Genomic DNA, 72,089 nt, shown 5'->3' with positions numbered 1-72,089 from the left:
AGCTCTTCAAATCTTTCCCCAATAATTGACTGCTCACCTTATATGCCACAAGTAAGAAGCCTGCAAATAAGCAACTTTGCAGCAAAATGAATATCTTTTATTTGCTGTTGTATTAAAAAGAAACAAAAATTACATGCTTATGCATGTATACAGACACATATCCTGGCACAAGTATAAGGTTCCAAATTAATAAAATGGTTCTTAAAAATGCATACTGTCCAGGAGAAAAGCAAGCCAGTTTATCACTGTGGAACTCATGATCTGCAGTGGACATGTCAAGAGTTGTGAGTGGAGAAGTGCAACCGTGTCTGGGTCATGAGTAAATGTCTTCATGAGTAACTGGTAATGCGTGGAAATTTCATGTTCCCATGTCCTTAGAAGACCAGTAACATTTTTGTAAAATTCTAAGTAGCTGGTAAAATACCCTGGACTGCAGTGGCCATGATGCAAAAAGTTCCAAACACTAAAATGATCTTAATAGTAATTGTAGTCGCCATCCTGCAAGAACAAAAATCCATTCCTGAGAAGAAGAAAAACTCAGTGCAGAGATAGATTTATGATAGATACATAGGAAATAATCTTTTAATGGCCCATTAAGTATAGTGCCAGGACCACTAGCCTCTCTCAGCAATGATAAAAATAAACACGGGACTCTTTTAGAAGGGCCAATAGTTTTAGTAAATGTCAGGCTGTTCAGATTCAGGATTTCATGCTATGCAAGAATAACTGCTACAGCATCCAGTCATGCCCTAAATATACCAGGCTTTTATCCACTCTTTATTCCTGCTTTAGGTGTGGTGAACTATGGTGTGGATGGGCTTTCCTTTCATCTCTATCATCCCCTCCATAAACACAAAGCCTTCCTTCATGCTTCAGTATTCATAATCCCTGCCTCACACATTTTTTTAAAAAAGTTAGCTTCTCTAACAAGTATCCATACTGTAGAAATAAAGCAGTTTGACATCACTTCAATTGTCATTTTTTGTCCTACAGATTCCTGGGATTTGTAATTTAGTGATGCAACTGAGCTGACTAACAGACCAGGTTGAATACCTCACCAAACTACAAATCCCAGGATTCCACAGGATGAGGCCAGATGCTGTCAAACTGCTTTATTTCTACATTGTAGAAGAGCTGCTAGAATCTCCTGAAAGGAACACGGCAGACAAATCTGATGTTAACCATAGAGCTCTCTTTGGGTGTAATGTAGATGGTGAAAAGCAGGAATGGAGTATCCCATTTTGTCTTTAGAATAGTCCAACAAGGCAGGTTGTCCATAGTACTGTATAATCTAACTCTCGTCTAATTTTATGGGGAAACTTTTCTCCTCACATTGCTCCTTCAACCTGTAAAATTTATAAAAATTCTGTACCAGCGCAATACTGTTTCTGTCTCTCTGTAATAGGAAGTAGAAGAGCTTTTCTAGGTGGCTGAGCATGTATCACCTTTAAAATAAGTTATGCATTTTAACACGAATTTTCATATATTAAAATCCACTACCTAAAACACTTTTTTTGTCCTTACTTCCTTTATTTTTCTATTAAAATAGACTAACATGGCTCCCCTTTTGAAAAATGCTGCTATAAAAGGAAAGTATGTTAGAAGGCAAACAAAGTGTAATAAGTTGCAATTCTTTGCAGAGTAACTTGATAGTAAGTCTTATTGAACAGAAATATTTTTCTTCTTTGCCTCTGTAGGTATCCATAGGATAGTGGTATAAAGCTGTAATTCTATACACACTTACCTTTGAACTTTGTGGAACTTTCATCTGAATAGGTGTTAAGTAGCTTGTGCGCTGAGAACATTACTTCGACTTCATGATTATACAATTGTCCAGAGAACGAGGCTACGTGTGGGCATATAAGAAGCAAGCACTTGTCCCCAAATCTTGAAAGAGAGGTACAATATAAGAGTTGTCAGTCTTCAGGATTCAGTCCTTCACCAGGTTTTCTAGGAAATTTATCAGACAAGGGAAATTGGAAGTACTGTATAATCCAATGGCAATCCAAATGCAATCATGGGGTTTAACATTATTGCGTGATAGACTACCACATGCAATTTCAGGCAATGGCAAGCTATTTTTGTGCAATGGGAAGTCAGTTCGAACCCAATTCGAATTCATGTAAATTCGCTGAACTAGCAAATTCACGTGAATGCGTTCTGGCTCCACTTTCTTTTCATTTGAAATTAAGACAAATTCCTCCTGTGTGATAAACTCCTATGAGATCAGTTTTGAAGAGAGGTATTAGTTGGCAGAGAATTAATCAGGACTGACCCAGCCAAACTGGGACAGTTGGAGGGCATTTTTTAAAACCCGTTTTTGCTTATTTGTAATTGAAAATGCACCCCATATATTCCACAGCAGCATTTCTCAAACTTTGGTCCTCCAGATGTCTTGTACTTCAGCTCCCAGAATTCCTGATTGTTAACCAAGCTGGCGGGGGCTTCTGGGAACTGAAGTTCAAAACATATGGAGGACCAAAGTTTGGGAATCTTATAGGGGCTGTGTGGTGGAAGTTTTTCCATAGTTTTTGCCCTGAAAATTGTATTAGAACCAAAAAACTCTTTTTTAAAATCAGGAAATAAAGCATTCCTTCTTTTAAACAGCCTCTCCTGGCCCTTAAACAACCTGTGTGACCCCCAAAATGTGCCAAAAGTGCCCCCATATTCAGGAGGCTTATCTTGAGTTTTAAAAATTAAACATTCAATTAAGCTACTCTGGTTGGGACTAACCAACAGTTACATAATAGGCTTTATTTTATCTGTTTTCACTGAAAATTGATTTGAGTTTATTTTTTTTAATGAAAGTGGTTTGCCTTAATTAAATAGACAAAATATATAATTATTGTCTCTATGGAGAAGTCAAGTTGCTTTGTTTATGCAGCTCAGTAGACTTATGTGTGAATAAACAAGGACTGTAGGGTTGCAAATCTTTACTGATATAAATTAATTGCAATTTACTGTCATAGAAAATGTAAGTTTTGGCCGAGTTACACATCTGCTTTTGTAACAATATCTAACATCTACTTGATTATTACTATTTTTCTCCTTGAGCCAGAAAAATATATGGGCTACTTAAATTCACATTTAATGTTTGGCTTCAAAGGGGCATAGAATGCCTATAACAGAACTCTCACAGCTGAATGGAGGAGATTAATACATCTTAACTATCAGCCCAGTATTCAACTGGTCCCTGGGCACAAGTCTTGCTGAAATGAATAGAGCTTATTCTGGTGAAAGCAATTTATGGACTGGGTGCCTGTGTAATGCCATCACTGTATGATCAACAGGTTTTGGGCAGACGTGTCACTTGCAAGGAGAATTCCAGCTAATAGTGATTTTGCCCGTACTGCTGTGTTTCTTTTGTATCCCAAACCACAGATTGATAGGTAGTCATTGTAGCTGGAATTCCTTGAAGCCATAATGAGAAGGTTGTAATTTCATGGTTGTGAGGCCATAAGCTATGAAATATGACCGTTATACAATGTGAGAAAGAAAACCCAGTACTGTTTTTGATTGTTCTAGTAAGAATCTACTGTGAAGAAAACCTCAGATTTCCCATACAATTGGTCTGAGGGTGTCTTTACACTTTACCAGTGACCCATGGGTCAAACTGACCTTTGCCACAATCTCCACCAAAGCACTGAAGTTCAGCTGCTGCTGAGGCACATAGACTTTTCTTGAATGTTACTTCAGGCACTTCTAGGATGAGCAGAAGCAAAGGGGAATAGGGTGCCAATATTTTTCTTTAACACTTATATGTATGTAGATGCAATCTTCTGACTCTCAGAGGGCAAGCTATGCCTGCCAAAATTATGAGTAACTTACACCTGGTTCTTGCCCATGTTCTTCTGCAGATGGTCACTCAAGGCACTTAAGTCAGTGCTGCCAACCACAGAGTTTGGGAACATTTTTATTTGTGCATGTGTGTGTGTGTGTGTGTGTGTTATCCAGTCAATAATCCCATCTACGGTAGGTCAGTTAAACCAATTGGTGAATGATAAGTGGTTGTATAAATTTCATTCACTGAGAGGGTCTACTCTACCTGGAAATACTGATTGGTTTTGGACTTGAACTACAATTCCTATAATACCTTAGCCAACATGGCCACTGTTGTCCCACTCCAAATGTAGCCCATGGGAATGAGAACTGCAGTTCAAAAATGAGCTTTTCTAAAACTCTGTAATCCAGGCCACACTGCACGTCCCATCTCTCTCTAGCCGAAGTTGGTAACAGATTGTTACTGGAGAAAATTAATCCAAACATGCCATGCATGTATCACATATCATGATCTTTGAAATTATAACAATGATTTTGCAAAGGAAGCCATTATTAGTCACATATTGCAGACTGGCACTGGTTGGATGGTTGCTGGTAAGGGCTAAGCAAACATTGGCATGCACCGTCTTCATTTACCTACTGAATTCATGACCGAACATAGTGTTGGTTCAGCCTTTTCCGGCTATGAAGTCTGAAGTCTTTTTCTTACAGCAGGAGTGTCTAAAAATCATATTGAGAAGTAGTGACTGCTTTCCCCTTGTTTTGCTGCTCTGGGCTTGGAAATGTTATTTTTGAAGTGTTCCCAAAAACTATGTCTCGCCATGCTAGATGAAGAATTCTGGGAGTCGTAGACCAAAAAAAGTAACTTTTCTATGTTTTGATGCTTCCCTTTCCTAGTAGTTGGGAGGGATCCTGGCAGAAGAGTAGGGACCACCCCCAATCCTAACTCCCCTAGACTTATATAAACAACCTATCATAAACTGTAGTATAATGACAAATTAATGCCAAGGAAGGGCATTCAAATAACTGATCGTTCCCTCCTCCATGCTCCCAAAAATCCTCCACCACTTTGAAACCATTGTAAGAAACTCAGGTTTGTTCACTGCAGAAACTGATATTTAAAATTATATTTAAATGGAACAATTTCTTCACCACTTCCTGAGTTGTTAAACATTATGACATAGTTGTGTTGCACATGTTCAATATAATTGTAAAGATGGTATATTATTCTTCCACATACAGTATGTATAACCCCTGGAAGAATAATCAGAGAGTGGGTTAGACAGAACACAATTTATTAATACATGCTTTTCCTGCTGGCCCCTTTTTCCAGCCTTGTAAAGAATATACTGGTAGTAATAATAATGACTTATATGACTTGGCTAAGCTGAATATTATTAGACAAGCAGAATATTATTATAAAGGAAATTATCTGCACTTTATTATGTTCTGTTTTATTCACTTCTGCAAAACAGAATATTTTGGCAAGAGGGGAACTGTCTGACTTGGGCTGTTTCAGATCTAATCATTTTTTTCCCTAAAAAAAACATCCTCAGCATTTTAAACTGTTCCTGTTTCGGTAGTTAAAATACAGAAATGTTTATTAACTTTTAAAATGAGAAAATGCTGAATGAAATTATTGTTCTGCCTCAAAGGAAAATGGTTTTGGATGATCACATCAGGCTTTGTAGGCCTGCCACCTACTGGTTAGACTTTTGTAAGTTTTCCAAACTAGATTGAGAAAGTTACCTAAATGGGAACATCTGTGAAGTTTTAAACACCCCATCAAGTGGAGAAGGACACATGGTTGTCAATTGTTGTTCATAACTGGAAAAATGGGAATCACATATACAAGAGGTGACCAAAGGGATAAGTATGGGTCCCTTGCTGATTGCTAATACCATGTTTGTTTTTCCTTTCCCCTTTTAGTTAATAGCTCAGAGCTACATTTTTACTATATTTAAACCACTGACTGTGGCTTAAGGAATGTCACATCTTCAGATCCAAAATCCCAACAGTTGTTACTCAGTCATAGTTGACCTGTAGTGGTGACAGATTGTACCAAAAATACTGTCTATGAAAGAACTTGGAAAAGTTACTTTTGACTACAATCCTCAGAATTCCCCCAACCAACATGACCAACGACATTATGAGCATTATAACTTTTCCAGATTAGAGCCAGCATAGTACAGTAGTTTGAGTGTTGGAGTATGACTCTGGAGATCAGAGTCATGGAAACCCACTGGGCAACCGTGGGCAAGGCACACTGTCTCAGCCTCAGAGGAAGGTAAATGCAACCTCCTTCTGAATAAATCTTGTCAAGAAAATGTAGTGATAGGGTCACCTTAGGGCCACCATAAATCAGATATGACTTGAAGGTGCACAATGATCAAAATCTTTCCAAGCTCTGGTATAGGGAAGGACCCAGTTTTATATGTTGTTAGGTATACAGTAATTTATTGGGTATTCTTTGTGCCTTTTTTCTAATTGTAAATGTTATTTTTTGCATGTTACCATATATGTACCCAGGTACCTGTGGATCCTTTTTCTATCTCCAGTCAGCTGCAACCAAGTCCCATTAAAATGCAATCAATTTTAGCTGGACCAGAGCCACCATTTTTAGACAATTCCATTTCAGTTAGTGAAAAGAACTCTTGATTGTGGACAATGAGAATACAGCAGGTCAAATCTAGCCATTTCATGTCAGTCAAAACACTAGGAGGTTAAAAAAAAACCTCATGTAATGTTATTGAATAATATCTCTTTACTTAGTGTTTTTATATGTGCATTTCTTTTAAAAAAAAAGGTTTCTCTTCCATTTTCTCATTCCAAGGGAAATGTATTAACTGGATTAAGAAAACAGACAGCTGAACACAAGCTGAGGTTTATTTAAAGATTTGTCAGTGGTGCAGTGTTTGTTCTTCCTCAATATATATTCTAATATTGTAAGAGATGTATGGTTCCCCAACAGTCCTATTCTGCAGTTAACTTGGCATTTCACAGGCTTGTAGCAAAGTCACCTATTCAGTGGATAATAAACTAATCTACCTTGCAGCACATAGGATCTCCATCACGTAGATGAACTGCCCTGACTGTTTAGCAGAAAGCACAAGAGGGCTTATTCTGCTATAAATAAATCTTGCGAGTATGTTAAGTAGCTAGTTCAAATTGTGGCACAGACCCAAAGCTCACTTGAATGCAGAAGGGAAAAGGATTGGCAGCCAACAGAAGAGTCATTTTACAGCCTCATGAATGGAAAGTATAGCTGAGCAAATTCTTCTTCAACAGAAGATGCCTACAAGTCTCTTCCTTTCTGCGTTTAAATAACATGTAAGTGATACTGAGATGCTTTATCTCTGTTTCTTTGGATTCACATCTGTGGAAGTGTTAGCTCCCTAATTTTGGGACAAATTGATGTTCTTACACTAGCTATAGCACTACACAGTTCAACCTAGATCCTTTGTGGTACAGAACAACTTAGATCCTTTGTAGTGCAGTGCAACATAGGCACGTTACAGACTGCCCAAAATGGGCGGTCTTGTGCCGCTGCCGGTTGCTGTGTCCGGGAACCGCAGCAGCCAAACTGCGCGGTTCCTGGGCGCAGCAAGAAAGAAGTACCAAAATGGCACTTCTTTCTGCGCCCTGGAAGTGGCACCGCAAGGCGCGAGGTGCACACTCGTGGCGTCACTTCCGCCGCACGACGTCTGGATGCTATGCGTCCGCGACATCAAAATGGCGGCGTCCATCTGTATAGAGTGCCACCATTTTGATGCACTCATTACATGTGAGGGGCAAGGCGTGTCAGGGAGCGCCGCCCCTCGCGTGTAATGAGGGCGCCTCATAGGCCCATCTGTAGTGCACCTTAGATAATCTGACAGTATATTATGGACTTCATATAAATCTCCACTGTGTTACAAACAGTCACTGTGCTATTCTCTGCTAGGGAGCTCTAGGTCACTTGGCTGTGCTATAGCACCGGAGTTCTCCAACAGAGAAGTACCTATGTGTGTGTATGTGTGCTTTCAAGTTGCCTGTTGACTTATGGAAACACTATGAATTTTTCATAGAGTTTTCTTAGATATGGAATACTCAGAACTAGTTTTGCTAGTTCCTTTCTCTGAAATATAGCCAGCAGCACCTGGTATTTGATGTCAGCCTCCCATCCCAGAGCTGAGCTTGCTTAACTTCGAAGATCAGACGGGATCTGGTGCCTTTGGGGTATTTAGCCCTTGCAAGTACCTTGCTGCTGTGTTCCTTCAAGTAACTTCTGACTTGTATCAACCCTATGGCAAACTTTTCATGGGTTCCCTTGACAGAATTTGTTCAGGAGATGTTTTCCTTGCCTTCCTCTGAGGCTGAGAGAGTGTGACTTGTTCAAGTTCACTCAATGGTTTCCATGTCTGAGCAGGGATTTGGTCCCAGGTCTCCAGAGTCATAGTCCAAACCACTACACTTCACTAGCTACCACAAGTACCATAATGAATTGCAAATCCCAGGGCTCCATGCGATGGACCCATGGCAATTAAAGTGTATCAAGTGACAATAGTGCTGTAGGACAGATACATTGATAGCTTATTGAATATGGGATATTTTTTGCTGAGAGGAATCTGTACCTCTCACCACCACTGTCCAGCCACTGCAGTAACAGCCAATTCTCTGAGAAAGCATTTACCTATATTTTTCACCCCAGATGTATTGTGAGCAAATTGTGGCTCTCTAAATACTGCTGGACTGTAACTCCCAGCAGCCTCAGTCAGTATAGCTAAGAGTGAGGAGTACTGGAAGCTGCAATCCAACAATAGCTAGAGGGCAGCACTGTACCCAACCATAGTTTAAATTACAAGGGTACAGCCCATAAGATAAGGAAGGAATATTAATAAATTGAGATATGCAGATGACACCATACTACTAGCAGAAAAAAATCACAGACCTGAAATAACTACTAAGAAAGATCAAAGAAGAAAGTGCAAAGGCAGGCTTAATGCTCAACATAAAAAACCAGAAATAATGACCATGGAATATCTACACAGATTCAACCTAGATAATGAGGAAATTGAAATAGTAAAAGAGTTCCCATTCCTTGCGTCAAACATTGATTAGAATGAGGACTGCAGTCAAGAAATAAGAATAAGATGAAGAATGGGGAGGGCAGCTGTGAAAGAATTATTAAAGACCCTAAAACGTAAAGTTATCCAGCTGAGCATGAAAGTTATATATATTTTTCCCTAATACTATGTATGGTTTTGAGAGCTGGACTATGAAGAAGAAGGATAGGAGGAAAATTAATTCATTTGAGATGTGGTGCTGGAGAAGAATGCCAAGGATACCACGAACATCTAAGAAGACAAACAAATGGGTCCTAGAACAGATCAAGCCTGAAATCTCCCAAGATGATAAAGTTGATGCTGTTGTGCTTTGGTCACATCATGAAAAAGGATGACTCTCTGGAAAAGATAATAATGTTAGGAAAGGTGGAGGGGTGTAGAAAGAGAGGAAGACTGCATGCTAGGTGGATGGACTCCATTCAGGAGCTCATGGGTAAAAATTTACAAGACCTAAGCAGAGCAATGGAAAATAGGGAGATGTCTCATCCACAGGTTCACCATGAGTTGGGATCAACTAGAGGGCAGTCAACAACAAAAACAAAAACAAAGGGGACATCATACTTTGTTGTTTCAAGTAGATAAAAGGGAGGTTGTGGATGGAGAGTGGAGAGGGTACTACCATTTAGCTGCTTTCTAACCACTCTTTTTTCTAACATCCTTGCCCCTGTTGTGATTCCTTTAGGGGCTTTTGAATGAATGTCTGTTAAAAACAGCCTTCTATTGCCTGTGATAAGTCCATGGTCATTATCCTTTCCCGATCAAAGGCCTTGAGTGTAATGCCTTAATATTCTAGATAATGGATGCCCAGTTTAGAATGCAGAGCCTTTTGATAAATTATTTTACAATGTTAATATGACAAAGTGAATGCAAAGCATAATACAAAATGGTTAGGCTGAACAGTCCACCCAATGCCCTCCACTGGCTATGGAGGGGGGAGTCAATAGGATTTGTGTAGGCAGCATCCCTTTGAGGCAGGATGTCAATTGCCTGAAAACTTTTCCTTCCTCTGGGTATTTTCACACATGAGGTTTAAAGAATTTTTAAAGGTTGCTTTGTTGTAATGCAAATAGCCAGAATGCTCATTCAAATGACAAATGCCTCTCTTCCCTCTAATTCTGCATCCACTGAGGTCACACTGTTCACATAAATAGCAGTAGAGACGCTTAAGTGGGTATTTAAACCTCATGTTTGAAAACACTTTCTGTCATAAAGGCTCCAAACCTTCTATCAATCATGCTTCAGTAATTCAAGAAATCAGAAGAAGACTAGAATTGGGAAGGTCAGCAATAAAATAAATGGATGGGATCATAAAGTGTAAAGAAATAACTTGGAACACCGAAGTGAGGATCGTCTAAGCCAGTGATGGCAAACATTTTAGGGACCGAGTGCCCAAACTCAAAGGCGTTCCGGCACCAGGTGTTACCCAGTGCCAGGGGAAGAATGTTCAGGGGAGGTTGGGACGGGACTTCCAGGGGCTGGATTTCCCTGGGAACAGCTGAAGGCCCAGGAAGGTGGGGTATGGTGGTTCCTCCTCTTCTCCCACCCTCCCGTCTCTTTGCGTGCTCTCTAAAATGGTATGCATGCCATAGGTTAGCCACCACAGGTCCAAGCCATTGTACAGTACTCCTGCGTTATATGCGGACGTGTTTTACGCGGACTTGAGCGTACGTGCTCAAGCCGGGGGGAGCATGCGGGATGCAAAGGGCAGTGCGTCCCATTCAAATGAATGGGGTGTGCTCCCGTGGCGCCCTGTATGCTCCCACACTGCCGTGCTACTGCGCATGAGTCCCATTCAAATGAATGGGACTCCAACATACGTGGAATTAGGCTTACGCAGGGTGGTGGTGGTGGTCTGGAACGGATCCCCCGCGTAAGGCAAGGGCCCACTGTATTCCCCATCACCATGTTTGAATATGAAATCTGGACAGTGAAAAAAGGCAATAGAAAATCAACTAATTTGAGATGTGGTGCTTGAGAAGAGCACTGAGAATACAGCAAATAACCAAGGCTACAAATGGGTTCTAGAACAGATCAAGCCTGAGCTATTACTAGAAGCCAGGATGACCAAATTGAGGCTGTTATACTTCAACCGCATCATGAAGGAAAATGAATCATAAAAAAGGCAATGGAAGGCAGTTGGAAGGGAGAAGGACCATATGCCAGATAGTTAGACTTGATCAGGGAGGACACGAGCCTGGGCCTGCATAACCTGAGCAGAAAGGTTGAGGATAGGGGGTCTTGGAAATGTCTCATCAAGAGAGTCATCATGAGTTGAAGTTGACTTGAGATCAGTTAACAGGAACAACAAAATTCTATTGGCTCTGATGGTGCATGTGCATGAACAGCTATGCACAGGGTTATATTTTTATATTTATAGAAATGACAAAACAAATAATGCATTTCTTCAGTCTGGGAATTCAGTTTTATTGCTTTTTTAATTGTTTTATGTGATTTTAAGAACTAGTTAACTTTTCACCACTAGTGTGTACTCTGGTTTGTATTTATTTATTCACTTTATATTTTGTGGGAAAGGATTAACATTCATTTAAATATTTTTTTAAAAAAAACTACAGAAGCCAAGGGTTTTTTCAGATGCTTTTTTTAAAAAAAAATATATCCTCAGTGGCTGTGGACACCTCATCTGTTTCTGTTAGAAATTATAGTTGGCAAATCCTCAGTTGTTAGCTCTACAAAACTTCAGATATCTTTTTCTGTATTGCTAAAATAATTTGAAACTACCATTCAGATGCAGTAACTGAAGGTTATGCGGCAGGTGTATTAGTGCCTGCTGATACATGAATTGTTTCCCATGCCAAATTGTCACAATTCAGATTTGCACTTATAAATCTATTTGACCTAGTTTACCTTACCTGTTGGCAAAAAATGACCATGTGGAAATCAGTGTTAATCTATTTACTGCACAGAAGGGCTTCTTCCAACCATGAGACTATGGCAAAAGACAGACAAGCATCTGTTCTGATACACCTTCACCACATAATAAGTGTTGCCTCCCAGCTTTGAAGCTGTGACTATGAAGAGCTCAGGTGGCTTTGATATTTGGGCCATCTGGGTGCTGGTCTAATAATACATAAAGCAGAGGTCATATTCAGAGCATATGCCATTGAACCAGAGGGGGTGCCTTCATACACTGGAAACAGAGATGCCCAGACTATACATCTATTTTGCTTATTTCAGGACTATCACAGGCCTGAAATAAGCAAAATAGATGTATAGTGAGCATTTAGTGACCCATAATAGAGGACTCACAGCTGTTTTGCTCCATTATGATGCTCTGTAATGCAAACAATGGAATCTCAACACAGGGTATATTCCAGAAGAGAGATAAAAGACCCTTTCAATTAATGAAGCACTTTGATAAAAGCATAATGCTAAAGGAGCAAGAAAAATATCCTATATAAAGATAACTGAATATGCACTCCCTGCCATTCTTTCCAGAACAGGTCTAGGGTTGGCTAGGTCTCAGAATGTTGGATAAGTCTCAAGAAATTGCTCTGCTTCTCTGAAGATCCTTTGACACCACACAATTATGGCACTATGATTTCACTTTGCTATGGAATTATGGGATGTGTGGTAACACATGGTGTCACCCCCTCCATTGATCTTCTCCCATACCACACCACACAGAATCCTTAGTAATGCTTTTTGCACTAATGTTACTTATACATCATAATTCCCATTTATACACTGAATGTAATGGCAATAATTGTGACATAAATAACTAGCAAAATTAAAGCTATACCTTTAATTTACATTGCACCCACAAGCTAAATGCGTTTACATGCACATAAGAGATTATCGCATGGAGAAATTCCCACAATATAGATGCGAGATTGAAAACCCCAACCTGGGTGTTATTGCATCAGCCAGCAGCCGGGCGAGTGCAACCTGGATGCAGACTGGACCCCAGCTGCACTTATCACATGGCTTTTCAAAAACCAGAGCTTGCCGTTTATGAAATTTGTCCAGATAAGCATGGCTGGGATCTGGGCTGCATCCAGGTTGCACTCACCCAGCAGCTGACATGTGCGATAACAACCAGTTTTGAGTTTTCAATCCCGCATCTATATCAGGAGTATTTCTCCATGCGATAATCTCCAGAGTTTCATGTGGTTAAAGTGAAAATTGGATAAAATGTAGTTTTTTTAAAAAGAAAATTAAAAAACACTTTTTTTAAAAAAATAAAAATTAAATTTTATATTTATTTTTTTCCAAAAAACCCTGAAGCCTCTTTCTCCTCCCACTGAGCTTCATCTCTTCCACTGAGCTCCAATATTTTAAAGGTACACAAGTGAACGCCACAGCCCATTTCTGCCAAAAGGCAGAAGTTTGGAGAGAAGTGGTGTCAACCCCCCTTGATGTGTCACCTGGTACAGCCCCATACCCTCTTACTTCCCAATGATGCCCCTGCAACCCATGCTGGGCCAGCTCTCCTAGGAGTGTGAGATAAAACCAAGCAGAAGGCAGGGTGAAGCCAGAGCAGTTTTTGTACCTACTGAAACTAGCAATTTAAACCTGCAAGGTTTTATAATGGTCACAGGGAATATATTCCAGTCTACTCTTCTCTGGTCTGATGGTGGGGGGGGAGGGGGGGTTCTTGGCTGCTGTGGCTGCTCTCCTTGTCAATTTGCCACAGTCAAATGGCCATGCAAAGGTTGAACCCCTGCCTGAGATTCTTGAGGTTACCAATTCAAAACTCAGAATGGGCCTGAGTCCAGACAGCTGCAATCCATGGACAGGTGCAAAATATAAACATTCCAAGAGAGTAAATAGTTCCAGATGACTCAGATAAGAGACTCAATCCACATCTGAGGGAGAAAGCAAAATACGCTCACCACTCATCCTGACTTGGAGAGGGACGAGGATTTCTTCTTGAATTCAAATGTGGCAAAGAGCCAAACCTCAGCACAAAAAAACCTAACCCACTCATTTTGTCACCCAAGGCAAGTGATCTGATCTGATGATGTTAGTCTATGCTGTGTAGACTCTTGGTGGTGAATTTAATTGCAACAAGAGCCCATATATTTAGACTGCTTTCAAAGTAGTTTAAAAAAAACAAATTAGGGTTTTAGAAACCAGGATAACTCAGAGTTGTCTTTTGTAGTGCTTACCTGTGGTCTCACCTCTTCTGGGCAAGGTGCCCCGCATCCTCGGACCATGGTTTACTCCTTCTCTTTTGCAATGGGGAATTTACACGGTTGGGCTCCAGTCTTTTTTTTTCTGTCAGAGAGTAAATCCTGAAAAATGGTAGGAACCTATGGAGGTCATTGGAAGAAGAAGAGGATTGATAGAGGAAAGGAGCTGAACATCAGCAAAGTGATACTGCACCAAAAAAGAAGCAGTTGATCTGTCTGTTTCTCCAGAATATTTCTAACTGAACATAAGAGAATTCTCTTTTCAATGTATGTACAACTGATGAACTTTTAAACAGCTTATAATAGTAGCACTTATTTACTAAATTTCCTATCTATGACTGATATATACTACCTCACAAAATCCTTTTCAACTAAATGGATCCTAAGCTGCATAAAATTTTGCATAAACCTGTGGCATGTGTACATATATCATGTTGTTCAACGGACCTAAAGATCTGTGAGCAGTACACTATTCATAAAATGCTCTTGTTCATTGAAGGGAAGAAACTGGCTTCTCTAATTTCCTTTTCTGCCTACAAGACCTTGTTTCAACCTGCCAAAAAATAATCTGTCCTGGAATACTAGGGTTCATTTAGAACAGTACATGAGTTAAGCCAGGAATCTTCAGGTGGAAAGGGGTCAAATTTCCATCTCCCTCCTATTTTATGAGCAGAAGTATTGTCTGGAGAACTAGACCTTTCTGCAAACAGAAGAAGGCTGTAAACCAATATTGTCACATGTACATGCTACATTTTAGGTTGGAACCACACTCACCCAAGCTACATTCATAAGCTGCTAAGAGAACCATGGAAAGCAACTGTTTATGTAGCAACTGCTTGGTGGAATGTGCAGTTAAATAGCACGCTACAATATTTAAGAGTAACAAGCACTGAGATTTCAAATGGTGGAATATGATTATTTCACTCTAACCCTACAAAACAATAGTTCTCGGATCAGACATCCAAACTGTTAATTTTTTAAAAAATAGTTGGTTGATATTTTGAAATAACTGTCTATGTCAACACAGTTTAAAACACAGGAATAAACCTACAGAAAGTAACCCATATGACTTTTTAACATCCACATGTAAAGATGGCCCATGAGGAATCCAAGATGAATGTGTGTTAGAAACCATCATATAAACTTTTAACTTGGGCTGCATCTGCACTGCAGAAATGATCCACTTTGATGCCGCTATCCTGGTTCAGTGGTATGGGATCCTACAAAACTACAAATCCCAGTATTCCGTAGCACTGAGCCACGGCAGTTCAAGCGGTGTCAAACTGGATTATTTCTGCAGTGCAGATGCAGCCTTAGTGCAGAAAAAGTAACTTGTTTGTTTTTTTTAAAAAATAATTCCTTTAATACTTTCCTATTTCCCTATGCAATTTCAGTGGTGATGTGTGTGCATGGCGTATGAATGCATACATCACTTTTTGCCCAATGTTCAAAACCTTCTCCTCTACAGCTGCCAAGGATTGAGAGATGCAGCACCTGCTGTTTATTGATGGGGAGGGGAAAAAGGGACAACAAATTTTGAACAGTGAAGATCTAGCTGCTCTGGTCTCCAGGGGGAAGAAAAGGAGGGTGCATTCCATCTGTGATTCCATTCCTCCTCTGAGCTGGGATAAGACTTGCCTTTCTATTCCCTCCCTTTTTCATTGGTAAATAGCAGCAGGAGCCATTTCTTACAGGTGTGTGTATGTTGCATGGGGTGACAGAACAGCCCCCAGCATCCCATGCTTCCTTTAGAAAAGACGGGCATGAAATTGTGTGGGTGGAGTATTATGCTCTGCCCAGTTGATGATCTTGGCCATTCTCTGGCATGGCCTAAAATATTCCCAGGCATTTCCACTTGTGTGAACACTAGAAAATTGACGCCCTGAGTAATTGCAAAGTAGAAGATCTGTGTAAAATAATCTGTTTTCAGTCTGAAGTGGATGCCTTCGTACAGTGCACTGAATGAGGAAACCTATTGAACAGAAACAAGGGACTGAATTGCAGTCAAATAATGTTGCACTTTCCTGAGCACAATTGCAAAGAGCCCATATTAACATTTGTAAAATCCACTATCTTTTACCAATATTATACATGTATGATGAGGCTTTTTATTGATCTTGTTGTCTTGTTCTGCAAGATGTTTTTGCAGAGATTTACCATAATAATGTCCTCTAATGAAGCTGATTATGTCTCCCACAAGGCCCATTAATATATGAATAAATTGTTCTTAAGGTAGGTCTATTTATCACATGAACAGCAATAAGCATAATACAGTGTTCCATAGAGCATAGTATATGCCATAATATATGGATGCATCTAATATTTATATATTTTTCTTAAGCTCATTTCCAGAACAATGAGTGTCTGAAGTGGTTGGAGTGAAAAGGAAGAGCCAACAAGAGTAGGGAAAACATTAAGAGGGCATGCATGGAAGAAAGTACATCTGCTATTGCTGAACTATTTGGGGAGCAGTTAGTAGTGAAAATTACACTAGCATTGTGGCTGTTGAAGATAGATTCTGGGAACAATACTTTCATGAAGATATGGAAATAGAGATTGTTGATACTGAACCTAATCAGAGTTTGGAAGCAACTCATTACAACTAACTAGCGATTGTTGTTGTTAACTGCCTTCAAGTTGTCTCCAACTCATGGAGAACCTTTGGATGAGACATCTCCAAGATTCCCTGTCTCCCAATGTTCTGCTGAGGTCCTTTAACTTTATACTCATTACCTCCCTAATTGAATCTATTTCCATCCACCTTTCCTAGCATTGTTGTCTTTTCTAATGAGTCATGCTTTCTCATGATGTGACCAAAGTACGACATCCTCAATTTAGTCATTTTGGCTTCCAGAGAGAGTTCAAGTTTGATCTGTTCTAGGACCCATTTGTTTGTCTTCTTGGCTGTCCATGGTATCCTGAGCACTCTTCTCCAGCATCACATTTTGAATGAATTGATTTTCTTCTTATCTTCTTTCTTCACTTTCCAGCTCTCACATTCATGCATGGTGATGGGGTATACGTGGTGTGGACAATTCTAACTTTAGTACTCAGTTGTAACTAACTAACGAACTAACTAACTAACTAACTAACTATAAGGTAGTTACAAATAAGCTATTCCTTTTTATAATGGTATCTAATTTACATTACAATTGTAACATAATTAGGGAGAACCACTTTTTCAGAAAACATGTGTTGGCCATTTAGTAAATTCAAACAAGAAAACAACAGTGATACCTTTATTGGCCAACCGGAATGTACAATATACTTGTTGCAAGCTTTTGAAACTCCACTGGCTTCTTCATCAGGCAAGATGTTACATACCAAACAGGAGAAAAATTAGAGATGTTAGTAAGATGCCTGCATTTTGTTGTTTCTGTCCTTAGTTAAGATGGTATGGGGAGAGTATTTTTGCAGTTTAACTTGAACTATTTAGTTACTTTTAGAGTTATGGGGGTGTGGCCTAACAAAATAGTGGAGGAAGATATTCCAAAATCTGTGCTGTGCCTTGCGCTGCTCCCTCATGCTCTGTTGTAGAAGCTGAGGTAATGACAAGTTGGATGGGAGCAGTGTATTTTTACTACCACACAAGGTAGTATTCACATTTTTAAAATGTAACTGAAATATAGCTATCTTAGTTACTTTGAAAAATGCATAGTATTTTTTTTTATTTTTTATTTTAAAAAACAAAAACGATTACCTTGGAATTCAAAGGCAACTAATTCCCATTTAAAAAAAGCTTTTTAAGCTTTAGGCACAACACAAAGCTAAGTGTATATGAACCATACTAATTTAATTGTGAAAATTAGGCAGAAACTTAACCACTTAGAAGTTAGAAATGCTGAACTTTGGCTGGAGCATACTGATTGTTTTTATAGTTTCCCCACACTATGAATGTCAAAACCCTCACTGTCCAAGACGCATAATAAAAAATATGTTAGCGGTAGAGCTTTGGGGGATGGAATGGGAAGCCTTTGGTTGCGTGAGCAGGTGCTCCAAGTAGTGGGCCATTAGAACCATAACTCAGAGCATCTGGCTAGCACTGATGTATTAAAATGTGTCCCAGTGGAAGCAACTCAAGGCCTAGCTAGTCCAGCAACCTCCTTCCCTAAGTGGTCTTAGGGGAGATGTCTTTGGAAGTCCCCAAGCAAGATATGAAGGTAATAGCTGTTTGCCTCCCCACCCCGTCTTTTTTCATGTAGTCAGGCCATTGGGACCTTCTAGAGGTAGGTATTATGCAGCCTGTAGGCCATAAATGGTCCACTGTTTCTAATACCTTTTCTATTTCTCTTGAAACATGAAGAACAGTATTCCAGGAAGCATGTTTCTCCTTTAAATCAAAGTGCAACCTGTCCATATCTTGTTTTCAGGCTGAAATGGAAAAAAGCTTCCAGCCACTTCTGAATCCTTAGACTTCTGTCTAAGGATGGAGAACTGACCTGCAGACTTCCAAAAGTGTTGGCTTCTGTTATAGTTAGCAAAGTCTTGCAGTTTGACTGGCTCTAATTTCCAGTCTCGGTTGGGACTGCTGCTGGGGGTCAATCTTAACAATGGAGACTATCACATGGGGAAAATTGGGGGATTAAAATGGCATTTTCCTAGGAAAGTCACACAATTGCGGCGAAGATTTTCAGACAACATTATAATCTAAGAGGACTTATCCTGGGAAGTACTAGGAATGCTCCAGCAACAAATCATTCATGGGATTTACCCATGCGTGGTTTGTTGTTTGAGCACTCCTGGTTCTTCCTGGGACAAGTCCTCTCAGCTGTGTGTTAAAATCCTTGCCACGATTGTGCAACTTTCCTGAGAAAATGCTTTTTTAATCCCCTGATTTTTCGCCATGTGATAGTCTCCAATAAGTCTATAAGAAATTTGATTGTAAAGTAAGCAAGGGAGATTTTTGCATCATCTACCAGGGCTGGTCGGAAAAGATTTTCTTTCAAACACAAGCCATCAAATACCCTCCCAATCCTTCATTCAAGATGCTCATAGTTCCAAAGGCTGATGGCATTATTTTGGCAACAGAAGCAGCAAATTTTACAAGAATCCCCCTCCTTGCTAACAATAAAAGTACAGTTTGATGTCCCAGATCAGAGTAGCTGCTTCACTCTGCTTGATGGTAGGGTTGCCCTGTCATGACCAAACAAACAACAGGTTTTCTTCTAGGTTTATCTGTGTGGGTTTCTAACTCGTTTTTTAAAACAAAATTGGTTGCATTTATGGTCCAAGCTTTGGTCTGATGTCATTTAAAACATACAAAACTATTGATGTTCTGGCTTATCCATGTCTTGACCTACATTTTAAGTATTTAAAACCTTTAAATCAGGGGTGGGAATACTAAGACCCTGGGGCTGTATGTTCCCTGCAAGGCTGTCTTTGGAGTTCCTGACATGCACACTCTAATTCTCTGGGCCACTGTTTTCTGACATAAATAAAGAGGTTCATGTGGGCGGGGGGATTGAATTTTCTTTCCTGGAAACCTTTAGATGGAAACATTTCACCTTTTAAATAGGTCATGTGGCATCCTGCACTGTTTAACCTTAAAACATGACTCATTTTTTCAAAACTTGTAGTGGATTTACATACTTACATCGCATTGGTATATAAATAACAATGAGTAAAAGTATGCCTTCAGAAATGTGTCAGGAAACACAAGTGCATGTTATAAGACAGGAAGCAAAGTTTAAACACTAGAAAACTCTCTGCTCAGTCAATTTAACTTTCTGGAGACTATTTTTAAAGTCCCAAAATGCCTTGCAGCTAGGCCTTTTCCACTTCCCATGCCTCCAATTTAATAATCATAAGCAGGCTCTTGTGGGAGGTTCATATAGATTCTATACTGAGCCTGCTAGTGCCTGCCAGTGGTAGGCATAGGAGACAGACTATTCTGTGGTAGCCACTAGGGATGTATTTCTTCACTAATTTTCATCTTGAAGGAAGCAATGAGTAATTTTAGCCATTTCTTTTCCTTTTGGAAAAAAAGTCTTATGAAATCATAGTTTTTGAAGCCTGCTGGCAATATGGGACTTATTCTGTTCCACAATCACATCTGGTTGTTTTGCACAGAAAATCACAATTTTTGCACAGGAAACATTTTTTGTGCAGAATTAATTTATCTGCAGAAATAGTATTTACTGCACAGAAAAAGCTGTTTCCTGCACAGAAAATGCTATTTTCTGTGCAAATCAACCATGTTCAAAATTTGTGCAGAATCAGTCCCCAATTACACTTCTAACAAGATTTATCTAATAAGGCCCTTTTACTGCAGGATGTCACATTGTCATATAGTTGGTTTTCGTTTTTTTATTCGCTCTTTGAAAACTGATCAGCTGGGGAGAAGTAAGGAATTACAGCTGCTGGCTTGCAGTGATAGATCCCTTTGTCTGGCCAGGGCTTTACACCAATTTATAACAGCAAAAGGATGCATACCTGGCCCTATGTTTTATTACGATGGATTCCCTCTTATGAAGTTTCAGTTTTGATTGGCTACTTCACTGGTGCTGGACTGTTTAGGTTTACAGTACATGGGGTCAAGTTTGCCATGCACTCATTTCATATTGGGATGACTTCTACAGATGCTGCACTTGCCATGGGCTGCCAGGATATTCAGAGGATCGGTAGGAGGAAGTCTCATGCCTATCGGTCATATTCCCATCCTTTAACTCATTAATTAGTTTTTGTTTGATTTGTTTCAGAGGTCTGGTGATGAGACACCATAATGGATCTGTGGCTACAGCATGGTGTTCTGGGCCAGAAGGAGCCATTTTGGCCACTGAGTGGAAGGGAAACATGGCATACATTGGCATGGGCTCCTGTCTATGTTGATTGACGGATGCTGGGTTCCACTCCCCCCCCCCATACAAACAAACAAGTTTCATTTATATACTGCTTCATACTGCCTAAGCAGTGTCTAAGCGGTTTACAACTGTAAACTAATTTCCCCTCAACAATCTGGGTACTCATTTTAGCGACCTCGGAAAGATGCAAGCCTGATTCATAGGCAGGCTAACAACGAGATCCGTAATGCTATGTTAGGAGAACTGAGTTTGTATCTGCCCCACGATGATATTGTGCTGCAATGGCCTGAGCTCTACCAAGCTGATGGCATCCACCTATCTGAGTAGTGGAACCAGATATTTCTTTAAAACCTGTAAGCAGGAGTTTCGGCTTGTTTAGCCGACCTGGTGGGGGATCGAGGCTAAGCAGACGCTTGCTCCTTATCAGTGGCATATGTGGGGGGATATAGGAGTTCAGGTGAACAACTTGGCACCCTCTTAAAAGGTGAAGGTAAAGTCTCTGGAACTGACTTTTAGGTCAGGAAGGGAATGAGCCTTGCCTTGGGGCTGGCCTGAGATTTAAACCCTCACTTAAGTCTTGTGAGTTAAGTGGGAGAGTTTTGGGTTGGCCTCTTGGATGCGACCCAGACAGGGAGCAACCCACTTACGGATTGCCCTTGGGGCTCAGGTGTTTTGCCCAGGGGTGGCTGGGATTTGGTCTGGGAGTAGACCATCTGTCAGCTGTTCCCGCATGAGGTTTTCTACCCCCTCCTGTGTTTTGCAGATCTCAAAGAAATAAAGTCAGTAGGTTTAGTTAAACAAAGTTGCCCATTTTACAATCCAGTTTTCTGTGTTTGGTCTCATTATTTCCTGAGTTAGTCAGCAATAAATGGTTCTCAATAGCCTTATAAAAAAGCAGAAGGCCTTATAAAATTATGCAGAAGAAGATGAGGTTCTCAATAAGATTAATGATTTTTAAAAATATATGGATACAGATATAGATATAGATGGATGGATAGATAGATTGCATATGTCCCAAATCATCTGCACTATGGGTGTTTCCTGATGGATATCTCACACTAGCAGTTAAAAGGCATTATACAATTATTCCATTTTTTTCTTCTTAACCTTCTAGCTTCCATGTTAATGTACCAGTGAATCATACCTTTACTACGGCGCAGTACAGACCACCCGAAAACGGAGGTCTGCAGGCGCCCATTTTAACTCTGGAGGGATGCTGCAGCCACTAGACCATGCAACATCTCTCCAGAGTAAAAAGAACTTGGTTTATGTCATGAGTGCACCAATGGCACACTCGTGATGTAACAGATGCGCCATGATGTGTGGATGCTATGTGTTACGTGAAAGTGGTGGCAGCTATGCAGACGGGATCCTGCCATCAGGCCGCCGCCATTACATACTAGGGTTCCTGACCATGCAGTTACTGCAAGGTCCAGAACCCTAGTATCGCCGCCGCCATGCCCCCTTTGGCCCGTCTGTCTCGGGCCTACCCCTCACTCCTGCAGGTGGACAATACAAAGTCAACAAACTTACAGCTGTAGCTACTTGGGGAAGATGTTGCCAAAAATGAGCATGTTGCTACCCCAATAAGAATTCGGCCCCCAATGAAATTTCCTTTTAGTGCTCAGATTTTTAGCATTGCAATAATGTAGAACTTCAGTTGACCCTGTAAACGTACACTTACGCATCCAAAGAAAGGAGGCAGGGGAAATTACCAAGAGAATGTGAACACAGCAAACAGAAGAATTCTAGATGTGAATTATTTTCAGCCTTTCTTTCTGCAGTGGTAGCATTTTGGGGAGTCAAATTTTTTTTCCTGGGGGAGGGGAGGGGACAGAATTCTTATTTGGAGGCAATAACCTCATTTTAACCTCCCATATCTACATCCCTAAATCATTTGTTTCCCTTTCCTTTCATCCCATATTTGCATCTTCAGACTGCTGCCTAATGGTAGAGCCAATCATGGGGAGACCTGCCCATTTGTATCCTGAATTGTATCCTATGTATCCTTTCCCATCTGTTATTTGACCTTTTATATTGTAGTTTATCTTTCAATATTTAAGAGGGAATTAATGTGAAATAAAATTTTCAAGACAGACACCTGGCATCACAATGGTGCTTGAAAGTAAATATTTGATTTAAATGGAACTTACTTTCAAGTAAATGGGCTCTAGAAGTGGATCATATTACATCATATTATTGCAGTCTAGAGACATTCTTCTATGATGGATCATGTGAAGGACCACAGAATCCAGCAACTACAGTCAAATTGTTTTTAAAGCTGCAGATCAGGCACAGTTCACTTCTCTGACTTAAATTTGTGTAATTCACAGTGTTTGTTTCTTTTTGTGTTTTTACTGCATGAGTAATGTGTAATCTGCATGTATGATTGGGAATTCCTTTTTCATCTGAGTGCACTCCATTTTGATTTGTGTACCGCTGGGGTGCCTAACAATGAAGATGCCAGTTGTGTAGAGAGGGAGAGGTTTGTTGAATCACAAAGAGCAGACTTTATCAGGGAAAAAAAGCAAACAATGTGCTATGCTTTACTAAAGTGAGCCCTGGGTGGCCAGCTGGAACTTTGAATTTTACCGTAAGCCGTTGGGACAGTTAAATCACAACTGAACTTATTTTTAATGAAGTTTTTTAAGATGGCACAAGACTACATAATCATCAGAACTGAACTTTATTGAGTGGCAGCAGTTTAAGAAAAAGGCATACTCAAGCTTTGGCAAACCCTGGGAATGTACACTTGTGATTCTGTAAGTTTTGAACACTGAGGAGATGAGGAAATGTAGGCAACTAAAGTAGAGAAAAGAAAATGGAATGAGTTAATTCTTTTTTTACTGTAAAATGTTGTTGATGATATCATTATCATTATTATATTTATATCCTGCCTTTTCCCTCAGCATGGGATTCAAGGCAGCATCCAACAGATTAAAAAAGCCACATAGTTAAAATTCACATAATGTATACGATAAAAGATCATTAGACTATCAAAAAAACTGCAACTAGTTAAATTCATAAACCATTAAAAAGCAAAACACCTTCCCCCCTCAACAGGTAAGATGTCAGTGACCTGGTGTTGCCTCCGTTTAGCTATCCCCATCACACTCACCCAGAGTTTGTAGGTGTGAATGTACTTGGGTCCGCACATGCATGGAAAAAGTTTACACTAAAGAATCATAGTGCTATTATTGCCATGGTTTTGTCTTACACAATCCTATGGTTTGTTGTTTGGTGAGATACTCAAGCAAAGGGCCAGTGTGGCATAGTGGTTTGAGCAGGGTTCAAATCCCAGTTTGGCCACTTGGTGATCTTCAGCAAGTCGTATTCTCTCAGCCTCAGAGAATGGCAATGATAAACCCATTCTGAACAAATCTTGCCAAGAAAACTCCATTATAGTTTTGCCTTAGGGTCTCCATAAGTTGGAAATGACTTGAAGGCACACAACAACAACAACAACAACAACAAGAAGTACAAAACCAACAAACACTCTAGTTGCAAACTTTAAACTGTCAATCGCAGGATTTCATAGGATAGAGTCACGGAAGTTTTATAGTGTTATAATTCTGTAATGTGAATGGGGCCATGGTACAGTTACTGCAGAATTATAGCAATTTAACACCAATTGAACTGCCATGGCTCCATCCTATAGATTCCTGGAATTTGTAGTTTGGTGATGCACTAGAGCTCTATGACAGGGAAGGTAACACACTTCACAAAACTAAAAATGCCATGGTTCAGTAGATGGAGCCACAGTAATTCAGCTGGTGTCAACCTGCTATAATTATACATTGTGGCTGCATTTGCTTGCTAGTGAATGTTTTCTGTCCACAAAGAATAGGCAAGGACATAGGTGTACACAGAAACTCCATCCTGGAGGTCAGACTAAAAACACAGTGTTTAAGATCAGACAGCCATCCAGCTGTATATTCAGTATTACCATTTTATAGGAAACCTTCCAGCCAGCAAACAAACAAAAAATATGGCATGGAAAGTGCCACTGGAAAACCTGTACTTTCATTTGCTTTTTGTTTCCATAAGTAAAAAAAATTAGCTCCCACAAGAATTTGCCAAAAGCAAAGGCAGTGCTAATATGCATCTCATCTATGAATCCGCAAGCAGCTTGCCTCCCCAGCCTGTATTCCTTACTTCCCCAAAAACAGTGATTGAATTAATCATATCCAGATGCCATCCAGCAAATATGTGCACCTGATCTCCAAATGGCCGATTTATCACCGTGCTAATGGAAGCATTCAGCACATTGAGAACAAGTGCCCCACTTTTCCATTTCCTGGAGGTATAGCAGATATGCTGCATGCATTTCCTAACACCTTTCAATGGATTTCAAATGCACCTATTGACTTAAGACCTTTTTGGATGTCATGACCAACTTGAGAAAACTGCAGACAAAGAAATATGAGTACTACAGTCCCCTTTCTGCTAAACACACGCATGTGTGTGTGTATATATATATGCACACCTGTATATACACACACACACACACACACACACACACACGATTCTCACATCTCTCTTACTTAGATTTTAATAGCCCCTCCATGGTGTGTGTATTTTTTCCTAAAGGCTTTTATAGAGAGTTTTTAAGAAGACAGAACATTCAGGAGATATCACAGAATGAAGTATGAAAAATAGCAGAAAACCAATTCAGGTGAAGTCCTCTCAGAAAACTAGTATCTTCTGCAGGTGATTGAGACCCAGTTTTACTTTTTAAAAAAAAGTCTATGGAAAAACATGTTAGCATCATCTGTGCATTATAAAATCCATACCTACTAACATTGCAAAAAGAGTCCCCCCTGCTTTGAGAAGTTCATGTTCCCGCATGGGAGATACAACTTGGCATCTGTCAGGGATGCCATGGACAGGGGTGGGGGAAGAGGAAGGGAAATTATTTTGAATACATGTATATGGAGAAGACAGTCTCACCAGAAGATGTATGTGCTCAATGTCATTGCATTCTCATAGCTTACACACAAGTCTCACACTTACATCCATTTTACACTACATAATTTTAGCACTCGTTATGATTCTGCGTTGATTGCCCTACCTGCATCCTGTGGTATCCTGGGGTTTGTTGTCTGCCAAGGTACAAGAGCTCTCTGGCTATATTTAACCCCTTAAACTACAAATCCCAGGATTCCATAGGATGGAACCCTGGCTATTAAACGTGCAATTGGGGAGCTATGAAAGTATAGTGTGAAAGGACCATTAGTTGGATGTAAATAGCAACAGGAGTTTTCTATCTCTGTTCTGTTCTTGTTTAAACAAAACATAGTTTTGTGCAGCTTTCATCCAATTGATGGGTCCTTTCAGCCTTTCATGATAGGTTCTGAGATTCACTATCAAATACGTTCAAGATTATTTTATTGTTTTCCCCATCCGCAAACAGCACATTTTGAGAAGAATGGTTGTGGTTCAGTTTTCAATATTTCATGCTCAGGATAACAATGTTGAGTATGAAAGGACCCACGCATGGCATAGTGGTTTGAGTGTTGGACTACAACTCTGGAGACCAGGGTTCGATTCCCAGCTCAACCATGACCTTGGGCAAGTCTCACGCTCTTAGCCTCAGAGGAACATAATGGCAAACCTCCTCTGAACAAATCTTGCTAAGAAAAACCCATGATAGGCTTGCGGTAAGTCAGAAATGACTTGAAGGTACAGAACAACAATAAAATAATGATGTTATCACAAAGGATAGTAAACCTTATAAAAGTAAAGAAACATGAAGGCAGCAGATATTTCTTTCAAGGTAGGTTTCTTTGAATGTCATACAAGGTGCAGTTGTGTATGCATCTCACATGAGGAATCAATTGCTGAGATGAAAAGGGGTTCTTGGCAGGTGAATGCTGGAGTCTTCCACGTCCCAAGATGGCCAATATGTTTGGTCACACTGTCAAACTCCAAGACCAGCCAGCAACAATGAATCTCTTACAGTGAGGATCTGCTATAAAACAAATGTGCTAACATACTTACATCTCTGGCCCCCCATCCCCATATTTGATGTGCTTTCTTCTCCTTTTAAAGCATTGAAGCACAAGCACATTGCTTGTACATGCAGAGAACATTCTTACTGTCTCCTAGAACAGGGAAAGGTAACAATGAATGAGTGAAGGTGTCAGGGGGAAGCATTGTTGTTCTTTGCCATAGCTCACAGAAATCAAATCTGCATCATCCTAAGGAACAATCTCATAAATGTTGGATGGTCCCAGCTAGAGTACACCCATTCAATCAATTGTTAAATGGTGAGTCAACACATAGGTACATCCAACTGATTCAATGGTTACTCAATTGGAGGTACCTATGGTGATCTCTGTGATTTTTATATAATAATATAATTTCACAAAACTACAATTATTATTCCTATTCATACAAAAATAGGAGTAATTATTCCCTATAAAACAGAGCCATATTTTAAGAAGTCTCTCTCTCTCTCTCTTTTTTTGGTATGAAACATATAAGAAATTGTTTGGTGCCCCAGTATTACAGTAACGAAGACTGGAAACTTTTGAGTCATGGGAAATTGTAAATCCATACTGACCACTCTCTCCCAGTCAGATTGTCTGCATCTACACTGCAAAATTAATGCTGCTTTAACTGCCATGGCTCAGTGCTATGGAATTCTGGGACATGCAGTTTTTTGAAATATTTTGCTTTCTCTGTCAGAGAGCTAAGATGCCACAAAAAACTACAAATCCCAAGATTCCATAGGATTGAGCTATGACAGTTAAAGCAGTGTCAACCAGATATTTCAGAGAAAGAACCTGAAGAACAATAAAAAGAGTGACAGGATTAAATTCACTACTTCTCTGTCTTCAGTGGAGATACACATGGAAACTGCTTTTCTTGACAATGTATTTGTATAGATAACTATTTGACATGTATAGTTACTGCCTGCCAGTACTGGATTTTAAATAGCTGTTTATTATTTGTGCTGTTCTTCCCTGTTGGTAAAATCAGATCAGATCTAAAAAGTAGAAAAGATAACAGAGCTGCTATATCCTTAAAGAAACAAGAAATGGAAAATTCTCAACAGGCTTATCCTGTTCACATTGAGACTTTAGATTTCAGCAGAGATATCATGTTCCAATCCATTGGTTTGGAATAGCATTGGTTATAAACTATGTTCAATTTAGTTATGTTGTTGTATGCTTTCAAGTAATCTCCAACTTTTGGTGACCCTAAGGTTACCCTATCATGGGGTTTCTTGGCAGGGTTTTTCAGAAGGGGCTTTCCATTGCTATCCTCTGAGGCTGAAAGTGTATAACATGCCCAAGGTCACTCATTGGTTTTCGTGGTTGAGCCAGATTTGAACCCTGGTGTCCAGAGTCATAGTTCAGTGTTCAAACCACTGTACAATGCTGGCTCCTTCAATTTATTTTAGTGTTACACTATGGGCCTGAACAGACAGGCCAAAATAAAGCTGCTTCAGGTCACATTGGAGGTATGCTGTTTAAATGACACACACATCTTAAGAGGCCAGAAGCTGCACCTAAGCTGTGCTCCAGTCTTTAGGACTGGAGCGTGGCTTTAGTGCGGCCTCTGGCCTCTTAGGACGCATGCATCATTTAAACAGCGTACCTCCAAAGTGACCTGAAACAGCTTTATTTTGGTCTGTCTGTTTGGGCCCCATGTTTAGTTTAATGCATTTAAATTCAATATATTCTGCTGTACATTTTATGAATAAATTATTATAAGCCATGTATAATTGTTTTAGGATATTAGCCCTCAACCTGTTATCCCTTGGACAGTAGTAAATGTTATTGTCTAAGAGTAATAATGACTGCAGTCCTGTACCAGTTTATTGAGAGTAAGATCCACGGACAATGGCAGAACTTGTTCCATGAACATGTATCATATCATAAAATTGAAGGGATTTTCTCATCAACGTAATTGACATCCAACCTTGTTTTGACAGCAGCAGGTAAGGTTACTTAAGTGTTATTTTTTTAAAATCATGCAAAGACAGAAGACAGCTTTGAAAAGTTAGCTTGCTTGACAACAATTCTCAGAATTTCCCAGATATTGGGACTTGTAGTTGAAAAACTGTTTTTCAAGTTCTGACAGAGCTCAGTGGTGAGTGAGTGGCTACTTGATGCTGGGAAAATGTCTCAGAATGAGGCTGGAACATTTTTCTCCTCCTAAAAATCTTTAAAACAAAGCAGACACTCCATGTCTCTTACTTAACCCCAGTTCTCCAATGGGATTTCATGAATGTGAAGGCAGACGTCTGACCACTTCTCTGCACAGTGCCTCCTAGCAGCTAGCATTAGAATTCATGCTTCTGGAAACCTCCGTAATGCAATTTATTGTTGCTGTATGCCCTCAAGTCATTTCCTACTTATGGCGACCCTAAGGCGACTCTATCATGGGGTATTCTTGGCAAGTTTCTTCAGAGGAGTTTGCCATTGTCATCCTCTGAGGCTGAGAGAGTCTGACTTGCCCAGGGGGGCGGCTTAATAGTAAAGTCAACAGATCCCATCTGATCTTGGAAGTTAAGCAAGATCATTCCTGGTTAGTACTTGGATGAGAGAATACCAAACAATAGTAGGCTATATTTCAGAGGAAGGAACTGGCAAAACCACCTCTGAGTACTCCTTGCCTAAGAAAACCCTAAGAAATTCATGGGGTCACCATAATTGACAGGTGAGTTGAAGTCTCTGTCTCTGTCTCTCAAACACATGCAATATCTTACTGAGGCTCTCATTTTGTTCTGCATCACTTTGTCCAGCCTTTGACACACACACAAACACACACACACAGAGAGAGAGAGAGAGAGCCCAAACTACATATCATCCAATGTTATTGGCAGGTGCACACATCTTAAGAAAAATAACTCCAGTTGGGAGACTTCTGCTTAGTTTATCTTGAAACCACCTGAGCAGTTTATGTGTTTATGCTTAAACAGATCTATAGCGTGGAGCTTCTAAAGCATTTGTAAAACAAGAGTTCCAAACTGAGCACAGAAAACTTCAATTAATCTGTTTGGTAAGAAATAAAAATAAAGTTGCCAGAGGTAGCAATACATTCATTTTTACATTTATACTTGAAGGTGTCAGCATTTCAAGGTGTGTGTGTGTGTGTGTGTGTGTGTGTTGGTTGAAAAACCCAAACCCAAGTCTGCTTAAAAACTAGAATAAACCATTCAGAACCATTTCCCCCCAGTGTATTCCACCACCATTAAGGTTTCCTTTTACTGATGTTTCCACCTTCATTTCAAGAGAATGAAATGGCAGCCTGTCTATCACATGATGAGTGAAAGCAGCAGTAAAGTGAGACTGGAAGAGAAGTATAATCCACAAGGGAAGCAGCACTCTGGGTTTAATGTATTCCCATCAGAAATCACAAAAGTCGTCCTGGGTCTTATGTGTTTACCATTAAAGATCTACAATGTTTACGTGACTAAAGGCACCTGTGTATTTTATATTTTGTAGTTACACAGAGACATTTCACAAGCGCATCCAGAAAACTGCCAGTAAGTGTTCTTTGTGCTTGCAAACATAGGCAGAAATGTAAATGCAACTGGAGAGCGACTGTGGCATATTCTTAATTATGTTTGCACACTTTTGTATTGATTTTAGCTCTGTTAATTACTAAAGTATCAATATGTTGTAAAATACCATGCATTCATTATCTTTACTTGCAGTCCATTTAAATAATTACAAACACACACACTCACAGAGCCCTCAATAAGTACTGCCATTGAAGTGGCAATGCACTCTTTTTGCCCCTATGCACACTTCATTACGCAAAACATCAATCTATGTACTGGTCAGAATCCTCTTTCCAATAATAAACATGTTAGATGTTTTTCTGACTTGGTATTTTTTTACAGGAGTTGTAAATAACACGTTCATATTGAGAACACCTCTGCACTTTTCTCTGAATGCAATTAGGGATAGTTATGTTTTCAAATCCGCTGGGATTTCAAGTTTTTCCAATTACTTGGAACATTTTGTCCAACTTGAGCATTCCTCTTTTTCCCTATAGCCCTAAAGAATCTTTATGAGCTATTTTAGATTTGAAGAATATCGCTAGCTGGATGAGAGAAGTGAGGTGGCAATTTTGGCACAATATTAAAAGGACATACAAATGTTAAAACAAATAAGAAAATAGGTAGCAACCATCTCAGTCTGGGGAAACACAGGAGCGACAAAAGGCTGTGCACACGCTAGAATGACCATCAAGACAGAGCACATAATGAAGCCATTTGTGCAAAGGAGAACCAGTATGGTGTAGTGGGTTAGAAGAGTTGGGTAGGGACTTGGAAGCTCTTTCCCAGAAGATATGTAACTCAGTGGAACATTCTGAACCAGTCATTTTCTTCACTTTGACCTACCTCACAGGGTTGTTGTGAAGATGAATGGAGGAGGAAATGACTTGTGTAAACCATCATGAAGACCTTGGAGGAAAGGAAAGGCTTAAATGTAACTTACAAAACAAATGTAAGAGGCTAGCTAATAATTTTCACACTGTCTTCAGGAAAATTCTCCCTCACTGATTTTGACATGTGAGCACTTTGGTTTTTTTGCAAAGTTGCCTACAATATATTAGCCAACCCACAACCCCATATGACTCTGCTTAAGTTCATAAGTAGGAGTAGAGACACGAATCAATCTTCTCTGGAGATTTCACACTACACAAAGGTAGCACTTTGATTCCATTTTAACAGAACCATAGCAGTTAAAGTGAAATAACAGCATTATAATTGTGTCATGTGAATGGGTCCTAGGTTGCAGAAAGACTTAGGCTGCTCCCACACTGCAGAATTCATGCAGTTTGGCACCTCTTTAACTGCCATTGCTCCATCCTATGCAGTCTTGGGATCTGTAGGGGGCTCATTCTTCCATAGCATTGAGCCATGGCAGCTAAAGCAGTATCAAACTTCATTAATTCTGCAAAGTAGATACAGTCTTAGGCTGGATCCACACTAGCAAAAATATCTGTACTCAATTCAACTCCAGTGTTGCTGGAACACATAACATACAACCATTTCCACTGTGAAAGTGCTTCTTTTAGACTTTAATGCGATTTAGAAAAAAATCACGTTTTACTCTGCAGTTTCTACAAGCTCACAATTAACGAAGATCAAGCCATGAAGGTGGTCTGAAAGCTATGTAGTGCACGCACACCCGCTGATATCCACACTACAGTATTAACAGCACTTAGACTGGTCTGCTAGACAACATAAGATCTGTCACTTGCACAACAGCACTAGAGCTCTCTGGCAAATGGTTCTAACTACACTATACACAATTATAGTTCTGTGATTCTACTTTAACTGGAATCCTAAGATTTTCACATAATACAGAGGCATTTACAGTTCTCAGACAGAGAGCCTGAATGCCTCACTAAACTACAGATCCCAGGATTCGATAGGACAGAACCATGGCAGTTAAAGTGGAATCATAGTGCTATAACTGTGTAATGTCAAAGGACTAGGATTCCATGCAATGGAGCCATGGCAGTTAGGGTGAGATCAAAGGGCTGTCCCTGTGTAATGAGGGTAACTCTGAGAATCTTTGAATTATTTGAACTGAGACAACTTTGTGACCTTGCATCACATACTGTCTTCTCAAGCAAACAAAAGTATCATCACCTTTCATGTCTGGTTTGTTTTCATGTCTGGTTTGTTTTGCTATCTTTGCCTGATAAAGAAACCTGATGGTTTTGAATGCTAGTGTCATAAATTTTGCTCATTTTGGTAGGCTTAACAAATGGGATCACCACAACATGTACTTCAGTGATATTTATATCGTAGCTGTTGTTGTTGCTGTGTGTCTTTAAGTTATTTCCAACTTACGATGGCCCTAAAGCAAACCTATAATGGGGTTTTCTTGGCAAGAATGGTTTGTCTCTGTGCAATGCACCCTTCCCTTACCCTGCTGTCTCCCATACTGACTTCAGCGACACTGGATCTGAAATGGACAAATAGTGGCAAAAGCCACAGCAACAAGTACAAATTGCTATCAGGAGCAGTAGATGGAAAGAGGCATCTGGCTCCAATCCTCTTTAGGAGCTGGTCCCAGATGGTCAACTCTTCTGCCATGCCCCATTCCATTTGTGTTTTCCAAAATACTGTGTACTGTATAGCCCTGATGAATCACATATTAGCAACTTGGTGGTTGGTGGTACTATTACCATCCTATCTCCCCTAAATCTCATTTTTTTTTAAAAACCACCCCTTCCTGTTCAAAACATTTAAGCTAGACCTTCCTGTTTAGGACTTATGGTTCCATCTGGAGTTCCCCTGTGCCCCTAAATAAAAAATGCCACTCAAAGACTTTGTTTCCTGAACAGATTGTGATCTGGTACGTAATGTCAAATACTGTAGAAGAGAAAAGAAGCATATTGCCACCTGACAGGCTACTTTAACCTTTTTTTGAAATGCAACTCTGAGTACTTCTCTTGACAGAGTTATTCCTAAATTGCTTGGGTTAAATGTGTAGATTTAGGATTCCACCTTTTCAGGTTTGTAATTAGAATTAGATGTCTAAATACACATAAACATAAAAGAGTTAACACCACAATTTTTGTAGGAGTTTTCCCATTCTAAAAAGGTTGGAATTCCAGTCCTAAGGCTTATAGTAGTTAGAGGGTGTAAAACCTTCATGCTAAATAAGCTGTTATTTTTGGTCCAACATTTTTGGCTTTCTGTCTACCACCCAAATGTGGCACCATGAATCCCTCTGAAATGGGATTTAGACCTTATGTTGCAGAGAGGTGCTAGTGATTACTAATGCAGGTACATTTGTGTTGCCTGGTGTCTGACATTAACACTTTTCCTAACACAGAACCTGTAAGATTTGTCTAGCACAGTGGTTCTCAAACTTTTTACATCTACATGCAGACATTGTGTGTCACCCACCTCCCCCCCGCACTCAATATAGTATATGAATTAAAATATTTTGTTTGTTTAGTGTGCGTCTTTTCATTTGCACATTCATGTATGTTCAAATTTTAACATTTTACAAGTGTAAATTTTACACAAACTGCCTCACACATAGGAACGTATCCCGTTAACAAATAAACCGGCTTACCTCTTCCCGCTTGAATTCAGGATCCAAGGTGCCCATGGATGTTATCATACCTAAATTGCTGCCAATCCCAGGTTGAAGCCTTGCTCAGCCGGACCTTTTTGAAGTCGGACGCTCCCAGACTTTGAAAAATCCTGGCTTCAACCCAGGATGCATCTGGGAGGTGGCATCCTGCCTAGGTTGGTGATGGTTTAGATATGATAACATTGGGGGGGGGGGCATCCTGGATCCTAATTTCAAACCATAAGAGGTAAGCCAGCTTATCTGTTAATGGTATAAGCTCCATAGTCACACTTGCATAGACAAATCTTCACAGATATGTACACACTCAGCCATGCTCTTTCACTCTTTCTTTCACACACATACGTATTTCACACACATACTTACACACAGTCAGTTATGCTCTTTCATTCTTTATTTCACAAACATACAGTACTTATTTCACACACCTACTTACAAACATTCACACAGAAACATTCATTCTCTTGTCTGTATGTGTATTCATACTCTTGTGTATTGTAGGCTGCTGTACACCTAGGATACACTGGACTGTGTGAGCATGCGGGTTGAGACTGCAGCAACATTTTTTTCTATTTTATTTTTTTACTTTCAACCTATTGAATATGGAACTTAACAATATTGTCAGTGATACAGATTTAAATCGATTGAGTAGGACACAAGTCACTTCAGTGATGTGACTTGGACTCAACTCTGCAATAAATCATGCTGTGACTCGACTCGCACCTTGTATATTTTTAATGACTGACTTGCTGGCCTAACCTCATCCAGAAATGTTATGGAATGAAAAATGGTTTTCCTCCTTTGAACAACAATTCCATCTCACTGCTTTTTGCCTATTGGTCACATGATGGAAACTGTACTTTATATTTGTTGTACAGAGACCCCTGCCTCAAGCCCATTACCTAAGGCATTTGCTGTTTTGCTCTGAGAAATGTGCCTCATGCTATTGGGCTGAGCCTTTCCTGCTGCTCCTACGAAAAGCTTTGGAAGGCTCCTCTGATGTGCAGCAAGAACAGGCTACTGAGTAGACTTCAAGCCCCATGGTGTGGAGGGAAGGATGGTGGGTAAATGGGTAGGTGCCTAGGAAGGATAATTTTCTGGACAAAACTCCCAGAATCCCCCATTAGCATGCTCAGTAGTCATGCTGGACTGAGGAATCTGGGAATCATATTTCAAAAAGGAACTTTTCTAACTTGTGACTCTGTGTGTATTTGAAAAAACATCAAACACACAAACTCATACTAGGCATTTAGAACAGGAGAAAGAAAAGGAAAATGTGAGTTAAAGTTGGAAGCAACTTGTGAGTGCATGATCATCTCTTTTTCTCTGGGATGATATGTAACATAGTGGCATCTGCTCTGTGCCACTATCTGTATCTTTCATACATACTTAGAAATAAAGTAAATGTCACAAAACTCTGTTAGTGCTCTCTCAGGCAAATGGTACAAAACCTGGATTTCTTTGCCTTTGAAACCTCAGGAAATGCACTCCTAATTAGTATGGATCTAATTCAGAGCCCATTCATACCAGTGGCAAAAATCCAATGGAAGTTCATTGGCTTTGTTCATAGTATACCAGACCCACTAATCTTTCCTCTTAAAGATATTAAGAAAATGTCCATTTCACTGGGTTTTCATCATACATTACATGCTGAACATGCTCTTGGGCACTGCAATTTTAATTTTTGATGCTGCATCAAAGTAATTCTTGATGCTAAATTCTTCCAGTCTTTGATTGGAGGACTAGTAACATCTTGTAATCTGCACATCTGTAACAACTACATAGATTCATGGTAGAAGAAAAACATTTAATAGAACCCAGCAGTCATTCAACCTGAATCCCATTCATTCAAAGGCTAATGATGTGTGTAAAATATGTAATCTGAGCTTTGCCATGGCTCGATCTGAAGATCTTTCAACAGATTTTCACATCCCATATACAATTGATAACTTCATCTTAGGGTCATCATGTGAGAAATTTCTTGAAGGCTCATAATAATACAACTGAGAGCCAGAGTAAAAGAGCTACCCAGCCTCTTGGGTATCATCTTGTTTCCACGCCGATGTTCTCCTCCAGTGGGGCTGAGACTATATACTCTGTCATGGATTTGGTTAGTTGAGCTCTCTCCCTTTGAACGAGACTACATGTGAACGGGATCTAGGGGTCCAAATAGACCACAAAGTGAACATGAGTTAACAGTGCGATGTGGCAGCTAACAAGCCCAATGAGATTTTAGGCTGAATCAATAGAATTATAGTGTCTAAATCAAGGGAAGTACTGTAATAGTTCCACTCTATTCTGCTTTGGTCAGGCCCCACCTGGAATATTGTGTCCAGTTCTGGGCACCACAATTTAAAAAGGATGTTGAGAAACTGGAGTATGTTCAAAGGAGGGTGACTAAAATGGTGAAGGGTCTGGAAACCATGTCCTATGAGGAACGACTTAGGGAGCTGGGAATGTTTAGCCTGGAGAAGAGAAAGTTAAGAGATGATATGATAGCCCTGTTTAAGTATTTGAAGAGATGTCATATTGGGGAGGGAGCTAGCTTGTTTTCTGCTGCTCCAGATGGATGCAAGCTCCAGGAAAAGAGATTCCAACTCAACATTAGGAGGAACTTCCTGACAGTAAGGGCTTCATCTTTTACATCTTTTCTTACATCGCCCTAAGTTTTTTACCTTTGACTTATCCATGGGTCATATCTAAATCCATAATTTTGGACCCCAAACCAGCCCATAAGTTATATATGAGGTCAACTTATAGTTGAGTATATATATTACCCACTTCGATCCAATACAGGGAGAGGCGGGATACAAATAATAATAATAATAATAATAATAATAATAATATATCCCACATTTTCCCAATGTGGAGTTCAATGCAGTTTACAACATTTAAACATAGTTAAAAATCAACAGCATGCAAAAGTTAAAAAATCCAATTAAACTGACTTTAAAATTTGAAACTGGTTACATTAAAACAGTAACAGCAAATAAAAAGTGCAACACATTATACAAGGCCTGTTTCCCTTGTGGGGAAATAATTCTTACAGGCCTTCTGGAATAAAACATTTTTTTAAAAAAACCTGCTAGTAGACTGATAGTAAGGGAGTACTACCTTTATAAAAAGAAAATGGTTGGGAAGAACTCTGCTGGAGTTACAACCAGTTAAAGAGGACAATACTGGGCTAGGAGGAGAAACAGGCTGATTTGGTATAAGATGGTCTCCTATGTACCCATAGGTGGGAAGCGATCTTGAACTCAGGTCCTAAGTCCACATTTGGTCCTACTAGGCCCTCTTCTAGTCTAGTGGGGTTCTCCACATGGCCTCACCTGCTTCCCCATGACACCATTGGTGGCTTCCCAATATTTCTCTTGAGTTTTCCCCAGTTCTAAAAGGTTGAAATGTTTCTTTTAAGATTTAAGTACTAGCAGTAAGAGCTTTAAACTACGATACATTGACATTTTGGCCCAGTTCTTTTGCCTTTGGCCCCACCCTTGAATGCAGCGTCCCCATCCCAAAAGTGTTTGGGTTGAAAGAGCTTCCATCTCCTTGCTATATATCCATAAAGCTCTCTAATATATCCAGACTGTACAAAGGTATGGTATCAATTCTACTGGCAAAAAAAAAAAATCTGTTTGCATAATGCATACTTAAAACACAGTGCTTGCCTTGAGATTACAACTGAGATGCAGTTTTACACCGTGTGTGTAATCTTTAAATATTTGCTTTTTATAAAGGGCCTGCATTTCAACACTGTGGGTAAGATCAAGCTGAAGAAGGCAGCTCTTTATTTCACTAGGAAGAGCCATTAAAAAAAAAGCAGGCTTCATTTTCACTGAATAAACCAGCAGGTGATCTCTTATGCATCTGTTTTCCCTTGATCTTACTGCGTGAGTGACACTTGCTTTACACTAGCATTAACTGTCAAAATATTATTTATCTGGTAGATGCCTTCTACAGCAACTTTCATTAATAAAAAAATAAAAAATGTAACAATAATTGAATCCTTTACAGCCCCTATCTAATAGAAAGGGAGAAAGATGGTGCTTTGACCTAAGGCGAAAACACATCTGGGTTTTCTCTTTGCCCCTAAGATCATGTCCTCTCCCTTTCACTATAATAGCTTTGATTCACTGTACCTTAGAGGAAGATAAAATTTGCAATGTGTGCATATGATCACAGAAATGCAACAGCATCATTCTGTTTCTTTCTCCTTCTCTTTCTTCTTCTGTTAACCCCTGCAGGAATCACATTAAATAAATATATAGCAAGCTGCCATGTCACAAAAGGAAGACGTACAATTATAAGGCCAAATACCCAAAGGAAATCAACCCAAGACTTATTAATATCCAGACTCTACAGAAGACAACTGTCAGACAATTGGTCAACAAGGTACATCATATCTGTTAGATACTGACTAACCCATTATGATCTTTATGGAGTGTCCTTTTGGGGTCTAGATCTTCAAATATGAGTTGGAGGACCCTTTTCTTTTATTAGTTGCTAAGCTCTTTATACTTTTACCATATTGCAGCAGGTTAGAAGTCTGAGCTTTATTGTCTTATGTTATTGAAAATCCAGATTCCCTCAGCCTTCTCCCTCAGGTCAAGATTTGTCTGCGAATACATTCTCATTTCTTCGTGTACAAAGGCTGTCTGGAGAGAGGCAGAAAAAGATTATGACTGTAATATACTTAAATCCAATTTATTTGCCTGACTAGAAACTTCCACACTTCACAATTGCTTCCTACAGAAGATTTTGTACTTAATTCTTTCTTGGCAGTAAAGAGCAAGTCTGATTCAGCTCATCTGACAGGTATATACATGGCATACATACCTGAGCCACATGACAGAACACTGCAGGAAATGGGGGTGAAAACAGCAAATTTGCACATTTACCCTTATGTGTTCACACTTTATTTTAATTTAAGTATGATTAATTTGCTTGCTAGAAATAGCTCTTTAAGGCTCATGTACAAAGGCATGGATCTTTAACTAGATAATCAGACAGCTGACACAAAGGAATTTCATACAGATGTACAACTGTTTGCATTTTAACTGAACACAAACCCTTTTTCATCTGTCTTCTAAAACACAATTCTACTATTGCTGAGTTATCGCTATGCCTTAAAGGAGTGCATCTGTATATCACTTGCCTTGCATCCCAGAAGAAAGAAAATATAGGTGGATGGGAGCAGGAGAGATTTTAAAAGGATTAAGTGCACAGGGACTCAAACTGGTCCTTTCTGGAAGCAGAAAGCACTGGAAGCATTGGCAATAAATTAGGCTCAGCAGATCAGTTATGCCCATGTAGACCCAAACCACAGAGAACAAGGAAACCCGGGGCTTGATTGGCTGGCATCTTCTTTTTAAAGTGGCAGCAAGGGTCTACACCTATGAAACAAGCCAACACTATGTTGCTTCTAGGATCAACTAGTGCACTGCTGCTCTAGTTGGGATGCATCCCCTGTTTGGAACCACTCTTCTGCTGCATGCTCTTTTTGCCATTTTCTGCCTTTGGCCCCTTGAATTTGTTGAATGCTTTCAAATTGCTTTGTTTGGACATGACTGCTTAATCCCCTGGTATGGTACTTGGCCTGTTCTTGCACAGATAACTATGGAGCATGGCCCCAAAGCAGATTGTTGGCACAGGCCTTGGGTGGGTTATACTTGCCAGAATACTCTGGGCTGCTCCTGCAATATTCTGGCCCTGAATTCTCTCCCCCCCACCACGCAATTTGCCTTTTACCGCCTCTCTTTTGCTGTGGATTTTTGGCTTTTGCATTAAATGTCCCCTATTTGTTGCCTAGTTTTGCTGCTGAGGTCAGGTGCCTACCCATGTTATCAATGCTGGGCACTGTTCTGACCTTAGAGCGACTCTCACCCACAGCGGTCATGCCCAGAAGCTCACAGGAACTGTGAGTGAAAAGGCAGTCACCATGATCTCTAAAAAGAGGCAAAAACTGGCAGCAGAAGCTAAATTATTTAAATGTCGGTTAGGGGGAGGAAGCCCTGAATCCGGTACACGCGTCTTGAAGACAGTCCAGACTTGATTCAGGGTTTTGGCTTTGTATCATATAAACAGGATGCAGCAAGCCCAGTGAGAATTTGGGGGTAAATCCGCCAATGTAGAAAAGCCCTTACAGCAAGGATAGGCAGCTGTTTCAAGTACAAGCAATGCTGGCAGTGGCTGGTGGGTTGAGGTGTGCACACATGCACACATCCCAATGTGTCTCAAGCACAAGAGAGGTGCACTTCCCTCTCCTGCCCACTGATGCTGGTACATTAAAGTCAGGGTTTAAAAACAGCAAATTACAAGCATCTATATTAACTATAATACATTGGCTAATATCTTGTTGAGAGTCTCAACTTGAGCAGACCCACTGAATCAATGGGAATTTGCTATATCAACATTTTTGTGTTCCTTGTTTGGGTCTGCTCTGGTTGGGACTAACAATGGGCTTTAGGCCATTATATTTGAGGGGGAGAGTAAATCAACAGGATAACAATATTATTTTTGCAAAACAATGACTGTTATTGTTACTTTTTTGTTGAATGAGTTATGTTTATTCATTACTTTTTTCTTATTATTTTGGGGGAATATGCTTTGAGAGGTGCCTTTGCTCTCCAAATTTAGGATATGGATGCCCTCCCCAAGGAATTAAAAACTAACGAAACATTGTGAAGCAGCAGAATAAGTTATTACATAATTTGTTGGGAGTATCTTTGGGGGCTTTGAATTAGTTATGTAATTAGTTACTTTTAAAATGTTACTTTCTCAAATCACTTTTCAGTCTCTTGTTTCAGACTCTCTGATTTGCACTGATCTCAGCCAAGACAGCTGTTTCTTTGTTGTGCTTAGCCAGGGTGGGAAACTGTGGAAGTCCCCCCCCCCCCCCGGAGACCTTGGAGGGCTGCATCCTCTGCTGTACCCACTTCCATCATCATCATCATCATCACTATCATCATCACCACTTCTTTTTACCCCAAACACTCTCTAAGGGATATGGGAGGCATACTCATCCAGTTTTTGATCGTTCCTGGGTATCTAGGATATTCGAGGGCAAAATAATTTTGGGAAAATTATACAGTTTTAATAATCTGGGAGGCCGAGGGGGCCTTCAGACGTGGTGCAATTTAATTAATTGATTAGTTAATATCCCATCTTTCTTCCAGCACAGGATTTAAGGTACTGTACTTGAAGGCATATTGGAACACTTTTTGACTCTTGGAGACTCACAAAAACAGCCCTGCAGGCTTCATGTGGCCTGTGAGTCACATGTTGCTGACCCCTTTTCTTAGCAGTGGGGAAGCAGCAGCACTGTCAGAAGCGCCAGAGCAGCTTAAGGAATGGAGAAATAAAAGTCTTCCCTACCTGACTGAGATAGTTGGCCCAATGCTACCAATGGTTGTGTTGTTGTTGGGTACATTCAAGTCATTTCTGACTTCTGACTAAAGCAACTCTATCACAGGGTTTTCTTGACAAGATTTAACGGGTGTGTGTGTGCCTCTGCCTCCCTTTGAGGCTGAGAGTGTGTGAATTGCTCCAGGTCACCCAGTAAGTTTCCATGGCCAAACGTGGATTTGAACCTCTCCAGAGTCATATTTCTACACTCAAACCATTATTTCTTATTGCCTTTGTATGCTCCAATGGCAGCACCAGAAAATCAATTCCTACCACTGTCCCAGCTGGGTAGCAGAGAAAATTGGGCATACTTACCAGCTCTGCGGGACTATATGCAGCATGAGGGCAGGGAACCGTCCAGTTAAAAAGATTGCATGTACAACGCTGTGTAAATTTACAGCGCTTTATAAATAAAGATTAATAATAATAATAATAATAATAATAATAATAATAATAATAATAAAGGGTGCAGGCTGTTCACCCTTGCTGTGGTGAGACAACTGAGAAATGAAGTACTTTTATCTGTGAAGGGGCCTTCACTACAGGTGCTGCAAGCATACTGATATGTATGGTGAGGCTAGAAATTATGCAACTCTCCAGATGTAGGGCTGCAACTCCCAGCAGCCTTAGCCAGCTAATGGTGAAGAATACTGGGAAATTCATCCAACAGCTCAAGAGCTAGAACTTCTGCCCACTCCTGATGTAAAAGGTAATAAATGGAGTTCTTTAAATAATTGGATTTTGTATTTGAAATGTTTTTTTTTATACTCAAATCTCTAGGGTTTAGTTGATATAAAATATTGGCCTCACACTACTGTATAGTAGAAAAGCACTAAAAGATAATCTAGTCCAACTCCTTGCAGGAAATCTGCAGCAAAAAGCCTCCTTGATTTAGTTTCTAGATTAATTGGCCAGAGCTCATTTTAATTGGCAGGGCTGTGATCCTAAGAGAATATTACCAGGCAAGCTTGCAGAAGCACAATCCTCTTCTATATACCATATGTAGGGAAAAAATTCTAACAGATCTATTTTGCAGCTAGTATGAATCAAACATTTGGCCACTAAAATTACTGATTTTATACAGCTTTTCATCAAGTGGTAGGACCCAGAGGCAATGAGGACTGAAATCAATTATCAGTGTGCTTTTAAGATCTGGCTCTATCACAGTGCTGATGGGACTTTAATGGGTTCATTTTTTTGGAAACCATTTTGACTTTGGTGTAACAGTGTGTTGACATATTGGTAGTAATAATTTACAGTGAGGAAAATGATAGTGTATATGCAGAAGTGTAGTTATCTCCTCTTTTTCTATGGGCCTATATCAACATATAAATGCAGTCTTACTTCTCTCACTTGGAAATCTGTTATATTTTTTGTGTCTGTGTGTTAGATAGATATAGAGAGAGAATAGTTTAGGGCTTTGGTCTGAGCTTACTTCACTTTCCCGGTATAACAAAAGAGAAGTAATAACCCAGTACTATAATGCATTTTATAGACTTTAAAATCTGTAATAATAGCTATAAAACCTGTACTACACGAAAGGCCCCCTCTTGTGGTGATAGTATGTGACTTGTGTAATAGCCAAATATTTGGATGTACAGTATGGAGAAAAGAAAAGCATGTTTCTGCTCTGTCTCTTCCAAACTTCATTTGGCAAGTTTTTGTGGCGACAAATATTGCTACAATTTCTTCAGTTCTGTGGCTGTTTTGCAAATCCAGTGGAGAAAGCTTAAATATTGCATTGAGGCTTCACCGGGATGAATTATACAGATGAGGGGACACTATGTCTGGGGGTGTGGGGGAGAAGTTGTATGTGTGCATGGATGGTCACCCATAGTGTGCAAATGGATGGATAGGTGTGGCTATATAGAGTGTGTATGAGAGAAAATGAGAAAACAAGATAATTTTTGTTACATATATTGTGTATGTGCAGATGGGATAACTCATATGAGATGTACTTGAAATCTATAAATGGTGATCCTGTGTGCGAGAAAAAGAGATGAAGGTGAGTTAGCTAAGAGAGAACAACAACAAAGAAAAGAGAGTTTGCCTGTTGAAGAGATTTCTGTTGACACAGAATACTAATGTCTAAGATGTTTCATTTATTGGCTGGCACACGAACCCCACTTTTTGGTAGTTTGTTTGTTTTCTTTAAGCTAAATACCCACACCTGCATGGTGAACATTTTGTAGTGGTGTTCAGGGCAATCTCACAAATTTCCAAAGGCCCCCATACAGCTCTCCATTAGTTTGTCAGGGACAGTCCTGATTAATCCTCTGTCATTCCACTCCTCCAGCTGTTTTTAAAATGTCCTGGATTCTCTCTCCTCTTCCCATTTTCCCTCTTTGTTATCAACTTATTTCAACTGCAAACTGAATTCAAAATGCAAAAATAGTTCAGGCTCCCTAACTCAGCAAGGAGGAGAGGAATTTTATCCTACTCTATAGGCTTAGGCAAATGCAACCTGCTGCAGCCTCTCCTAACTCATATGTTCTTCATCATCAATAACTTTTGGTATCCTGACCACACTCTGATATGGCTTGGCCACATGTATCCTGATTTTCATCTTTGAAATGTTGGACATTATATACTAACCTTCTGCCCCTTAGGCTCCCCAGGTTTCTTTGGGTTTCCTTGAGTCCTCTTCATGCTTTTCCTACCTCATTCCCTTGATGGGTCATTGTTGTCATTCCTCTGTGCTCCTCATCTCTCATTGTTTTTCCTAACCCTCTGTTGTACTTTCCCTGTGTTTCCACACATTCCCACCCTAACAAAGACCAGAGGAGTCTCCTTTCCTTTTCCACTTTTTTTTTCTTGGTGACTGGGGGCAAAGTGTAGCCATGCAGTCATCCACCATCTTCATCTCCTAAAAATGTTTTTGTGCCCCATGTTTGATCTAGAGATATTAATGGGAAATGGCAGCTTTTGCAGGACCTCAGGGATTCCAGTAACTGGTATGTGGAGGTTTTTAATTAAACATTAAATAAAATAAATACAGGGGGGGGGTATGGCACCTTACCTGATGCAAGTGACACAGACAGCTCATTACCTACTCCTATATTAGACCAAGGGTATGAAAATAATCTAGTTTGACACTACTTTAACTTCCATGGCTCAATGCTATGAAATTCTGGGAATTGTAGTTTGTTGTGGCACCAAGCTCTCTGACAGAGAATGTTAAATGTCTCACAAGACTACAATTCCCAGAGTTCCATAGCATTGAGCCATGGCAGTTAATGCGATGTCAGAAGCGGTGGTTTATTTCTGCACTGAGGATGCAGCCCAAGAGAAGTCAGTGTTGAAAATATTCCATGTTGGAAGCAAAGAAGCATCAACATTTGTATGAAATGATCAGGTGGAGAGAAGAGTCTATAATCCATGCCCTTTGTTTTCACCCATCTGTATTTGTCTTTGGTCTTTAAACTGTATTCCAACAATATCTTGAGGGCCACAACAAGGTGCTTGCCCGTTAGAGCCAAGTAGATGAAAGCTGGGCTTTGTGCTTGGCTATGAGAGCATTTGTCAGCCCTGTTTAAGGTGCTCTGAGTAGTCTGAAAGAAGAGTGGGGTAAATGGAATTAAAATACAGACATACAAGTAAAGCTCATATGCATTTATTGACCAAAGTGTACGTCTCCAATGACTTCCTGGCATCATGGCTTTGGGCTGCAAACTAACAGGCAAAGAGTCTGAAATCACATTGGTTTACACTGTTTTGTTGACACAGCATTTCTGTTGCTCTGTATCATGTCGAAACAGATACATCTATTGGTTTATAGTCAAACCCCTATTCAGCAGAACACAGCATGGAAACAAAACACAGCACAAAACATGTATGCTTGTGAGCCATACAGAAAGTGCCAAGCATACCATGCAGATGTTAAGAAACATTTGCAGTATGTAAACATTCTCCTATCTTTTTCTTTAAAAAAAAACTTTAAAGAATTTGCTGATGAGTTTGATTAAGAACATCAGATTGTTACATTTTAGGATCCCAGGGTGGCAGAATAAGACATTTGGAAACCTCCATGAAGATTATTTACGCATTGTTCAACAGAATTAAGCACTTCGACATTTGCTCTTCTAACAAAAGCAGAAAGTGGAAACAAAGATGTTATTTGCAGGTCTTGCTTGTTACTCTTCTTTCTGTGCCATAATTATTAAAATAACCCAAAGACATGGATCCTATTATTAATGGGGAGGAAAAACAAACGGTAGCCTGCAAAGTCTTCTAATAGGCATCCTCCCTGCTTGTAAACCAAGACAGGAGACGGTATCATGTAATGAATAGCCCTGGGCTTGAAGACTGCCAGAACTAACATTCTGAAATCTGTTGCCTCAGCTGATGAGCTCTAAAGGGAGCACTGCCAGAAGGGGAGCAGCACTATTTTGGTTGTACCATAGATGGAAATGTTGGAGTCTATATACTTCCCATGGTGATGTACTGCTTTTCTTGTTTTCACCCCTCTGTGTCTGTGTTTATGTGGCACAGTAATTGCCATGTGGATAGCAAGCAACCACTCTCTCCCAGTCATTGGTAGCCAAGATAGCACTGACCTTTCTAATACTAAACAAAGCAAAGCACTTTTGATGTAACACATCGGTGGCCAACTTGTCCCCTTGATGTTGTTGGACTGAGTAGTCCCATCATCCTTCACTCCTGACTGTGGTGGCTAGGGATGATAAGAGATGCAGTCCAGAAATATTCAAGTGTGTGGGTGTGTATATGTGTCTGTCACTGCCTTGGACCGTTCTTTGGTTCCTTGCTTAGCACAGTAGTCCAGCACACTCCATTTACTGCAATTTAAAAGCAAGTTATCATTAAAATTATAAAGTCAGCAAGGATTGCTTAAAAAAAAAACAACCCCAACATCCCACAGTGGAAATAGAAGCAAAGATACTGGAAAGCAATCAACCAGGCTCTCAAGATTTCTAGAAGAACAAGTTTCTAACCTGAAGAGAGGACCTCTTTGAAGAAGACATGGTGAATGGTTGGCAGTTGAAAGCAGGATTATAAACATTTTTTCTCCAGACTTGGCTAAACATGAGCAGGGCATCAGATATTGAAGGGATGATGTGGATAGGAGAGGAGTTCTATAACTTTTATTTGTAGTTTCCATGTATTTTCAATACACATTGAAATTTTAATTCTGGTCTCACTTGACATAACTAAAAAAATATATCAAAACACCCCTAAAGAAAACTGCACATGAGATTTGGTCTTTCAGATCTGCACAATGTGGAATGCAAATTCTATAGTCTCATTTTTAATCCCTGCTTACTTTCTAATCTTATCAAATATACATCCACACATCCTGATACACACAAGTAGCATTAGTATTTGTAAAGCACATTTTCTGAGAAAATCCAATTTCACATTTTTTTTCCTGTGTCATATTAGCCATTTCGTTATACATTAAAAGTTGGTATGCTATTTCAGCTGAAGAAAGCAGAGCTGAGCTGCATAGCAAAGGCAGTATAAGCTAATCACATTGCATTATTATCCTTTTGCAGGAAAGACTTTTTACTAGACATATACATAATGTTTTATGACATGCACCTGGTCTTTCCTCTTATGGCATAGGGAAATGTCTTACTCACTGATACCTCTCCTCATGCTGTTTATCCCTCACAGTTACTTTGTGATATCACTGTTTACATCTGAATGGAGGTGCCTTCAGGTTCATAAATCTGTATGCAGTAGTATGGGTTCTCAAACAGCAATTCATTTTAATTATGTGTGACATAAAAGGACCACCTACAGATGAGACAATACAGTTGTAAGATATGCAAGGTTGCTATAGGGAATACTTCATAACTGAAGTATGTTTTCCCTAAGGAGTTACACTACCATTTGATTTAATTTTTAATTTTTACATTTTAATCAAAAATAGATCAAATGGTAGTCGTACCCCTTGGGAAACATACTTCAGATATGAAGCAGTTCGTGTTTCCTTTAAATATGCAAAGCTGCCATTTATGTATAACTCATGAATGACACCCTGTGTTGCTAGCAAATATCATGCAGTGTTTTCTATACTGTTCCTGTAACAATAACAGAATCGCATACAGGTATATAACCTGTTTTTTTAAAAAGCCACTCAAGACAAGGTAAAATTTGACATGAAATGGATCCTAATTAAACAGTCTGTGTTTTAGGAAAAGTGTAATGAAACAATCTGTGTGTGTGTATATATGCGTTCAGGTTTCCTGTCATATGGTGGCCCCATGAAATTCACAGGGTTTTGACAGGCAAGGAATACGCAAAAGTGGTTTTGCCAGTCCGGTCCTCTGAAATATAGCCTATGGTACCTGGTATTTGTTGGTGGGCTCTCATCTAAGTACAAACCAGAATCAATCCTGCCTAGCTTCCAAGTTCACATGGGATCTGGTGCTTTTAGGGCCTAGGGAAACAATCTAGGAGCACATGTAATCAGAAGCACATGTGAAGAAGAATCCTGCAAAGCATGTGCAGAGTGTCAGAATTTCTTCATTAATAAACAGCTGCAGAGGACATATGGGTCAATTAAAGGTATGGCATCTCTTTTAAAAGAGCAACCAGCCATCAAGAAGATCCCATAATTTAGGTTATTTCAGAAATTTGTTTGTTTGTTTGTTTTATTTACTTATAGCCCATCTTTCTCCGAATATAAGGATTGAAGGTGGCGAACAGCAAATTCAAAACAACACAATTCAAAAATGATACAAATGCACAAACACAAAATTTATAAAAAGTTAAGCAATATTTGTTTAATAATAATAATGTTTTTTAATAATAAAGTTGTTTTCAAGCTGCATTTAAGGATTTCAGGTCACATATTGTTGACACTGTTAGAACACCACAGTAGCCGTGCCAGGTCAAAGACCCATGTAATCCAGTATTCCAATGGTTCTCAAACTTTTCTCAAACCTTGGCATCTACATTTGGATGGCACGCCCCCTGCCCACTTGATGTAATGTATGAATAAAAATCTTTTTCTTGTTTAGTGTGCGCATTTTTGTTCAGATATTCGTGTATATCCATATTTTAACATTTTATAAGGAAATAGCTCTTCTTCAGGCAGAGGTTCCAAGCACCCTCCTTGCCTTTATGTTCCCTTCCAGGACAGAAAAGATATGGGAAGAAGAGGAATAGGGATCAGGGTCTCCAAGTCTCTCACCCGGCTTGAGGAACTCTCCCGAGGTCCTGCCCCACTGTTTAAGAACCACTGTAGTATCCCATTCCCACAGTGGCAAACCAGATGTCTATGGGAAGACTGTCAGTAGGACAGGAATGCATAGCAGCCTTCGGTCCATGTTTTCCATTAACCTGGACTGAGGTGTGCTGCCTCTGATACTGGAGGTGAAACATAGTTGTTGTGACTCTGAGCCACTGATAGCCTTATTCTCCATGCATTTATCCAATCCCAGTGTAAAACCACCCAACTGGGTGGCCATCGTTCTATCTTCTGGTAGCAAAGTCAAATTTATGCCTTGTGTGAGGACGTACTTCCTTTTCTCTGTCCTGAATCTCCCACCATCAATTTAATTGAATGACCCTGGGTTCTAATATTATGATATGGAAGAAAAATATTTCCCAAACAAGGGACTCAACGTAATGCATAAAGTTAAATACTGCCATCATATGTGTTCATCTTCCAACATTTCCCCTCCCATTCTGAAAAACTCGAAACATTGTCATTTTCCTTTATAAGGGAGCTGCCAGTTCGTCCACAGGGTTGTCATCTGTCTTCTGGGATGTCACTTGGTGCACGCCACACCACCACACCCCCTAGTGATGCCACTGGCTCTGAGGACAGCAAAAACAGTTGGGCGGGGGAGAGAACATGATTTCCATCCCTGTTCTATATTCTTGCTAAATTGTCTTTAATAATGCTTTCCATTGAAATAATATTAAGTTAACCGGCCTGTAAGAGAGCCAGCATGGTGTAGTCATTTGAGTGCTGGACTATGACTCTATAGACACAGGTTCAAATACCTGCTCAGCCATGGAAACCTACTGGGTGACCTTGGGCAAGTGAGTCTTTCAGTCTCAGAGGAAGACAAAGACAAACCCTCTCTGAACAAAGCAGGCCAAGAACACCCCATGATAGTTTTGCCTTAGTATTGCCATAAGTTGGAAACTATTTGAAGGTACACACCTGATCTGTAATTTCCTAGAAGATTTTTTGGAAACTGGTCAATCTTTATTTTATTGATGCTATAACTGATGTGTTAGACATTCTAGCTGAGTTCTATTACGGAGAAGTTAGAGAACTTCTAAAGAAATATTACTTTCTTTACTCTTCTTTCTAACTTTATTCATTTGAACCATTCTCCCAATTTTTTAGAAGCTACTTCTTCCAAAATCTAACATTCCGGACTTCCTAGTTCAATACCTCTTTCCACATCTTGGTTTCTGCTTAAGATTGAGTCTGTTTATCTCTGGTTGATTTAATGAACAACAGTTCTTGGACAGTTATTTAGAACATATAGAAATGTTACCTTTTGCTGTGACCAGAAAATGAACAGTGCCTTACAAAAGTATTCATCTCCTCTTCACTTTTCCATGTTTCTGCAACACACTACATTTTCCCCATCCAGCATCAACTAATGTTGCCACAACTCATTAGCACAACACATTATCCTTTGAGTACATCACTATACCTTGCTTTTACTTTCTATTATTCTGTATCCCTTTTTACCTGTGCTGGTCTATGGCCATAATAAAGATGAACTGAACTGAACATTACTAATCTTTGTTCTCTATCTCAAGAATATCCAAAGCATTTTGGTCTGTGGTAAAGATAAAGTCCAAGCTGCTTTAGATCACGCCTGCACAACATACAGCTGCTTGTGGCCCACCAAAGGTTTTTGGGCAGCCTGCAAGGATGTGGAACAATTTCAAGGCTCCTCTGCTGCTCAGCCTCCTACTAAGGAGAGGACCTTGTGGAAGAGGATGGGCAATCAATCACCCTGCAAGGCTCCTCCGCTCCTCTGCTTGGCTTTCCCCTAAGAAGGCCAGGCCGCAAAGGAAGAAGAGGGGCAAACACTCACCCTTCAAGGTTTCTCTGCTGCTCAGCCTTCTCTTGAGGAGAAGGCCAGGCAGAAGAGGGAGAGGATGGAATTAATATTAATAGTATTTATTATTAATAATAATATTAATAATTAATTGATATTGAATTAAAACCAATTTTCAGCCCAAAGAAGCTCGAGCTATTTTAATTTTGGACCCTACCTACTGCCAAGCTGTGCAGATCTGATTTAGATGCTTGGTATTGTGATTCTGTGGAAGAGAATGTCCCCCTTCCTTTTAAAAGTTTTAATGTGTTTGGTTCTATGGTCCCTTTGACCCTGCGAGCAACATTAGAGGTTGGAAAAGTTCCTTCCTGAGGTCTGAGCAACACCACCATTAGCATGTCCTTTCCTGTTTGTTCCTACTAATTCTGTATCCAGAGATATATCCCATATATGTGTCCTATTCCACCAGATTTTCATTATGCTCACTACCATCTATTTCTTCCTTTAAAGTCAAGCATTCCAACTCTTTTGGCTCAAATTAGTATATAAAAGGGGTTCCTCTCCCAACATCTTGTGTGTGCATTTGCCCCTATGGACTATTACTCTAAGCTTGAGACCCATTTCTTCATCCCATCCTCATCCTCATTTAGGCATTTCAAAACAATTTCTCCCATATGTCTTAGGAATGTTTGGTGGCTCCTATCTTGAATCTGTCCTGGTTTTTAATCCAAATTTTAAAGGAGCTACCTGGGGTGCTGAACTTCATGCACAAAATAGGTTCAAGACTTGGGTGGCTCCTTGAAAGACTAAAACCCAGATTAGACCCAATACCTCAATGACATTGGTGCCAGTAAAACAAGATATTCTCAAACTGCTATTAGCTTTTTCCAACCTGTTCTCCCAGGTTTAACGTATTAAGTGGAAGCAGTTCCAAGTGCAGCTCACCTCTTTTTTCTTTTCTTTTGGGTTGTTCATCCTAACCCATCCTTTCCACAGAACTATCCCATCAACACATTTACATTCCAGTTTGCATGTGGGACAGGGAGTGTTTCAAAGAAGCTACTTTGGAATTCCTGGTTTTCAATCTCCTACCTTCCAGTTTTCAAGGCATCATTACATTTCCTCATGCCATTAGTGCCATAGATTCCCCTACAGCACTATCTACAAAGCTGTCTTGATGTTGCATGACATTCCTAATTTTTTATAACAGGGATGAAATTCACAATGCTGCCTACATACCCACCACATACTCAGCTATCTAGATCCCTAATGAACCAATCTCTTATAAACACTATCTCCCATTCTGCCCAGGAATATCCTTGGCATAAGAAGGTATGTTTTGCCAATGAATCATTCTTTTCTTAGGCATCATGCCCTTATTTCTCCACATGATGCCCTCTTCTCTCTGTAGACCCTCATTCTCCATGACAGCAACCAGGTTGTTACAACCACCACATCCCTGAAGGTTTCATCCATCAACCTCTGCCAAAGTTTCAGATTTGACTTGTTTGAAACTGATTTATAATTTCATGAACTTGTTATATCGACATTGAATTATATATTTTACTTTGCAAGCCACCTTGGGAAGACTGCAGTCTTGAAAGGCAGCTAAGGAATGTGTTAAATAAAATAACTGACAGGTTTTTTTCTTTGCACATCTGATTTTAGAACGTTTCACTTATGGAGTACAACTGTTTAATATCAGGGTATGATATCTGAAGTTATAATACTGTTACAGGGACACCTGGCCACAGAGGAGGTGTAGGTATACACCCCTTCAACAGGATGCCGGAAAAGAAAGGGGAGAAAAAAAGACTGGCCCGTAGTAGATCTATCAAGAGACTTCAGAATATGCTGACAAAACAAACCTCAAAAGAAAAAGCTGAAACCTTAAATCCTGAAAAAAGACCTTTGAGGTCAAACCAGTTACTCCAGGGAATCCTGTACAGGTCAGTTCCTGGAGAAAGTGGATTGAGGAATGCAGACAGAGAAATTCTAGACAAGCAAGAAAGTACTAAAAATGAAAAACAAACGTTAAGAATAAGTCTGGGAACGAAGTGGCTCAATTATGAAAAGTAAACCTTAGCCTTACAAATATTTCTGTCCAGGTTTGAAGACATGGATTGTTCTACATTTCAGTAACTTTGGGGTTCTGTAGTTACCATCCTTTGTTAAAGCTGTGCAATTTGTTTTAAATGTAATAATTACAGTACCATATAATCACCTTGATGCTATGTGTGAGAGAAACAAGAAGATGCAGCTATTTTCTCCTTTTCTTGTCCCATGGGGAAACTTTCTTGTGAATGTGTCCCCAGTGTTTAAGAGATATGGATTAGAGAATATACAGAAACCTTTTGAAATTTGACACTGAAGTGTCTGATGGTGCCTAAAAACAAAGTTATTGTGGCATTAGTTATGAAGTAAACTCGTTAGTTGTCAGGTACATATCCATACGGAGGTGAAATGTAAACTGTGAAGTCAGATGGAAATGAGAAAAAAAAATAGGATACTTACATTAAAGCTCAATGCATGCAGGCCCAAATATGCAAAATAAGCATAGTTTCCAACTTGTGGTTGATTGCCTTGAAGTCATTTTTGACTTATGGTGACCCTATCGCAAATCTATCATTGTTTTTTCTTGGCTTGATTTGTTCAGAGAGGGTTTGCCATTCCCTTCCTCTGAGGCTGAGAGAGTATGACTAGCCCAGAGGTCAGGCAGTGGGTTTTCATAGCTGAATGGGGATTGGAACCCTGATCTCCAGAGTCATAGTCCAATGCTCAAACCACTATACCAAGCTGGCTATAATGTACAACAGTGTCCTAGCATCATCATATTAATTAATGCCTGTAGTTGGCCAGGCAACCATAACTATGAATCAATCAGGATGTTTTTTAAAAAGAATTTCTTGGGGAGTCCCAGGGTGTGGTTTGACACCACTTTAAGTGCTAGATGCAGTGTAAGGAATCCTGGTATTTTTAGTTTTACAAGGTCTTTCTCCTTTTCTGCCAAAGAATGCTGGTGCCTCACAAAATATACAAATCCCAGGATTCTGTAAAATGGAGCCATGGCAGTTAAAGTGGTGTCAAACTGCATTATTTCTACAGTGCATATGCACTCCTAATTCAGTATATTCACAATAGAGTCTGTTTTTGAAGTTAATTTCTTCAAGAGTGGCAATTTCCAACTATGAAAGAGAGTTACTTTTCAATTTTGGCTCAGTACAGAACAGCCTGCTTTAACTGAACACCTTTCAGATATTCTTAATTACAATTCTCATTAGCTCCAGCCAGCATGGACAATGGCTAGGGATGCTGAGATCTGTAACTCAAAATACTGTTAGGACAGTATCATAGCAGAAGACCTGAGGCAAGAAGCAGAAACTTACTGTTACTCAGCTGTCCTTTCCATTAGAAACTTAATGTACCTGGAAAAAATCAGCAAGTGATAGAGCAAAGTACAGGGTTTTTTTTACATATTTTTCTCAATCCACAATAATGGAACTGTGTATGAGCAACACCTTCAGTGATGTGCAGTCAAACTCGAGTGTTCTGTAGTAAGACAAAAACCAGTACTTATCTCTATTAAAATTTAAAAGGCAAACTTCACAGGAAGGTTACTCTCAATTTTGACCTGGCTTTAAACATAGGAAAATAAAAAAAGGAAGAAACAGAAACATGAACAATGCTACCTGTTTAGAGTCAAGGTGCTATTTAATGTTTTATTTAATATATAATGATTTACAAAATACAAAGATTTACATTTCCAATAACAATGTATTACATTTTCTGAATTCAGCGCAATAAAAACCTATCTTGTTTACAGTACTAGTTTTTCTATTCAAAAAGATTGATATGTGTTTACAAAAATTTTCATTTTAAAGTACAGTAAAAAAAAGCAATACTGTTGATTTTTTCAGAACAAGACTTCTGTGATTATGACACTTTCCTATTTGATTTCAGGATTTAAAAAAATAAAATATATTACACATTTGTAAGGCATTATAATTTTTTTATTTTAAAAAATAAAGTATCTTCTAATATAAGATCACAATTTGACACTAGCTACTGGCCTACATACATGTTCTAAGGTCATTAGGGGAAAAAGTAAGTAGTGCATAAGTGCTTGAAAAGCAATACATAGATTTCAAAAAATGTAATTAGAGCCTCCAATACGGTTTATATTAATCATACTGTCTATGCTGCCAACCTGAGGAAAATCTATTGGGTTGGGTCAAGATTTAAGTGCATGCAATAGAGCTGGCAGAAGTGGACTTCCAATACTCCTTCCTCATCTGCTCAACAGCTCATCCAGGCTCCTGAAAAATGCTAACTTCTGGACTGAGAGGATTCTTCCTCCCATTAAATGAGGAGGTCTTCTGTGAGTGGAGCATCACAATGTACCCCCTTCAGCAGGATCTCCTCACTCTCATGTAGTCATGAGAGGAGAGAGGTTGGGAAAGGAGGTGGTCTAGAGACACTGTTGTGGGGTGATCCATTTCCACCAGCCCTATGATATGTGCCTATGGCTGACTCCTATCTATTTCCCTCCCCTCAAAATGAACATTTTGGAAATGATATTGGCTTTTGTAAGTCTCGGTCTTTCCAGAAACACAAGTGAAAGTTTACCACTCAACTCAAGGTTCATCAGCTGCTACAGTGCCACAATGCATCCTAAACATAACTAAACTAAAGTTCACAGAGACTGATTAAAATTTTATGATGTCCTTTCTTTTGTTATATAAGAGACAATTTTAAATTCATAAACAGGGCCGTTACTTTCAAGAGCTCTCCAACGGAGAAGGCTAAATGTCTCACAAAACTACAGTTCTCAGAATTCCCTAGCGTTAAGCCAGGACAGTTAAAATGGTCTCAAAATGGATTATTTCTGCAGTGTGTTTTATACCCAACTCTACTAGCCAGTCCCAAGCACCCACTCACTCCATTTTGACCTCTGTGAATGTAAGTACATTATAAGAAGGCCTATGCCTATATAGAATGGGTGACCAAAGAGCAACAATGGTCCGATGTGGTTTCAGAGCCCTCAATATTCAAAAATGTTTTCAAAGAAATGTGTTCTCAAATGCCCTCTATAGTAGTGGTGGGAAAAACATTGTCATGTTTTTGGGTCCCTGACTATTTAGGGCCAAGAGAGGCCTTCAGTTAGGACAGGGAGTGGACTGGAAGTGACTTTTTCCTAGAAGGGATACAAGGAAGCAGCCCTCTAAGGCCTCTTGGGGAGCCCTAACCACTGAGAGTTGTCCAGCCCAATGTACAGTACAGTATAATAAATGAGACATGTGCTCTTCTTTGTTTTATTCCAGTTTTGAGTGGTAATGACTGAGCAGACTGAGCTCACATATGCTAGACTCTGTACATCTAAACCCTATTCCATAGTATGTGCAATGTGTGGACGTTAGGTAGGCCTGGAAGGTCCCAAACATGCTTGACAATTTATTTGCTTAACTTACATGGGGTTAAGAGGTCGCAAGAACAGTTGCTTTGCTAACACTGCAATGCTATGCGTGTTTTCTCCGAAACAGCTCCCACTGTGTTCAATTATTACTTCCATGCACAGGGAGTAAGCATGCACAGGATTACAGCCTACATAGTACTGGAGTCATTTATTCTGAATCTACTTGACTGATTTCATTGGAAGTATTCTGTGTAAGTAGAGTGAACAACACCATCTTTGGATTCCTGAGACAGAATATAACTGTTTTTTGTAGTGCCATGTATTTACCTACTGCATATCTTGTCTTTTATACTTCATTGTAAACTACATTAAGAATTTTGAAAGCAAAATCTATTGAAGAGTGAGAATGTGTGGAGTGAATTTTAAACTCTGAAACAGACAAAGTTGTTTTGTATAAGAATATAACAGTGCTTGCCCTTTCATTTAAATCTTACAACTGCAGAACTGGAATGGATGGGTCACACTGACATTTCTGTAGATGTTGTTCATAAAAAATTCTACTGGAAGTTTAACAACTCCAAAACTTGTGCAGGGTTTTAAAAAATCAATGCTATTTATATAGAGAAGTAGGAAACATTTGTCTGCATTGGGAAGCAAAGAAAACACATGCTGTGTTAGGACTTTGAATATGGTTTGGTTCAAGTAGTAGGAGACATGCTTTGCATGCAAAAGCTCCCTTGGACTATCTGGATTTATGGGCAAGCTAAAACATATGACTTCCATAGGTGTGGGTGGAGAACAGATCAGCATGATGTTGTTCTCCCCTTCATTATTTCTTGCCTTCTCTTATCTGCCAAAGAGAGTAACAAAGTGACTAGCCTTGATCCCGACGTACTCACTGTGCTTCCTGTATTTTAAGACTTTAGGGGGCTGCCCTAAAGGGGGAAATGTCATTCATGTTCAATGCCTCCCAACTTGACAATTTGTGAGTCTTGTACATAATGAAATATGAATAACAAAACAGAAAAGTGTATGAAATATGATAAACATTATGAAATGTGATGAACTTTTAAAAATATATATATATCATGTGCTTTACAATAATTACAGTGGTTCTTATGTCCTTTTATGGAAATGCTAACAAACATGGTTCTCACACAGCTTTAAAGTTAAGATATTCTTTCCCTGATGCTGCTCTGCAGTGATTGCTAATAATACAGTAAGGTCTTACACAGTGAAGGGCATGTATAGAATTGAGGTGCAATGTAGAGAAAGCGTATTGCTATTTTTTCCCAATTTTGGTTAACCAGGCTGTATATGCAGAACTTTGACTTCCATAGCTAATAGAGGAAGCTAGTTACACCTGGTTCATTGGATAACAGCCCCTGGACACACAGTCTGGGTCAAATGGACTTTGCAATGGCAATTTCATTAAGGGAAAACATCCCATGATCAGCTTAAGAAAAACAAAGCAATACAACTAATGTCAACTGTGAACCTGCCTATGTTACCTTAAACATCCAAAATCTGAATCAGATAATCCTTGACATTTGTGATATCCTTAACAATCAAGTATATTCATGATCTTAACATCTTGGTTAGTCATACTGGTAATCCTTCAAAAATCTTTTGAACTACTGAAGATTTAGAGACACATTAGTGAATACTATCAATTAAACACTGTATATTGTGTGTGATTTAAGAGTAGGAAAATATGTACTTGTTTTGCAATATTCACAACACTTGTTTTGGATGTGCAAAAATTCATATGTGAATTTCAAGTCACTAAAATTGCAGACATTCACTCTAGTGTATTTATCATATATGTGTACATACACCACATCTATGTCCACTTCTTAGTTTATCTCCACTTACCCCATATTCATTAAAATGTGCCTCTACTGTGTATGTATGTGCATATATTGGGAGAAATCATCAAAGTGAGCAGTCTGTTGAAGTAAAAACATATCTTAGGACATAAAAAGGCAAATAGTGAATGGGTTTCTACTGTGACAAACTTTTTTTTTAAAAAGATATTTCATAAACTAAAAACTACATTCATACAATTTAAAAGGAGTGCAAAAATATTTCAGAGCTCAAACTAGTCCATACACATTTTGTTATGGTCTATCAGTGCATCAATATCCTCTGATCTTCTATAAACCCATAATATGGCCAAAGTGTCCCTGAAATGAAAACAACAAGAACCATATATTGATTCAGTTCTGGGGTTATTACAAGGATCAAAATTTGCATCACACTATGAATTAATTAGCAGCCTTGGCAAGCCTGGGAAGTTTTAGATTTAGTATCCAAAAAAAAAATTAAAATAAAAATGTTTTATTTTGAAGTCTTCCCAAATCTTCTGTAGGATGGAACTTGGAAATTTAATCTAAAATAAATGAATGTAATGGCATGTGGAATGAAGCAGTGGTAGAAAGATGCTCTGACCATTACCGCTTCTCCTCTAAATGGTATTTACTGAGACTTACACAGAGTTGCAAGATAAATCACTGAGCTCACATCTTTTCTGTGGTGACGGGGAGGTTGTTAGAAGGGTACACTATGAAGCAAAGAAATGATGTATTGGAAGAATTTTCTTCCCCTTTCTACTCATATTTTAGAAAAACAAACACAATACTTACTGCCCATCCCATTTTATCCCCACAAGGATCCCTGCTTGCAAAGCAACTGTAGACATCTTGCAGTGTGCCTACAGGTGAAAACCTCAAGATGACGTTGAACACTTTTTAAAAAAAATATCCATGTTGCAGTTCCAGATTGGGAATCAGAAACATGAACTCCCATGTCATTCATCTTTACTACTTCCTCTGGCTTCCTTGAGCCATCAGGATAACAAAAAAGACTGATGAAGCAGGACCTGCTCTAATGAATCCTGCAGCTACCTAAGCTACAAAAATGGCTCATTTCACGGGAAGATTCATCTTGTGATACAATAAGGTTCAGACACTTCATAGAGTGATATACAATCAGGACAATTTGGAGCAGTTTTGCTGGTTCCTAAAACTCTATCCTCCCCATCTGGATTTGGCCCTGAAAATCCAGGTGCATGGAACATAAACTGCAAGCAAGCATAAGTTTTAACTTTACACAATGTTGTTATTCTTCAGGGATATGTCTGTCAAGGCATTGCATTTACCTTCCCATCTCTTGACTTGGTGATGCTTATGCCAACATGATGTAGCACTATCTCTGATAAACCAGCATGTGTTTGATAACTGAGTATCTAGGGGCAAGGGCCATAATTTAACCCTATAAACCCTTAGCATGATAACAAGAAAGGAGGGAGGTGTTTATTCACACATTACAAGAAATATCAGGAGAGCATGTAAAATATAGACATTGTCCATAAAATGGATAAAATTAATTTAATGAAACAACTGGAACAGCAATTGACAATTATGCCAATTGAATGGGTCTGGTCATCAAAAACCGCTGCATATATCCCGATTTACCACAAAGTGAAATTAATTAATTAATTAAGATAATCTGGAGTGTTCCAAGTATTTGAAAAAGGGTGTTTGTTAGTGGGAGCAACCCATTCACATTAACAGAAAGCACAGTATTACATTGGTAAAGTAATTCATCCCCCTAACACTGAACTCACTGAGAAAGCCCACACATCCACTGAAAGCACTTGGACGTACTATTAACTTTCTTTATATCCTGCCCCCAAACTCAAAGCAGCTTACATATTAAAACCAATATAAGGCATAAAAACTTAGAAAAGATAATCATTAAAATATGATTAAACTACCATTAATATTAAAATACTTTAAAACGTGGATTAAAAATAAAAAAGCAGTTTAAAAAGCAGTAGAGCACCTTAGTAAACACGTTTTCTGGGGAGGGAGGAAGCAACTCCTGCAAGCCTGTTGGAATAAGAGTTTTTGCCTCTGGGTCTTTTCTTGGAAGTGCCAAAACCTTAGAGTATCCACTAAGATGGCCCTCTATCATGTACCCACCAGATGTGGTAGGACTGAGAGTCTCTCTTGAAGAATTCAGAGCCCAAACAGTTTCATACAGGAATATCTAGTTCTTCAAATAGCCTGGTCATAACCAATATAATCTTATATGATCTTATATAGTTTTAGGTGGGGCAGGAGTAGCTTGGTTTATCCCCTCCCCCCCCATTTTTTTAAGCTGAATCAGGCTATGTATTTGATAGAAAATATCTAAAAGCAAAAATCAGTATTCCAAAAACCCTCTCCCAAATGTTTGTGGAAATGTTTCTCAAACTCTGTCAACAAATATTAACTATCTTCTAATTAGTTACACTCCTTGAAGAGAGTAATTTGTGCCTTTTAAAAAAACTTGAATTGAGATTAATTTATGTGACTAAACTCTGCTTTCTAGCATAGATTTGAAAAATGAGCTTGCAGTCCCAATATTTTGAGTGTAATGCAGGAAACATATTTGTTTGCACTCTGCTAGCATACCAAGAAAAAACTAAATCAATCTGCCTCTTTTATTTACATGCTTTATCCCTAAGCAATGCAAGTGCAGGTTTTTTTTTTATTAACCTTATGTTTTATGGCTCTAATATTTAAGAACAAGCCTATCTTTTATGTCACAGTAAGAAGGTTAATATACTTACAGGTTCTCCAGCAATACATCTTGGGCAAGGTTGAACAGGAGCTCTGGTTTCATTATGCGGAAATATCTGATTAACAAGCACATACACACAAAATTGTTTTTTAAAAAACCACTACCACCATTATTTGACATTTTTATTATGAAATATATTAACATCTTCCTAAAAACATGCATTAGGCTGCATAAAACTTACAGTGCAATTCAGTTTTTCCTTCATAATTTGAGGGTTGAGAAATTCAGTGGGATCATCCTGACTCGAATCCTGCTCCATAGCATTAAAATCTACAGCACACTTGCTTGGTGGGTGGGAAGTGCAGATCATCTCCAAACTTCTACATACTCGTTTCTGTTGGGGGGGGGGGATGAAGGAAGAAAAATAAATTAAAAACAATGCAGAAATATACTTCTATTATAAACACATAGTGTGTAGAGTGACTTGTTCATGGGAAATCAAAAACACAAGCCCCCTCTTAACTTGCCTGCTCCCTGGGTGGACACAAATAGTTCACAATCAGTTTCCTACCTAAGAAATGAACCATTAATTATTCTTCAATTTCCTATCTAAGAAATGAACTATTAACTATCTCATTGCTGTGAGGAACAGTGTAGTAAAGAACTGTAAAGGACTTTCTATGGCTGCATCCGCACTGCTGAAATAATCCAGGCTGACTGACACCATTTTATCTGCCGGGGCTAGGGTTGCCATAACCCGCCCCCCCCCCCCGTGACCAGCACGCTTTTGGGGGGCCCCTCCCGGTCATGGTCCGGTTTGGGACCCCACCCGTGCCTGGTCCCGTTTGGGGGCCCGCTCCGGCCATTGCCGCTGCCGCTAATGCGACTGCTGCAGCGCCAACCCACCTCCTCCTCCAGCTCCACCTTCCTCCTCTTCCTGGCCTCCAGGGCGAGGGCTTGAATGCCGCCCAGGCCTCAGTAGGGGCCAGCGGCAACGCGCGTGCCTGCCCCACTCCAAGGGAGACCCTTCTCTCCCTGCCTTGGAGCTTCCCCCGCCGGCCAGGCAGGCTCCAAGGCAGGGAGGAAGGGTCTCTCCTCGAAGGGAGACCCTTTTTTCCCTGCCTTGCAGCTTGCTCCTCTTCTTTCTCCTCCTCCTCTTCTTCTGTCTCCTCTCCTCCTCCTCTTCTTCCTCCTCTGCTCCTCCTCCTCTTCTTTTCCACCTCATCCTTCCCCTCTTCCTCCCCTTTTTCTTCCTCTCTACTTCCTCTTCTTCCTCCTCCTCCTTTCCCCCTCTTCCTCCTCCTTTTCTTCTTCTCCTCTGCTTCTTCCACTCTTCCTCCTCTTCTGGTTTTGACCAGAAAGGGAAGCACATTTCTGCCATCTGTCTAGGAATAATGCCAAATGTCCTCCATTTTTATCATGCCTAAGAATCATGCATTTATATGAATTTTTTTTTAAAAAAACACCATTTTTTGCGTGTCCTCCATTTTAAAAATGTGTCCTCCATTTGAAAAATTTGTCCTACGTTTGTCCTACATTTGTCCCAGTTCGGAGGTCCTGACTTATGGCAACCCTAGCCGGGGCTCAATGCTATGGAATTCTGGAAACTGGAGTTTTGTGAGATATTTAGCCTCTCAATATATAGACCCTGAGGTTAGAAACCTTTGCAAGTTACATACTGTCCTGATTTGCTTCAGTGCTGTATAGTGAAGAAAGGTTTCTGGAGGACAGGAAAGAAGCAAAGAAAACAGGAAATAAATAAGGTGTCATTACCATCTTGAAATCTTTGCTCACTCTCATCCTGAATGACAAAAACAAGGCTGTTGTTCCAAGCTGAATGAAGGCCCCAAAATGCATTATAATACTTTCTTGCAAATGCTGTGTATGGAAACTAAATTCAAAATTTGTTAGGCTAAAACACAGCAGATGAATGCATGAAGTATCTCCAAGGAGAAAGGCTAACACAAGAACAGAGATGAAAAAGGAAATAAGATATATCTAAAAGAAGTGAATCAGAAACAAAATATGTATTATACTAAGAGTGTGCAAAATGTAATAATAAAAATCTGAGAAGGCCCCCTGAAGGCAGGCTGCTTTCCATCGAAAAAACATCCACCTCCTTTGTTATTGCAGAATTTGTCCTTTATTAAAAGCTATGGCATGCAAGTACAAGCAGCATAACTAGCAAGATGCATGAGAGGAAGAGATAAAAGAGAAAAGTGATTTAGTGCTATGCATCAGACGAAATCTTTCTTATCAAAAATAAAATCAGAGTATTGCTTTGAGTCTAATGTACTTATATCAGAGACAAAAATTTAACATACAGAGTAGCTGGCTAAGAATCTTATACTAATGCAAGCATAACCTTCTTCTATAGAGAATTCAATGTTATTCTGAAATTCGATGGCTTTGGAAACATCTCAAGGAACTGCAACAACAAACCAGCATTGAATTCTGATTGCAAATACTGCATTAATAACAATGCCTAGCATGTCTGTGGCAAGACCCAATGGGTTCATATACCTTTCGAGACCTCTTCTTCTTACTGAATTTATCAAAATGGTGTGTATAAATGTGCCAGCCCTGTTCTAACAGGGCTTGAAAGCTTAAATATGCCAGCTAGTCTATCTGATATAGAGACTAGAATTTGGGATTGTATAATTAGGAGAGTGTCTCACCTGTATAGTAAGGCATAAAAGATTATTCCAGAGATATAGATATATACGTATACATGTAGATTCACCTTCACCTTTGCTGACCTGAACAGAGAAAGCATTTTTTATTTTACTCTATGGGACAGATGAACAATATTTGGAAAATCTATATGGTTTAAAGTGCATGTAGTGGATTCTGCATAAAGAGTTCACAAAATGTATAGAATGTATATACAGAATTGGAACTTATCATTAATTACAGAAGTGGCTGGTATTTTTGGTAATACTGTATTAACTAGTGCCCTAGTGCCTTACATTCATAATGCATCTTTTAATCTTCATGTCACTGGAGGCAAGTTTAACCTCAAGGACCCTTTTGATTTGAGTTTTCTATTATGCATTTATGTTATGTTAGGTTTTTGCATCAGATTCCAATATTAATTAGGATCCAAAATAACTTGTTTTGCCTTATGTGTGTTGCATATTTTTTTAAAATGTAGCATCCACCAAGTTTCATTTTACAATGCAAGAAAGAATTAGACAGAAGCAACAGTGTTGTATGCATGGAACACACAAAAACCAATGAGAAACCTGAAGACAAACGAAGGGGAAAACATGTGAATGGTTTCTCTCAAAACCAAACAGAGCTCTACAAATGCTACACTAAAATATGTAACCTATTAATGACAAGAAGGAACAAAGAAGACTACGGTATGCAAAACTTTCTTGGACCAAGTTAATCCTAAATTCCACTAAATAAGATTGTAATCCTCCAATTGCTTAATTTTGGCCAATTCCATTAGTTTTTTTGCGGGGGAAGGGAAAGCATCCATATAGCCTCTTAAATGCAAAGGGCCAAAAGTTCAATTTTTGTTCCCCTAATTTTTTTCTTGTGTGAAGGCATGATAAGGGATCCCATATAGGTTGTAGAATGGCCTTGAAAGTTAATCTGACAACAAATAACAATAAACCTTTATTTCAACAATAAACTGTGATATTCGAAATATACAGTTTTAATTGTTGCAGTTGTTATGTGCCTTCAAGTCAATTCTGATTTATAGTGACTGACTCTAATGCAAATCTATCACAGGAGTTTCTTGGCAAGTTTCTTCGAGGCAGTTTACTATCGCTTTCCTTTGAGACTGAGAGAATGCGACTTGTCCAGGATCACCCACTGGGTTTCATGGCTGAGTGGGAATTTGAACCCTGTTCTCCAGTGTCATAGTCCAACATTCAAACCACTACACCACACTGGCTCTCACTATTTTAATTACACTTTTGTAATTTACTCCTCTGTATATTATAACTTTGGACTTATCCAGACAATTCTTCCAATTCCTCCAAGAATGTTCTTATGGTACTATTGCTGTAGCATTCAGAAAGAAACTGGACAAGGCAGTGGAAGCTACACTTCTTGGCTGTGTGCACTGCAATGTGTGAGAATGAGTGGCATACAGACAAAACGCTAGAAATATATTTCTAGAACATTGCAATTGAGGTATCACACTCTTGGAGAACTGTGTAATGTACAGAAACTATGCTGAAGCTTCAACTTTTGCAATGATATTGAAAGGAAAGTTATTATCTATTTAGTAACACAGAATCATAAAGTTGGAACAAGCCCTATGGGCCATCAGGTCCAAGATCTCCAGCAAGAGCATCCCCAACAGGTAGCTATCCAGCCTCTTTTTGAAGGCATCCAAAGGAGACCTCTATCACCACTCTAAGCGACTGGTTCCATTGCAAACCACTCTCACGGTCAAGAAGTTCCTCCTAATGTTTAGCTGAAATCTATCCTCCTGCTACTTAGACCTACCGTAGTTGATTTTTGACATCTTGTTTCTGAATGTGAGATACTGTGGAGCTTGGCAATTGCACACATCATTTGTGCACAAAAATGACAAAAAGAAAAGTGATTATACTACTTTTTCACTTATAGATTATGCTTGCTGGTGATCACATATACCTTTAAAAAAAAGGTTTACTGAACAGATCCTCACGCACCCTGTCCTGGACATCATACCTGAAGTAACCAGTAATACAGAGAACAGAATTTCACAGTTGTTAGTTTTGTTTGAACTAGCACCTTGGCAGAAATAAAAAGAGAGGTAAAAAGACACTCTGTGCTAATGAACTCTCTGAAAGTATATGTGCAGTTGATCTTAAAGCTAAATTGCTATTATTATGTAACAGAAAATTGTATGATCCTTGGTTTGCTCTCAGAAAACATCTTTGGAGCCTAACCAACCAACCAGTTCAGGTGAAACAAAGTGGATTGGCTTTTAAGGCCCAGTATTTAGATGACTGAATCTTTACTGACAAGTTATGAATCAGAGTGTGACTCTGTAGCATCAAATCACTTCGCAAAAAGCAAGATGGAAGCCTAAAGTCATGTTAATGTAGAGGGCTTCTGTGTGACCTCAGTATTTCTGTGCACTGCTGTGGACAAGGCAGCATGCATTGAGTTGAATTCATTAGCATGCTGGCAGACCTGCGTGAGCCCATTGTCGGATGAACTCCACTGAGTGGGGCTTACCCTCAGGTATGTGTTCACACAGTTATAGCCTCAGATATGTCTCCTGTAGGCCCAGTAATTATTCACCTGGCTCACCTCTACACCTCCCTCCTGCTGTATAAATGTGGGATATGCTTCAGGATATAACTTGAATGAAAACATTATGGCATGGATACTTAGTACACTAATCCCATTATGGAAATAGGCTATATGGAGGGTTCCCCCCCCTTTCTTATTACTGCATAAATTGTAGTCCTTTTTTGGCAAACATGAGAGGAGTGGCTGAGCTGAAAGTTGGTTTCATAGTACCAGACAGTTCCTAAAAGTGGGGTACTATCTGAGACCATATCCTGAACGTGATACTAAACCCAGGCGTATGTCTACAGAGGTTCTTGTTTGTTCTAGTGAAGACCACAGTCCAACTGGCTAATATTAGTTATTTAAAATGTGTGCAATAAAACATTTTGTGGATTAAAAAGTTATTCTTTACATTGTATTGTTTGGATTCACCTTATTTACCAACCATTTCCATTCCAGCTTTTATTTTTCCTGAGCTATGGAAGCAGAATTTAGTAATAGCCATCTTATAGCCTCTAAGTATTACCCTTTTATTTTAAAATCCAAACAATGCCTTAAAACATAGTTGCACTCAATGGCGTGTGTGCTGAGGCCCAAGGATTATGTAACAGTGATTGGTAGCTCTTTGCTTATGTTGTGTATACAATGACCTTGCTGTGTTATTTCTCTGGAAGCCTTCATGAAACCCTTCATCTTTGTCCCCAACTTGATATTTTCTGGTTTGGCTATTTCTGCACTGAATATACTCTTTGACTCAAGGGAGAAGATGGGCAAGGTAAACCTGCACTTACTGTCTGGTACAGCTGCATTACCATATGGCTGGGAGCACTTTCTTAGCTAAGTGTATCAGTGGGATAAAAATTAAAGGAGACACCAATTACCAACTGTGATCTCAAAAGCTGCAGATAAGACCAATCACCCCTTAAGGGTGATATTAAAACTCACTCTACTGAATATAAAGCATTAAAGAAGATGGCCTTTAGACAGACACTGAAAATGAGGATGGCATTAGCTTGCATTATTCCGATCAGCATAGCCAACAAATCCAATCCTCTGTAGAAATGCTATTAGTGTCACCCCAAAAAGTGGGGAGGGGTAAGCTTTGTGCAAAGTCCCCGAAGGTAAAGAAGCAAATAATGTCATTAATGCGTTAACAGCCTCTGGTCACTTAACAGAGTGGTTTTAATAGGCTCTAGAGGGGAAACATGTCCAGCCCTGTTCAGCCAAAGGGAAGGTTAGAGCTGTGTGTGGGTTTTGAAGATAGTGGGTTAGAGTCCTAGGGGATTTGCCTGCCTTGTTGGATATTTGCAAATGTCCTTTTAATAAAGCAAATGATGGCTAACTACAATTAAGTACCGAAGGTGGGTCTTTTAACAAGCACATGCCATTGCACTGATAGGTTTAATTACACTATAAAGCTCACTGGAAAACAAGGAAAAAGATATAAGAGCACCAAGCTTTGCAAAATTAGTGTATAACAAATCAATAGTGATTTCAGGTTTTGGTCATGAGCATTTGGATTCTGAACTGCATTCCAAGTCTCTGTTTAAAAAACTGGACCTTTTGCTTAAAAGTATTTTTTAAAAAACAATAACAACAAGCCCTTATTATATTAAGAGCTTTTATTTAGTTGCCTGTGAAATCTTTAAAGGACAGAACAATGTTTAACTATTGAGCAAAAAAGAAACTTTCTATCTGGTAATTATAATCTCTGGAAAGACAAATATTTTAAAATATAAAATTCAGTTTAAAGTTGTTTAGAAATATCTCTGCTTAAAGAATGTACAGCACAATCACTGTAAACTTTCAGGGGCTGTTACTTAAACGAGGCACTAAGGGATTTTTAAGGCTTTGGGGGGAGAAACAGATTAGTGAAGAGAGATACCTGTAAGAAGTACATCCTTATGCAGAAGAATATACTTCCAGGTAGCTTCCCAGATCCTGGTATCTCTCCCATCCTTCCTATCCAGCTAACCCTCAGAGACAGTGCAGTAAACAATTTCAGTTTAATATTTCAAATTCCCATGCAGCAGCAGTGAAAATTTAAGGCAATGGTAGGTTTTTCCACCCTCAGGCCACACTTTCTCTCTGGTGCACAAAATCCACTGCAGCATCCACCTTATCCTCTTGCCTCTCTGAACTGTCAAGGTGTGTTGTGTCAGAAGTACCTACCATCTAAATTTATAAATGGGTAAGTAATGGTTTCTGACATTTATGTATATCCAGGCTGCTACATCTTTCTCCATTCCCACGTCCATGACAGCTCATGAAATTTCCTAGACAGAATCTGCTACTTTCCTGGAGGAGTGGCAAGGTCTGATGGATGAGGAAACCCTCTAGGAAGGTGATGTAGAATCACTTGAAGGTTTGAACAGGCAGTAAAAGCATCTGTCAGGGATACTTTAGCTCTAAAATGCCCAAACTGGTGAACGAGGCAGAGGTTTATGACCTAAGGCCTCTCCTTTTTTTCTTCAGGCCTACAGCTTTTTGCTTCAGTCTTTTAAAATACGAAGAACTGCCATACACCAAAAGGGGAAAAATGAGGGCAGCACTTCAGGTCATGCCCTCACTGATAACAGATTTGCAAGCAGACATGGCAAACAACTTACTGTTTTGATGGCGATGCAAGAAATTTTAGGGGCAGGATTAAAAAATAAGCCCCTAAAATGTGATTTGCTGGTTGTAACTGCCAGTTAAGGGTCTAAATACCCCCAAAAGACCAGATCCCATTTGATCTTGAATGCTAAGCATCCCTGGTTAGTACTTGGATGGGAGACCACCCCAGAATACTAGGTGCTGTAGGCTATATTTTAAAGAAAGTCAATGGCAAAACATCTCTGAGTATTCCCTGCCTGAAGAAAAGAAAGAAATGTATAGTGTTGCCATAAGCTGACAGGTGACTTGAAGGCACATCTCCACATGATGCAAATAATCCCCTTTTCTCTTTGCCATCACCCTTGACCCTGTGGGTGGACATGGAAATCAAAGAATACAGGGAATTATATTATATTATACACACACACACACTTATACTTATTTATTTATACCCCGCTCTTCAGCCAAGGCTATCAGAGCGGCTTACAATTTGTTAATTAGACATTTCTCTGACAGTTGGCCCTTGTGGTAGAGCTCACATTCCCAGATGAAGAATATACAAACAGGTGAGTGTGACCATCATGACCAAGATGACCACATGCCATCACTGCAAAGGAGGAGAAGGCGCTGCAAAATGTAGGACGTTCAAGAAAAATGCAGGACGTTACTAGTTATGCTTGAAATGGAGGACATTTTGGAATTCCTCCTGGACAGAAGGTTGAAAATGTAGGCCACATCCTTGAAAAGGAGGACGTCTGGTCACTCTGATCTTGACCTGCTGTGACTCTATAACCTGGTAGTGAAAACAAGGCTGGGGGGCTGTTCAGGTTCAGTGGCAAGAGGGCTGAAGGAAAGATGAGGGAAGGAGGGAGGGAGTGGAATTTCAATGGCACCCTCCATGGCCCTAAACTCAAGATGAGGGCTGGGCTTTATGACCCTCAACAAGGACATCCACATGGCTCAGTGCTATGGGATTTTGGAAACTGGTTTGCTGTGGCAACAGAGCTCTCTGACAGAGAAGGCTAAATGTCTTACAAAAGTACGAATCCCAGAATTCCATAGCATTGAGTCATGGCTGATAAAGTGGTGACAAACTGCATTATTTCTGCAGTGTGGATGCAGCCAACAAGCAGAAGAGAAACAAAGCTGGACTACAGAGAGAGCAGAGACTGCCTTGGAGAACCTTAAGCCGCCCCCAGTACATTTATGAGAGGAAGGCCAAACACCAAAGTTAGGCCTTCCTTTTTGCGCAGGAAAGTTGCTAAATATTCCCGCTTTTGAAAGCGCCATTATTGGCAACTCTTCATCTGTCTCTTCCTCGCTCTTGGCCAGAACCCTTTTGCCTGGGCATTGTGCCTTTCCTTACAAGGCCATGCCAGGGAAAGAGCTGGCAGAAAGACTGGCAAGCTTTGTTTTGCTTTCAATTGCTAGTTCCTATTGCAACCAGTGGGTAGTTTTGAGGACAGCTTGCTTAGGATTGGGGGAACCCCTTCTTTCAAGTTTTCTTTCCAACTTTTCTCTCTCACCGTCCCTTGAGACAAGTGTTAAATCTAGGATCCCATCCACGCTGCAGAAATAATCCAGTTTGAGACCGCTTTAACTGCCCTGGCTCAATGCTACGGAATTCAGGGAACTGTAGTGTTTGTGAGACAAATTTAGCCTTCTCTTGTCAGACAGCTCTGGTGCCACAATAAACTACAATTCCCAGGATTCCCTAGCATTGAGCCAGGGCAATTAGAGAGGTCTGAAACTGGATTTTTTTTCTACAGTGTTTTGGACCTAGGAAAGCTAATCTATCCATCAAGGTTTCTGAATCAGTTTGGTGCTACAAGGCCCCTTTGAATACTGATTTTCCAGAATAACATGGCCCTGTTTCCATGTGAGAATCATGCATCTTCAAAAGTATCTCTGCTTCTTGGTCCATGCAGCTGATGAAGTAGACTAAGGCTGCATCTGCCCTGCAGAAATAACCCAGTTTGACACCAATTTTAACTGCCATGGCTCAATGCTATGGAACTCTGGGAACTGTGGTTTGTTGTGGCACCAGAGCTCTCTGACAAAGAAGGCTCACAAAACTACAACTTCCAGAATCCCTTGGCATTGAGCCACGGCAATTAAAACTGGTGTCATGATGCGTTATTTCTACAGTGCCGATGAAGCCACAACTACTTTCGCACATTTGATTCCTAACACCTTTGCCTTATGAAGAAGGCAAAGAAGGAGCACTGAAAGTTTGTATCATATATTTTGTGCATTTTGGTTGGCCTCATAAAAGTATCAGTTTGTGGATTTTGGATGTTATTGTACTTTTACTTTGGCAAAGTGACTGCCAGAGGTTCTCCAAGATCCCTTTGCAGAGTGATGTTCTGAATATATTTGAATTTTGTCCCATACCTTCCTTCTGCCCTCCCTCCAACTCACTTGCCTGGTGGGCTCCTATACTTATGGCGACCCTAAGGCAACCCTATCATGGGGATTTTCTTGGCAAGATTGGTTTAGTGGAGGTCTGCCATTGTCATCCTTTGAGGCTGAGAGAGTGTGACTTGTCCAAGGTCACCAGTGGGTTTCCATGGCCAAGCAGGAATTTGAACCCTGGTTTCCAGAGTCATAGTCCAACGCTCAAACTATCACACTACACTGCCTCTCATAATTATTACAACATAACATAATAAACTATAATATATATAATATAATATATTATATTATATATATTATATTATTTATTATTTAATATATTATTGATATTATATTAATATCTTACAATATATAAGATATATTATTTATTTATTATATATATATGAAATGTTATTATAATATATATTATAATACATTAAATACTATATAATATAATATTAATACTATATTAAATAATAAATAACATATTAAATAATTATAAACATGTTATAATATATATTATAATACATTAAATATATTATATATTAATATACTATATTAAATATTAAATAATAACATATTAAATATTTATATATATATATAGGTTACAATATAATAAAACATATTATATATACATATATAAATAATGTTTTTATTATTACATTATAACATATATATATAATTATTTAATATGTGATTACTTATTATTTGATATATTATTATATTAATAATTTTTACTATAACTATTATGATTTTATATATACATATATGTGTGTGTATGCATGCATGCATGCATATAGTAAAGAATATCATATAACACAAGGGCCACTAGGTCTGCCTTTATACCCCTCAGGCCCCCTTTCCCTTCTCTCTCATTTCCCTTCCAAAAAGCGCCTGCAAAGTTCTTGTAAAAAAGGTGAACCAAAAGCGAAAGGAGCCGTGAAAAAACAGGAGGGAAAGAGCTGAGAAAGAGGCTCTAGGGCGGGTGCTACAGCGCATGCGCAAACAGAGAGGCAGACACCCCCACCCGCTCCCTCTCTCCATTTTGTAGAGCCGTTGAGATTGAGAACCGCGGGGGGCGCGCGCGCCGCGCAGCCCCCCCTCCTCCCCATCCAATGAGCGCGAGACAGCCAGACTCACGCGCTCTGGCTCGTGCAGGCAATATTCCGCGGGGCGCCTCCGCTGCTCCCGCTTTTGCTGCTGCTGCTGCTGTTCAGCCACTAATTCCATGAGCGCTCAAAAGAGATAGCGCTGCTGGTACTGGTGGCGCTAGTCTCCTAGGCAGCGCTCCACCCCTTTGTTCATGGAGCCCGCCCGCCCGTCCTCCTCTTCCTCCTCCTCCTCCTCCTGCTGCTAAGGGCTGACAGGGAGAGGAGGAAACAGAGCCAGCACTTACTGGCAAAGAGAGTGACCAAAATTAATTAATTAATTAACCCCACAAAAACAAAGCATATAAACACACCCCTCAGAACAAGGAATTAGTCCCTCTCTCAGCCATTGAAACCCTTTGGGCAAGTCACACTCTCTCAGCCTCAGAGAGGATTATTT

The 72,089-nt window shown here is 39.5% G+C and overlaps 1 protein-coding gene across 3 annotated transcripts; it reads right to left on the bottom strand.

The window, feature by feature from the left end:
• Nucleotides 1-38,409: 38,409 nt before the first annotated feature.
• On the bottom strand, nt 38,410-71,808 carry LOC121927021. Of its 3 annotated transcripts, XM_042460502.1 has the most exons (5): nt 71,682-71,808; nt 62,984-63,064; nt 60,547-60,699; nt 60,355-60,420; nt 38,410-38,575 (listed from the first exon to the last, which is right to left on the bottom strand). In XM_042460502.1, the coding sequence occupies exons 1-5, from the start codon at nt 71,769-71,771 to the stop codon at nt 38,474-38,476; spliced, it is 492 nt and encodes a 163-aa protein (XP_042316436.1). In that variant the 5' UTR covers nt 71,772-71,808; the 3' UTR covers nt 38,410-38,473. The 3 variants fall into 3 exon arrangements, with proteins under 3 accessions (XP_042316436.1, XP_042316437.1, XP_042316438.1); XM_042460503.1 differs by lacking the exon at nt 62,984-63,064; XM_042460504.1 differs by lacking the exons at nt 62,984-63,064; nt 71,682-71,808 and adding an exon at nt 62,079-62,977.
• Nucleotides 71,809-72,089: the final 281 nt, after the last annotated feature.

This window comes from Sceloporus undulatus, chromosome 3 (genome assembly GCF_019175285.1).
Source record: "Sceloporus undulatus isolate JIND9_A2432 ecotype Alabama chromosome 3, SceUnd_v1.1, whole genome shotgun sequence".
Lineage (NCBI taxonomy): Eukaryota > Metazoa > Chordata > Lepidosauria > Squamata > Phrynosomatidae > Sceloporus > Sceloporus undulatus.
This window is presented reverse-complemented; position numbering and strand designations above follow the sequence as displayed.

Excerpts from the sequence above, each read along its gene's own strand:
- LOC121927021 (XM_042460502.1), bottom strand. The coding sequence starts at position 71,771 with ATGGAATTAGTGGCTGAACAGCAGCAGCAGCAGCAAAAGCGGGAGCAG. Across the intron at positions 60,700-62,983 it reads TTTTATGCCTTACTATACAG|AAACGAGTATGTAGAAGTTT; the intron begins GTGAGACACTCT and ends CCCCCCCAACAG. Across the intron at positions 60,421-60,546 it reads AGGAAAAACTGAATTGCACT|ATATTTCCGCATAATGAAAC; the intron begins GTAAGTTTTATG and ends CTTGTTAATCAG.